Raw genomic sequence first — 60948 nt, 5'->3', positions numbered from 1 at the left:
GAAACAGTATCAAGATCTAAGTAATTCCTGCAAAGTCAACAATTTTTGAAGTAAAAGAGCTCAGAAGTAGGTAATGGGTGGGGCTAAGGGTCTGCTATATTGAGGTGGAGAAAGTCGTGGTGGGGATGCAGAAATGTGCTCAGTGATTTGGCGGTACTTTAGGAAAATGGGCTAGAAACCAGCTTTTTAAGAATTTCATACTAGACTGTTGATGGCTTTAATGTTATACCTTGATTTGCATATTTAAGACTCATGAAAACACTCAAGTCGAAGGATTGCATCTTTGGTGGTCATTTCTCACACAGAGTCGGAAAATCTAAATTTTTAAAGTTCAGTGGATAGTTAGCGCTAACTACTTAGTACTCTAGTCTCCTCTGGAACTTTGAAGATGAAGCCAGCTGCTATAAACATGTCCGCACCATTCGATCCTGTAAACTCACACTTTGGACTCTACGCTAAAAATACACTTGAATAGAAACGCTAAACTTCAGAACTTCTGGGTGCGCGGGTTGCGGAAGGGGAACTAGAGGCAGAGGCAAGCCCGGAGTGGGAGGGGCGAGGGAGAGGTCCGAGCACCGCCCCCGTCCCACTCCCACCGAGCTGGCTCCGCCCCTCAGGCTCCATTTTTTTAAAAGCGCGGGCGCGCGTGCGCAGGCGCACTCCGCTTGCGCCCCGAGCCGCGCACGCGCGGTAACGGTAGAATGGTGGAGTTGGTACGTTTTGCGGTTCACGTCGCGGGTGACAAAACCTTGCTGGTGTGGGAGCTGAGCTCCGAACCCACGGCCGAGGCCTTGCAAGTGAGCCGAGCCGGGGCGGAGGGAGGGGTGGAGGAAGCCGCCCTGCGCCCCAGTAACTGGGCGCCCCGGGGTACTGCTTCAGCACCTCATCTGCCTGTGGTCTCCGCTGAGAGGAATCTTAGTTCTAGAGCCGACCTGAGCAGTCAGCTCGCCCCCAGAGATTTTTGAGAGATAGTTCCCAACAGACGGCATTGCCTCCTAATGCTTCTCGAAGCTTAGGATTTCAGAGGGAAACTTGTTCATAAAATGAGAAGTGTTTGGAGTTGCCGGCTCACCACAGTTGCCTGTGGCGAAGGGCTGGGGGAATATAAGGGAATGGGCGGTTTGTTTTCCTGGGCGTGAAATTTCCTGCACTTTCTTAGCATGGGACCACCCTACAGCATTCTGTGTTCACAGTCTTCTCGCAGTTTGGCCTTCTGTATTCGGTCCGAGTCTTCCCAAACGCAGCAGTGGCCGGTCCTGGGTTCTATGGCATCATCAAGTTTTATTCAGCAAGGGATGCCCACAGAGCCCAAAAGGCATGCGACCAGAAGCAGCTTTTCCGGACATCTCCAGTGAAGGTGGGTCGAAATGTGGAATTCCTCGCTCTACTGGGATGAAGTGCTGAATTTAAAAGTAATAGGCCATCGGGAATTCCCTGGCGGTCCAGTGTTAGGACTCTGCACTTTCAGTGCTGAGGGCCGGGGTTCAATCCCTGGTCGGGGAGCTAAGATCCCAGCGGGGGGGGGCGGTGCGGGGGGGGGGGAAAGCCGGCGTTTGTACAGCACTGTGGTGTACAGAATGCTCTCAGATTCACCGCTCCAGTGATCCCCCAGTTCCCCAGATCTTTCTTTGTTGTTTTTAGATGAAGAAACTCGAACTCAGGATGGTTAAGTGACTTACTTAAGGTTCATGACAGTAAAGGTGGAAACTAGAGGCCAAACCCAAACTTAACTGATGTTAAACCCCATGTCATTTTATGCTGCCCCTTAATTTAAGAAATCTTCACAAGAGTCTTCCTTCTATTTACTTTTATGTGGATTTCAAATGTGTGAGGTTGACAAACGTTTTTCATTAATTAATTAATTAATTTATTTATTTTTGGCTGCGTTGGGTCTTGTTGCTGCGCGCTGGCTTTCTCTAGTTGCGGCGAGCGGGGATTCCTCTTCCTTGTGGTGTGTGGGCTTCTCATCGCGATGGCTTCTCTTGTTGCGGAGCACGGGTTCTAGGCACGCAGGCTTTAGTAGTTGTGGCTTACAGACTTAGTTGCTCTGCAGCATGTGGGATCTTCCCGGACGAGGGATCGAACCCGTGTCCCCTGCATTGGCAGGCGGACTCTTAACCACTGTGCCACCAGGGAAGTCCGGAGCTTGAGGAACTTTTGTCAGATGTAACATAAAGGAGACTTCATCATCACTCTCAAACTGCCTATTCAGAACTCCCTTCACATTCCAGAAAATGGTTAAAATATTCTTTCATGCATTGTAGAAACCTTATTCCATATTAACATGCCATCCAATCTTACTTGCCCAGAATTAACATTTCATTATGTGCCTCCATTCAGCCACCATTCCTTTTTCAAGGACCTTTTCAATTCCTCTGAATAAGTGAGTGAGGCTTAGATTTCCAGACCTTTCCCTTTATAATTGTGTGTCTTCTCTGATTGGCTTCTCGCTCTGGCTACTTCCTACTGACCTTGCTGCCTATTCTCACCCATATTTCTTTACTCACTGATTTCACCTTTATTGAATCTGAGAACTCTCCTCAGATGTGACTCCAGGTACACTACTTCCCACTTCTGTACCCTGTTTAACACCCTCTTCAATCCTGGCTGTACTCCCTGGGATTGAAATGATTTTGTGTCAGGCATTCTTTGTTTGCACACCCTGCGACCATTTCACATAACCACACAGATATTACAGATGGTCCTGGAAAGATTATGAAACAGTTACTTGGTGTCAGTTGTGAGTAATGAGTTGTTTTCTCATATTGGACATTAAGACTATTGCATAAGCTTAGGTTCTGAGATTTTCAGAGCATAAAGCTCGGCACTGATAGAATGTTCTACAAGTCACTATAGAGTTGAGGGGAAAGGGCATTCGTATTAGATTTCCTTATTTAATGCAGAGCCTTAGTTTACTGCCCACACGCCCGAAATTGTTACCTACTTTAATTATGAGTTCTTTTTAAAATTTATTTATTTATTTACTTGGTTGCACCGGGTCTTAGTTGCAGCAGGCAGGCTCCTTAGTTGTGGCTCACAGTCTCCTTAACTGTGGTGTGCGAACTCTTAGTTGCAGCATGCATGTGAGACATAATTCACTGACCAGGGATCGAACCAAGGCCCCCTGCATTGGGAGCATGGAGTCTTAACCACTGCACCAGCAGGGAAGTTCCAATTATGTGTTCTTTTATTCATTGGCAGGTATACATCTTATCTTTTTTCCCATGTAGTTTTTATAAATACAGAAAAGATAATAACATCTTAAAATAAAATGAAGGAAAGGCCTAATGTATCTGAGTTTTTCTCAGTAGCACGAAGGGATATGTTTGCCAGCAAGAACTGTGGCAAGGTTATCCCAGATGTCAACTGTCTCTACTACCCAGGGGCTCAGAGCCCTTCTGAAGCTTCCTAATTGTCCAGGACAGCTCCATTATGACTCACCGTACAGGGCCTATCCTCCCATGCAACACTCAACATTTAAAAATTAGTCTTCATTTCTCCTTCCCAGCAGGCAGCTTCAGTTGGAGGAAATAATTTCATTTTCTTACGTACTCATTCATTCACTCAGTCAACAGACCATCACTCCCCTATTATATGCCAAGACCTATGCTTGTTTCTGGTAACAAGGAAAGAATAATATACGGTTCCTTCAAGCACTTAAGGAGCTCGTAAACTAGTGACGGGGAAGATGCACAAACAAATCAAAGAATTAACAATGCTTTGACTTTATTTGTATTATTTGAATTTTTATGACTGTATTTATATACTACACGCTGTTCAAAATGGAAATAGACATTTAAGAAAGAACTAGTGATGTAAAAACTCCACAGTAATATGTAAGTTATTGAGAGAGTTAAGACTGGAAATATTTGCATTCTCAAAGAAGCTTGTTAATGCAGATGAACCTCTAATTCTTTTGGTTGCTTTATTTACATTTAGAGAGGTATACGTATTCCCTCTTCTAACAGGGGTTAGTAACTTGGGGACGGGGTGCTACAGATTAAGGTCCTAATTCAGTGGCAGGTCCATCTTATCTCCTCTTCAGCCCATATTCTCAAGCAGGAGCTACAGGATGAGACGACTAAAACAGTTCACTTCCTTTGCTTACCCCCAGCCCCATAATAGGCTTCTGCTGGGCTTCCTTGGTTGCTTTCATCATCACTTTCACCACCAGAGGTCAGGGAACCTTCCCGGTTAATCAGGGGCCCTGGAAATGATGCAGAAAAGTACTGACCTAAAAATAATAAATAACATTTATTTAGGGCTCACTGTGAACTCATTGCTTAAAATGTGCTACTTAATCTTCACAGCCCCTCTATGAAATTGGTATTGATAAATCTCAGGTATATCCAAAATAAGCCTCTATGTAGGGTTGTGATATTTTTAGGTCTTTTATTGTCTTTAGGTTCGTCTCGGCACCAGGCATAAGGCGGTTCAACATAATACGCTTGCCCTAAACAGCTCCAGATGCCAAGAATTGGCAAATTACTACTTTGGTTTCCATGGGTGGTCAAAAAGGATCATCAAGGTAAACTCTGTAGACTTTCTTTGACTAACCAGACTCCTTTCAACACTGAACTCCTAGACTTTAGAGGGAAGAATAGAACAGGGCTATGGGGAGGAGATGTGAGAGGCTTCCACATGGAAGTATCTGAACATTGGCCTGCCACCTAGCATTAGTGATAATCTCAATGACATAGATGGTGGTGTCCATAATTTTTCCAGTATTTGCATGGTATATAATAAAAAATAGTTGACCATATCTAATCATTCATTTGCAAGTCTCACTTGATTTTGAAGCTATAGCATACCTAAACTATTACCTGGGGTTGCTGGAGTTTAGTTTTTATTTCTAACAACAGGATATTTTGAAGTCTAGCCTTTAATTCAAAATCCTAACAGCTTCAGGATCTTTCTAACCTTGAAAAAAGGGAAAAGGAAGATATTGTGACACCACTTCAGAAGCAAAGCCTCAAGTTCTTCTGTGCTGTAGAGGTGGTATTGCCCTCCCACGAGTGCAGGAGTCCTGGAGTTGGCATGGCTGAGGAACCTTTGGATAAGTTGGAGGAAGGTCTGTTTTCCAGTATGTGTGTGTATGGGGAGGTGAGGGAGTGGGATTTCTCTTTTTTCCTTTCTTTCTGAAACTCAACTTTTCAGATACATCATCACCTTTTCTAAGCAACTAAAGCCCTGGGCAGAATTTTTCTGCCTGACAAAATAGGTTTTTATCTTAGGCAATACCTGACAGCACCTTAAACTTTAGAATTTTAGAACTGACTGCCTGCCAAGAAGCTTAGGAGGAGGGAAAATTAGTTAGTTTTTGTGGGGTTTTTTGGTTAATAATTTGTTATGTGCTAAAATAGTCCTTCAAATACAGATGTCTTCTGGCCTCCAGTTATCCCAACAAAACCATTGTCTAAAGATTGAAATAAACTCTTGTGTAAATGTTCAGTCCTTTGCTCCCATAGAAGGGCCTGAGCGGAAAAAGTAAATATAGATCCCTAGAAAGGGGATTCCGATTGGTACTGAGTTTTTTCCTAGAATCCATGGCACTTGGGCTTAGGGTTTTAAGTCAGAGGCAGGGCTGTTAGCGAACGGAGTGGAGGAGGCTCCACCATCCACCTGAGTGGGTGATGGTTGAAGAGAGGCCAGATCATCTGCACTACCACCAAATCTATCTCACTGTATGAATCCAGCCCTTCACGCACAGGAGAGCAGCGTCTGTAGCAGTGTAGCCTCAGCTTGTCCACTTGAAATCTGTGTGTCATATGCGATTTGTGCCACGTTCTTGGTTTGTATTTCCCATCGAGTATTTTAGGAACTTCCAGAATAGATCTGAGCAGTAAAAATGTGCCAAGCCAGGGTATACCTACAGCAGAGACTTTCAACTGCACCCCACTGTAGTGCCTGCCCTTGATCACTAAGATAATGATCTAAGAATCACAGATGCATTTTTAGTTTTAATCACATAACCTAGACATCAGTTATTCAGACAGGCATTTTAAATTCATCTGTTTTGGTTGAATTTAGGGTCATTATCATTCCTTATGAAAAGGAAGGTAACCCAGAAGCTTGATATTCAGAAGGCTATGACAGATGCATTCCAGAAACTGCTGATTGTGGTTTTAGGTAAGACCTTTCTGATTGTCCTTGAAGTACTTCAGTTTCAGTGAGCAAATAACCTTATTTGAAAAGTTATTTTGATGGGGCTTCCCTGGTGGCGCAGTGGTTGAGAGTCCGCCTGCTTATGCAGGGGACGCGGGTTCGTGCCCCGGTCTAGGAAGATCCCACATGCCGCGGAGCGGCTGGGCCCCTGAGCCATGGCTGCTGAGCCTGTGCGTCTGAAGCCTGTGCTCTGCAATGGGAGAGGCCAGAACAGTGAGAGGCCCGCATACTGCTAAAAAAAAAAAAAGTGAATTCGATGAATATAATGGTTCTCTAAAACATTACCTATTCTTTCATTCTCCAGATGCTTTCACAGCAGCAGTCTTAAATTTGTTCTTTGTGGCATTTATGAGAAAAACGACAGTGAATATTATTGTCCCCAGTGTTTAGATGTAGAATGACTTGCCTCAGTTCATACAGAAAGTGTTTGATCCAGTTCTTCCTCAACTGCTTGCTTATCGTACAGAATAGTGTAGTGAGTATAAGCCTTGGACACCTGTGTTTGAGTCCTAACTTTGTCTCTTAGATTTATTCGTTGTTGTTGTTGCAATTTTAGGTTTTTCTAGCCAGAGACATTTGAAGGTGTTTAATATCTCTAAGCTGCAATTTCTTTATCTGCAAATAGGGTTAGTAATTCAGCTTACCACCTAATGGGGGATATTGTAATAGTAAATGAGATGATGAATGTAAAAAGCTTAGAACTATGCCTGAAACATAGTAAGCAGACAAAATATATTGACTATTATCATTGTTGTTTCCTTGTTGAACAGTTTAATAGATTATGTTTTTGGAATCAGTTTAATTTCAGTTTTTATTTCTGATATATTGGGTGAATATGATTCTTATATAATTATCGGATACGTTTGTGTGAGCCTTAAAAGTGGTCATGCTACTAAATACCGTTGATTGTGTTCCCTATCGAGTTATACAGCGGTGAGAATGTCACAGGCTATGCCCGAAGGAAACTTTATGATTAGTAGATTCCCGGAACAGAATTGCTCCCCTGCTTCACAGCGCTGCAGGCTTAGAGACTGAGAAATCCTAACTAAGTTTCAGAGACCTTATTTGCTTGTAAGAGTTGACCCTGCATTGGTCTTGGCCTTTCCGCCTGGGCAGTCCTTCCAATGAAGTTTGACTTCCCTGGTCATCAGGCTGAATCTCCACCAGCTGTCAACTCTGGGTAACAACCTTTAAGAACCAAACTAAATGTCTGGGTTGTTTGTCCTTGATATGCCAAGGTACTCCTTATATGTACTCAAAACTCCTTAGACCAAAAAGCCTGGTGGCTCTAGCTTGCCTTGAGGAAAGCGGTATTGTCCAAAGGGTACATGGGCCAGTTTCTGCCAGTAGAGTGTTCAAATGCTCTCTGTCTCTGTCTCCAAAGCTTTGTTCATTGTATCTGGTAGAATTTTGGTCCCAAGGAGTAGGCACTTGCCTTGCTTCTAACATGAAGTATCTATTATAGTCCAGTGGTATCTATCCCAGGTTTGAACTCACTTTGACCCCCACCTAATGCCTTCCTATTTCATTGTATTGTGATTGAACATTTTTGTTTCCACAGCTTTTAATTCCTATGTCATTATTCCTTAGTTCTTATTTCTAAGATCATAAAGGTTTTTGAACCAAAGTTGATACTTGTTATATATTTTTTCACAAGTAATTATGATAAAAACGGAAGTGTCAGATGAGGGAACTTCTAGGAAAAAGCTCTTATTTTCTGCTTTTGGAAATCAAAAGAATGTCTAATTATTGGGTGCTACCATTGTATACAGGAAGTTTTAGAACAAGAAACCTTGTGAATTGATCCTTGTTAGCTTTATTTCAGAAAGTGGTAAAGTAGCTCTGGCATATAGACCCTGTGAACAGGTCACAGATGCTAGAACCGAAGAGGAGCTACAGGATTTCATTCAAGTATGTGGAGATAAAAACTCAAGGGGTACACAGCCAGTGTAGCCGTAATTCAAAGCACCCAGCAGGATTTGGAAGACTTTGGCATGTCTGCTCAGCTCTGTCATCCTCAGGAAAAGGTGAAACTCTGAAACTGCTTTTGAGGCAGGGAATTTCTAGGACTTTTCCAAGTCCCGAGCCTTGTCTCTGGCCCCTTATTTGAAGTTTGGAGAGCAGGATTGAGGGCCATCAGTGTACGTCTACAGTTGTGGACACAGGAGAAGACACAGGCCTTTTAGAACTCCCCTCAAATAGAATTGCAGGGATATGGGAACAAAGTAACCATGGCCTTAAGTGTGATTATGCTACAGTGTTTAAAAACTATTCATGCCTTTCAAGTAAGGTATATTACCCAGATCTCAGCATCTCATTTATATCCTGTGTTAAATATTTTGCCGAAGAACCTTACTGTAAACCAATTATATGAATGCCTCAAATTAGGGATTAAGTTGTCAACGTAATTTCTAAAAGAAAACATTAATGTACTGCATATAGGATTTTTATTAAAAAGGAGCAAAAAATGTGTTTCATGTCATTGAGAGCTGAATTTGGGGCTAGATTTCTGATGATTTAACTCACCCCATGTTGCAAAGTTTGTTCTGAAGGGAAGAAAGTAGAGAAAGAAAAGGTGGTTATGTTCTGAAAAATGTAAAAATTTTGGAAGTTTTTCCTGTACAGTATAATTATTTTAATTCGATTTAAATCAGTCAAGGAAACTTCAGACGTATCCATGTTTGGGCTTTAAGAAGTCTAGCTTCCTGTGAAATGTGAGAGGAAAGGATTCCGTATTGATACTAAAGATTTCGGAAACCTGATTATAACAACAGATCCATTCCTAAATGAGGACAATCTTGGAATCAGTTCCATTTAGAAACCATTATGGCTAGGCACTGGAAATAAGATGAAGCTCCTTCTCTCTTGGAGTTTAGTGTTAAAGGTGTACCAGACAATTAAAAAGGACTAAAATCAAATAGATTATGAAAAGGACTGTGAAGAAAGTAAATAGGGTGCTAGTTACAGTAGTTCAAGAAAGTTACTTAACATGCTGACTTTAACATTCGAAGTGTCTTCTCCATGTGTGCACACAGGGTAGACGTCTGAAAAGTGACACTGTAGTTTTTTCTAGATTAATGGCTCTGTTGAGACAAGGTGGGGTGTGGGAAGTTTGCCCATGCTAATGTAAAGGGCCATTCACTTGGTTTTAGACTCTCTTTCCCACCTGCCCCAAACCCCTCCTACAGAAGTTCTGGAGTCATCACTGATTCAGTGGTAACCCCTAATAACAGAGTGGTGAATGAATAATGAGACGTGAATACTGAGAGTTTGGAGGAAATGGCAAACATTTTATTTTATTGTTTTTTATTTTTTAACATCTTTATTGGAATATATTTGCTTTACAATGGTGTGTTAGTTTCTGTTTTATAACAAAGTAAATCAGTTATACATATACATATGTTCCCATATCTCTTCCCTCTTGCGTCTCCCTCCCTTGCACCCTCCCTATCCCACCCCTCTAGGTGGTCACAAACCACCGAGCTGCTGTGACAAAGTGAGAGAATGGCATGGACATATATACGCAACATTTTCGAATAATTGTAAGGTGTGTTCCCCTCCCGCCACCCAACTGGTGCTCATTTCCTGGTCAGCAACTCTTCTTGTCAGTTGTGTGGCCAGAGGGAGGAAGAATGTCTCTTAGACTTCAGCTCTGAGGAGGAAGAGTTCAGATTGCCAGAATTGGATTAGCACTTTTGGATTTCCCAGAATGCCACGTCCTGTGGTTTCCTCGGGAAGCTCTGCATCCTTTCCAATCCCCCTCGGCCCCTGGGCTGCTGGAGTTTGGGGCCACTCGGGTCTGCAGCCCAAATCCCGCCTCATTGTTTGGGGCCAGGGAGGGCAGGGAGGGGTTGGGAAGAGGGCCCGGCAGGAGGTAAGTGTCGCCTTTGCAAGGGGAAGGATGGCTTGGGCCCTGGGGACTCTGGGCAAAAGGCCCACTCTGGTGGCGCGGATTGGATCTCCGCACTAACCTAATAAAGGTGGCGTAACTAAAGATGTCATAAATAACGGGTGGAACGTTAGGCGGGGGAGGGGCGCGCGGCTGCTAACGTGAGCGCTTGCGTCGGCGCTGGCATAGCGGTTCAGCTCGGACACAGGATGTGGCTCCGGCTCCTCACTGGCCTGGGTCACTGCGCCTGGGAGCCGCCGCACGTTATGTCCCGGCTACGCCTTTGGTTGCCACGGCTCTTCCTCACGTGGCTACAACTGTGGCTTCAAGTCCAGGCAGTTCAGCCTCCGGAGTGGGCCCTGGGCCCCGTCCAGGTGACCCCCAACCCCCCGCGGCTGACAGAGGCTTGGTCTTCATACGCCTCAGACCCCCCTCCCAAATTGCCCCATGCCCTCACACCCCTGGCCGAAGCCGGGGGCTTTAATTACTTGACGTCCTGGTCTCCATTCGAGATGTTGGCCCCGCCTCATCGGGAGTTGACTGAGACTGAGGCTCCATACCCGGACACGGATTCCGTGAGTGTAGTTTTCTCTCTAGAGGATCCTGTGCCAACAGTTTCTCCTCCAGGTCAGGATCAAGCTCAGCTTCTGCAGCGGCCCGATGTCACTGTTAAACCTGTGGGTCTTGCACTTATCGTAACTGCAGCGTTCACTAATGAGCTTGAAACTCCTCCACCCCAACAAGAAACCTCGGCTCAGTCTACAGTGTCCTCTGAGCAGTTGGAACCTTTGTCAGTCTGGCAGGAATTTTCAGAGCAGCATCCAGTCCCCTCTGAAAATGTTGAACTTTTTCCAGTTCACCAAGGAGCCCCAATTCAACCACCATACCCCGAGGTGGCATTTCCAAATCCAGAGCAAGTTCAGGCTCACCACCCAACTTTGATTGAGGTCACAATTCAACCATTGGACCTTGGACTGACCAGAAGGCCAGAACCCACTAAGGAGGGTGAACCTTCTCCAGTCATGCAGGAGACCTTAACCCAGCCTGCAGAACCACCTCAGGAGGTTTTTGTAGCTCAGCCTCCAGTATATCACAATCCAATAGTTCCAACACCGCATCAGGATCACACTGAGCCTCCAGCATCACCCAGTATCACAGTTAAACCTTTGAACCTGGAGCTGACCACAACTCCAGAACCTACTACAGAGTCTGAACATTCTACAGCCCGGCAGCAGACTACAGCTCCCCCTCCAAAACACCCTGAGGTGACACTTGCACAACCAAACCTGTCTCAAGTCACAGTTTCACCTGTGGACCTGGGAGTTAACGTATCTCAGCAACCAAGGCCATCTGAGACGGTTCCTTTTCCTTCGACTCAGTATTCAGTATCCACAGGTCTTCCTGGTGTAAGATATACCCCAGAAAAGAAGCAGCCAGGGCAGAATGCCACCACAAACATCAGCATATGTGAGCTCTGTACCTGCAAAAATGAGACGCTGTCGTGTGTTGGTCTCAGCCCAAAGCAGAAGCTCCACAGAGTGCCTGAGCCAGAGCCTGACGCCTACAACGGCACCTTCACCATCCTGTAAGAATCGCCTCTCCTCATTTGTTCTCTGCATCCTGCCTGACATGGCAGCCTTTCTTCAGGTCTTCCTGGGCCCTCCTTATCTCCCCAATCCACATTGACTGACTTTCTGTTTCCACCTTTTGTTTGTCAATGATTCCTTATCTTCATTCTCCTTCTTAACTTTTTCCCTCTCCTCCAGTCTTTTACTTTTAATTGCCCTTATTTTTTCCTTCTCCATTTCTTACCCCATTATTTAATTTCTTAACATCTACTCTTCTCCCATCTTTACTCCATCCTCTTTACAGCAACATGTCCCTCTCCCCATCTCATTGGTGGTAATACAACAATGTGGTTAAGAGTAGAGATTCCGGAGCCAGACTACCTGGGTTTGAACCCAGGTCTGTCATTTATTAACTTTATGACTCAACTTCCTCATCTGTAAAATGGGGATTATGGTAGTCATCGTCTCACAGGATGACTCCTATGGCTGCTAAATCTCCCAATGACTCCAATCTCATTGGGAGATTTAGATGAGTTAATATTGGTAAAGCTCTTCTATCAGTGCCTAGCATATATTTTAGTGTTAGCTATTATTATTATCAATCCCTCAGTTATATCTAGAACTCATCTTTGTCCCCTGGCTTTCTATATGTAGCACCCATTTTGTGCCCAACCCAGGGCTAAGTACTGTGGGAGCCACAGAAGTACATGTCATTGTCTCCAGAACATGACAATGACAAGTGGGAAGAAAGGGGATATGCCTTAAAAGGGAGGTAATATATAATTAAGTATTAAGAGAAATACAGATACGTGCTGTAATTCACCAGAACCTGTAATCACAGGGGTGTGGAGGTGACAGAAGGCTGCATGGATAAGCTAAATCTTTAGCTGGGACTTCAAGATTGGCTGTGATTTGTCAGAAAAATAACAGGCAGTACAGTCTAGGCAAAGGTGTGACTGCAGGGATGATCAGAATGTATTAGATTAGTCTGGCTGTGAAGAATTGGGTTAGGCAACAATGAAAGATAAGATTATAAAATATCTTGACTATCGGCAACGGGGGTTTGAAAGTTATGCTGTGAGATATGGGGAGCCGCTGCAAGTATTCAAGCAAGAGAGACAAATGATTAAAGCAAGAGGCTGATTTTAGATTTCATATGTAGAGCGACCTAGAGAGGAAAGCTTGGTTCAGGGAGACGAAATAGAATGCTTTAGCAAAATCTAGGAGTAAAGTGAGAAGGGGCCGAATTAGAGTGGTTGTGATGGAAGTAGAAAGAAAATCCTAAGAGTACTACACAGGAAAACCTGACAAGATGTAGTAATTGACTAGAGTTGGGGGATTGTAGTACAGCAAAGAGAAAAATCACATGTGTTGAGGGGCAGAATGATGATGGTATAACAGGTGGAAATACAGCAGTTGGGAAGCAGAGTCACTTTGAGGGAGATGAGTTCAGTCTTAGGCATCTTTTATTGGTGAGCATAAAGCAACCAGAAGGCTCTGTTTGAGTGGAAATGTCCCTCAGGCAGATGGGCAGGCAGGTATCCATTTTGACTTATTTCTGGCTCCCGTGAAAAATGTGCATATAAACTGAATAGTTCCATTGTTGCTGAGGGAAGAGGACAAAGGTAAAGCTAAAGATTCAGTCATCCACTGAGTTAGTGGTTCAAACTGAACCTCAGGCATTTAACAGCTTCTTTTAAACATGTCTAATTCATGGACACATTCTCACTGTTTAAAAAAAGAAATGTGACAGAAGTATATAGGATAAAATGTGAAAATTGCACCCCACCTTCCCTACCACCAATAAGGTAACTCCTGTTACTGTTTTGATGTGTGTCCTTCCTTCCGATCTCTTTCCTTTGCATTTTGTTCCCCTAATGAGGTAATAACTTTACTCCTTGTTCAGTGACTTGTGCTTTTCCCTAGGCAATATGTTTAAGAGATATTTTCGTATTAGTCCCTCTAATGTCTAATTGCCTTGCCCGTATCCTTCTAACACCTGGAGAGAATCTGAGGGCACTGAGCCAAAGCTTTGGTGTTGCCTGCCATAGGATTTCTTAATATTTATTTGCTGATATTGATAAATGTTTGCCATTTTTCTCACTGATTTGTAGGAGTCATTTTAGACACATAAGTGATTTTGGGAAAAAAGTAATTGGCATTATGTATCCAAGAATTTGGACTGATAGGAAGTCAGGTTCTGAGGGGATGCCTCATTGTTTGTGCCAGTGGCCTCACAGTATGTTTTTATTAATTGTGCACACTGGGAAGCTGGGAAGCTGGGGGAATTAGAAAGCTGGTCTTTTCTGCATTTGAATGTTCCCTACATGGTGGCCATGATTCTTTGCCTTATTCTCTACATTCTTTTTCTACCTATTCGAGCATATGAACTGTGTTTCTTCACAGAAATTTCCAAGGAAACTCTATTTCTTACCTTGATGAAAGTATATGGAAGGCATACCACTGGGCTGAGAAGCTGTGAGTATACTCTCCCCAAATATGAATACAAAAAGCTAACTGCATTGTAAGATCCTTCTTGGTCCAGAATTTTGAGGTCAATACCTGTGAGCAAAGGTACTTCCCCTTCCATATCCCAAAGCAACCTAATGATTGAAATTCTATGTTTATTTAAAAAATTAAATTTGGCAGGACCTCTTGAAAATCAGTAAGAGACGATTTAAACTTATTTTCCATTATACAAGTAATACATGATTGTATTCTCAATATATAACAGTGAAATATACCTAGTGAAAACCCTCCTTTTGCCCTAATCCCACACCCACTACTTTGAGTTTAGTATTAATCCTTCCAGACTCTTTTCCATACGTTTGAGTACATACATATTTACAGATAGCAAAAGAGGTTTGTGTGTTTTTCTTATCATTTTTTACATAATTAACATCCTGAAATTTGATTCCTTCATTTCCTGATATGTCTTAGATTTCTTTCCTTCCCAGTACATAGAGGGTTACCCCATTCCTTTAAACTCCTGCATAATATTGCATAGTATGAATGTGTTACAGTTTAATAATGCCCCTATTGAAGGATGTTTAGATTATGTCCAGTTTTCTTGTTACTTGCATTGCTGCAATGAATATCCTTGTACGTGCATTTTTGTGAGCCTGGTCGTTTATTTCTATAGAATAGTTATCTAGAAATGGGATTGTTGGGGTGAAGACTATTTATATATAAAATTTTATTTGCCCTCAAAAAGTTATGCCAGCTTACCCTCCAGTCCCCATGCTGTGATGGCATTCATTTCCCCACACCCTTCCACCACTGATATTCTCCCCTTTTTTTTTTTTTTTTGCTAATCTGACAGATGAATAAAAGGGGTCCCGTCTGAATCTGAATTTTCTTATTATTTGTGAAATTAAATATCTTTATATGTTTACTGAACATTTGTATTTTATCCCTGAATTGTCTGTCCTTTGCCCATTTTTCTGTTACTATTTTTTTATTGATTTGTAGAAAAAGTCAGTTTAGATACATAAGTTATTTTGGAAAAAAAACATTCCAAGTAATTTTCATGACAGTCTGTGGTCATATCCTTAGTTCAACTTGAATTGACGTCATAAATGACTTCTGAATTAATAATAAAAGACATAACAGTCAATCTAAAAACTGGTATTATGACCACCTTAAAGAGATGCCCCCTTAGTCTGATATCTTATTGGAAATGAAAAAAATGCTAGAACCAAGCACTTTTTTTAATTTACAGATTTCCTAAATACTATATGTAGTTTATATTTCCCGTGATAGTACCTAACTTGGAGATTTTATTTCCCAAAATTGTAAGAAAAATGAAAGTCATTTGGCACAAGAAATAGATAATTTCCTCTGGGAGTGGAGGGGTGTGGTAGACTGAGGGACAGAGGTAAGAGAAAAAGTTTGAATTGTGTGCTACATATTTTTGGAATTTTGAGATGTGAATATATATTACATATTTTTAAAAAATAAATTGAAATTAAAAATTAATTTTTGAAAAGCATGTGTTTGGGAGGTGGTACACTATAACATGAGTCTGGTAAGGTTTGAAGATTTCTAAGTCAGCTTGAGGTTTATACCTTATAAGCAGAGGTTCCTAACTTGAGGTCAGTGGTTCCCCAAAGCAGAATTTCTTAACCTCCCTCCTGCTTCCCCGTGTATAACTCTTTGGCAAGCTGCAGAAGCTTATGTCCTTGGGATAATGTTTTAAAATGTATAGTAAGTCAAAATATATAGAAAAACAAAGGAAACCAACTATATTGAAATAGTTTTCAGAATATTTTTAAAATTAGTGAAATAGTAATAAATATGCTTCTCTTAACGCTTTAAATAAGAAGATATAGTGGTAGGTCTAATAAATGTTATAACTCCAGGGTAGTGATGAGAATAAATGATATTTCGAGGTATCTGCAGCATATACGTGATATGAAATGACCTGTGATTTCTATTGGGGACCAAATTAACTATACTGCTGATCTACTGTGGTTCGTTGCCTACATTCATAATGGAAGGAAGTGCTGATTTTAGTTAGAGATTTGTGAAAACTGAGATGTAATTTTATTTCCCATCCAAGTTTGGCACTCTGGATTCAGTCCTCTCTATTCACAGACCTCTGCCCTAAAAGGATGATCCACAAGTCGAAATTGCGTGCACACTTTTGCGTGTGTTCAAGAAAGTGCAGTTTTTTAGGGAAAAGCATCATTGCATTTATGAAATTCTCAAAGGATTCTTGCCTGAAAAGATTGAGTCACAAATGTAGGGGAGAAAAAAGACATTTCTTTTCCTGTAATTATCCTCATGAGTGACGATAAATGGATAATTTGTTTTAAATAAAAGTATCTGATAGTTGATAATTTGTCACTTTCTGAATTCACTCAATAAATATTTTTCGAGTATGTACTATATGCCACGAACTGTTTTACATGCTAGGGTTACAGGTCCAAGAATGAAACAGCCCAAGTATCCCGGTTCTCAGGGGGTTTACAAATAAATAGAAATAAGTATATAAGTGTAATAAATAGATAGGTATAATTTCAAGCATTGCTAAGTACTTTGGAGAGAAAGAAAGCAGGGGAAGGAGAGTAAATCAGTTCCAGAAAGGCCTATTGTTTACATTATATATATATAGTTAAATCAATCAAACCAACCAACCCTGAGCCCTCTCAATTTCCTAGAAGTTTCAGAGGTGGAGAGAAGGGTAATTGTCAGTATTACAGAATCAAGAATGAATGTGAAGTTCAGAAGATTGCCTTAGACCTGAACCCTGGTCTTTCTTAAATGTTACTTCATGCCTAGTTTTGATATTTCATGGTGTGAGAAAGTTTTAGATCTGGCTGTAACTCTGATTCCCCATAGTTTTAAAATTTTTTCTTCAGTCAAGATGAATATTTGAAGTTCTACAGATTAATGTATTTTATTTCAGTTATTGCTTGTTTGAAGCCACTTTTTGGGTAATTTTTTGGTGACTGACTCATTCTCAGTCTAAATTTTACTTGCAGGCTGAATTTACCATTGTTATTTAAAATTTCTACTGTCCTGTCATGCAAACATCTTCACAGAAAGAAACCCAATTAATTTGAAATACATACTGTTTGGTTACCCCCTGTCCAACCATGATATTCAAACTCCAACCAGTCTGATATGGGCATCAGCCAATCACAGAAGACAGTGTCATAAAGAGTTGAGGATCGACCCCATCTCTTTGCTGTACTTACTGAATCCTTGTCAACTTTCAAAGTTATAATTAGTATATATGAGTTCCACTTTTGTGCAGCTTTTTTTCATAGACCATCATTTCCTGTGACGTTTGTATATCATTTATGGTATATACATACAGATTTGTTTTTTCCTACCTTTGTTGGTATGAAAAGGGTTACCATACATGTTGTTGGACATATTGATTTGGTGTTTTTCTTTTTGAATCACTTCCATGGAAATACGAAACCACGACTTACAGGTGAGAAAACAATCAATCTTAACACCATCTGTTGAACATTCCCCCTAACATGTATTCTGACAATCACTGCGATTCCTCCTAAAATGGTGAATTTCAAATTGAGGTCAGGGTCTTTGAATCACGCTCAGGGATCCAAGAGTTCTCTGTGGGAATTGAAGCCTTTTGTGATTTTGTTTTAGTGATCTTTTAAAAATGTGTGTGACTATATTCTCTATAATATGAACCACCTTAATAACTGAGTTGCAGAGTTTCCAGGTAGTAATATTTTAATTCACATAAGCTATGAGTAAAGAATTAATTTATGAGCTAGAATTAAGCTATGACCTGGAATTAATATAAATATGTGACCAAGAGACACTGTGAGTGAAAAGCAGAACGTTTTAAATGCAGAATTCAGTGGAAATAGTTTCACAAGGCAACATAGCCTGTGCTCAGATCCCCAAGGCTCCTGAAGGATATACCACTGTTAATATCACCTGCAAGGAAGGGAATTCTTCCAGGCAAGAGAAACCTACCTTTGACGTCTTATAGAGTTCCTTCTATACTGGCTCTCTCCACCACTCCCTCACTCCACTCTTGGGATACAGGCTATGTGCCTTCCTGCTTATCAGATATAAGAAACTGGTGCAAAACACCACCCCCTCCTCCCCACAGCATGTTCCTAGTCTTTAGTGTGAGACCAGGGGAAGCAAAGTGCTTAACATTCCTCAGGCAGACCCAGGGGTCAGGCTTGACTGTGAATCCTTCCTGCTCCCTTCATTCTGCATTCTTGAGAAGTTATTGGCTGGATCTCTCAGTTTCCTAATTTATTCTTTAACTGTCATTTCTGCTGCTCATATACTGAGTTTTCTTTAATTATTGCTAACACTTTTCATTCGTATATTCCTGAGTTGATTAATGGATGCATTATCTGCTTACATCTGTCTGAGGGTAATAATTGTGCTGTCCTAAGGTTCTCTTGTGCTTTGTTAACTCTGATTCATTGGCTATAATGTTTGTTTTTGTTTTCTGTCCTTAATGGAGTTGGCTTTGTCACATTGTTTGGTCATTCCTGAGTGTAATTCATCTTTGTAGTTGAGATGCTACTGCGTTTGTTTCCCAGCTTTAGGGGAGAAGTGAAATGAGCTGTTGGGGCTTATTACTCCCAATGGGTTCCCCTGAGAATAAGGCCGAGGTGGAAGGTGCCTTCTAGTGGCTAGTCAGGGAGTGCATACCTTTCTTCCAGGGTTCTGGGACCTTGCCCCCTTGCTAACACCAATTGCTCCTGCCTAGAGGAAGATACTTTTGCTGCCTGGATCAAGGAGGGAAGATGTGGGGTTGATGTGTGCTGTAGGCTGCTCCTACCACACTATTCCAACGGATCACCCTGTAGGTAGCTCCGGGACGTTTCTGGTAGGGGAGCATTTGTGGAGCTGCTCCCACACATTGAGCTAAGGTTGTGAATTTTATGTTATATCTTTTGTATCATTCTTAGCGATTTTGGTGGAAGTTGAAGGGGTGGAGACCTGACATGTTTCAACCTGCCAGCTTGAAATAGCACAACTTCTTAGGAAACAATTTTGTATTCCTATTACATCCTAGACAAACTCAGGCAAATATGTATCAGGATACAAATACAAGAATGTTCAAAGCAGTATTCTTTTTAATAAATAAAAACTAGAAAAATCTCAGTATACACCAACAGTTGAATGAATAAAGTGTGGTATGATCATACTTAGAAGTCATACACTTCATCAGAAACATAACGCAAGCCACATAAGTAATCTTAAATTTTCTGGTAGCCACTTAAAAATAAAAGTAAAATGAAACAGATGAAATAAATGTGGATATCTTTTACTTAACCCTTATATCCAAAAATATTATCATTTTAACATGTAATCATTATATACATTATTAATAAGATATTCTACATTGTTTTCATACTAAGTACTTAAAAATATCCTAAGTAATATCATATCTACATGTCTCGATATAAAAATTAATGAGAGAGTTTACATTTCTTTCCCATACTAACTCTTTGAAATCACAATTTGGTTGCTAAATTTTATTACAAATACTTGATCGGCATTTAGATTTTATAAAATTTACAGTCGAAAAAGTATTATCACATATGCAAATTGTTGCTAACATAAACATTTTCCAATAATTACACTGTCAGTTTTTTACATTTTAATTTTAGAATAATTAAAGTTAATTAAATTAAAAATTCAACTCCTTAGTCACATTAGCCACTTTCAAATACTCAGATGCCTCAGTTAGTTGGACATGCAACACCACATAGTACAGGCAAAAATGAAATAATTTTACAAAATAATGTTGAATGAAAGAAGCAATGTGGCAAATAATACATATAATATGATTCCACTTATATAAAGTTCAAGAACAAGCAAGGTGAAACTGTGTTGTTTATGGCTGATAGAGAAAAGGCAAAACTACATTTTAAAAGCGAGGAAATTATTCTTAACGTCAGGATAGTGGTTCCCTCTAGGAAGTCACAGAGAGGGTTGTGATTGGAAAAGGGCACACAGGGGGCTTCTGGGATGCTGTCAGGATTCTTTCTTGACATGAATGGTGCTACGTGGGGTTCTGTTTTGTAATTCTTAAACAGTTGAACAGTTGATCAATTGACTTATTGAACAGTTATGTATATTTTATGCACATATTAGTTTTCAAAACAATTTTAATGGGGGAAAAACTCAGATGCCTTCATTTGCCCTGATACAGTTCTGGGTGGGGCTTCCCAATAAGGTTTGGGGAAAGAGAGGAGGGAAGGGCAGCTCTGCAACGTTGGTGCCACCCAGAGCTGAGTTCTAACAGAGACTTCGTGATCTAGAGAGTAGACATTAACTATATGATTCAGTGGGAAGAGTGGGTGGGGTGTGTGTGTGTGTGTGTGTGTGTGTGTGTGTGTGTGCACACATGCGTGATGGAGAGAGATGGACACAAAGGAGGACGTGAAAACAGAGCAGAAATCACCATCCCTAAATTAAATAAGAATTAGGTTGTTTAGGTGGCACCATTACCCAGCTTTCCTTCACATATAGGAGTTAGTCCTATGTAGTATATAGTTGTAGTTATTTTGCATTTTGATCCAGAAATAACCTTTCATTTTTCAGAAATCTCAGTGAAAATTATTTGAGTGAATTACATAAGGACTCATTTGAAGGCTTGCTATCCCTCCAATATTTGTAAGTTAATCATTTATTAATCATTTATTTATGAGTTCTTATCTATAAAGTAATTAAGGGGTTCAAGTTAGGTAATCTCTTCAGTTTCTTCTAGCAATAAAATTCTACAGCTCTGTAAGTCTGTGTAGGGCCCCAGCCCATCACTAGCCCTAAATATCTCCTATTCATTTTTAATTTTTTAATTATATAGGCAAGGTATAGATAGAAAAATACCCTTTAGTTGTAGAGGAAAAGTGGTAATGAGGTCTGAGCAATTATAGACTCCCATATGAACATTGTTATATAAGTGTTCATATACTTTCCATCTGTATTTATATTTTGTTTATGACCTATGGATCAAATCTGGCCCACAGTCCGTTTTTATACAGCCCATAAGTTAAAAGTGATTTTGAAAGGGCTGTAAATGAGAAAAAAAAGAAACGAAGAAAAATAAGTAACACACACTGTATGTGGCCTGCAAAACCTAAAATATTGACTTATCTGGCCTTTACAGCAAAGATTTGAAAAAGTTGGTTTAGTGAAATGAGAGAAATTAAAGTTAACCTCAAATTGTCACCTACAGTACAAGAAAATACAGACCCCTTACATTAATATGAATGCCATTAACTCATAACTCTGATAATTTAATCTAAATTGAATTAACATTTAAATATTTATGCAGATGAATTATGTAAAGAGTATTGTCAAGGGACTTACCTGGTGGTCCAGTGGTTAAGACTTTGCCTTCCAATGCAGGGCCTGCGGGTTCGATCCCTGATCTGGGCGCTAAGATCCCACATGCCTCATGGCCACAAAACCAAAACATAAAAAAAAGAAGCAATATTGTAACAAATTCAATAAAGACTTTAAAAATGGTCCACATCAAAAAAAAAAATCAGTATTGTTAAGAACACATTAAGTTACCAAAAGAACAAGCTGTTGTTGAGGATTTCAAGGCAGGAATTGTGATACCAATATTAAGAATGTTTCAGATGATGGTTAAGTGGTATATTTAGAAATGTTTACACTAAATAAGCATATCAATAATGCCCCTAACAAAAATCTCTCCAGCCTTTTGTTTTCTTGTTTTTTGTTTGTTTGTTTTGGTTTTGGGGCCACACCACAGGACTTCTGGGATCTTAGTTCCCTGACCAGGGATTGAACCCAGGTCCCCAGCAGTGGAAGCGCCGAGTCAGCGCCGAGTCCTAACCCCTGGACAGCCAGGGAATTCCCTCTCCAGCTTCTTTATCAAAGAGGAAATGCTTGCCTAGTATTTCTTTTTATTTAGGGCTAAGGAGATAACAGTGTTTTTCGCTATAAAAGCTCAGTTTTTGTCCTTTGTCCATGGCATCCAAAGCTGTGTATGTCATTAATCCTTATTAAGCCAATTAATGATCCTCTTTAGCAAATAGGTTCTTCTTGCAAACATAAAAGGCTCAAGGGAAGTGGGTATAAAGAGACTCACATGACCCTAAAAATAGTTCTTTTAATTATCAAACCTTCCAAGCCTTAAGGGGCAATCACCTTTTTACTAATCTCCTCTGCCATCTGGGCTCCAAACCTTACCAACGCAGTTTGGAGAAAAACAAATAAGATAAGTGCTCAGTGGACTAGGCCCTTCATTACTTCTGCTATGAAATACTTTATAATCTGATTATTTCATGTTAGCATAAGTATTCTCATTCTTAAAAAAAAAATGCCAATCAATAAAAAAGCGAAAAAAGAATATGCTAACAAGCACTATGCCTAGTGTTGTAAACACGACGGCGGGTAAGACAGGTTTCCTTTTAGCAACTCATGATCTCACAGGGAAAATAAACATATAACTCAAACCATACTGACAAAGTGCTGTGGAGGCACCATGAAGTAATAAAATTACATTTCTTTTAAAACAGTCATTTCCTCCTTCTATCCACTCTCCAGCTATTTTTTTTTTTTTTTTTTTTGCTGTACTTGGGCCTCTCACTGTTGTGGCCTCTCCCGTTGCGGAGCACAAGCTCCGGACGCGCAGGCTCAGCGGCTATGGCTCACGGGCCCAGCCCCTCTGCGGCATGTGGGATCTTCCCGGACCGGGGCACGAACCCATGTCCCCTGCATCGGCAGGCGGACTCTCAACCACTGCGCCACCAGGGAAGCCCTCCAGCTATTTTTTGATTTTATAAATATTTGACTTTGCTTTATGTCCACGTGTTGGCTTTAAACGTGATAGACGATGCACGTAAGCAGTATCTAGTCCATACTTTGAAGGAGTTTATGCTCAGAGGAAATGGGTTGCAAAAATAGCTATATTTAAAGAAAGAAATGAATATGGGCAATGAGAGCTATAAGTTGGTATTGGAGCACAAAAGAGGGAAAAAAGACTTCAAATTGGATCAGGGAAGATGTTACTAGAGCAATGCTGTTTAAATGGGACCTCGAAGGGCCATTGGGTATCAATGACAGACATCTTGGGAAGAATAAGCTTGCAAAAGGAAAGTGGGAGAAAGGCAAAACATAGGAAAAATACTCTGAGTACCTGTAGAGTACAAGTGGGAAGAGTAGGAGATGAGAGCCAGATCATCTAGGGCTTTGGAGGCCAAGCCAAGGATAACACGCCAAGCTACCATGTTACCACAGCAGGGCTTTAGGACAAGCTTTAGTCTGCAACAGAACCGACCACTGGGAGGGCTTGTGAAAACACAAGCTCCACCCCCGTAGTTACTGATTCCAGAGGTCCCCAGTAGGGCTGAGTATTTGTATCTTCAATAAGTTCACAAGTGATGCTGGTATTTGAGAACAACTTCCGGAGAGTTAATCTGGTGATCGCGTGGAGGATGGCTTAGAAACGGAGAGCGAAGAGATGGAAACACCAGTCAGAAGACAGTTATAGCCATCCAGGTGAAATGAGAGACTAAGCTGGAATCAATGGAAATAACATAGTCAGCTATAGTCAAGACTAGGTATTTTCGAATAAAAGTCAATATGATAGAAAGTGTAATACTGAATTAAAGTTACATATTAATGAGAGGAGTAACTTCCTTTCAAGTTGTGTGAAAGGGTATCTTTTATTTCTTCTGGTAATGAATTGGCCTAGAAAAACAGAACTATACTGGGAAGTGTGTAAATATAAGAATATTCCTTTGAATATTAGAAATTATAATGATATATAGAGATAAAAACTTTGAGCTCATAATCTAGAATTTGATGTGACCATAAAAGGTGGAATCTAATCAATGCTTCTGCTCTCAGGAAAGATTACCTCCAAAATCTATCAAGATCTATAGTTGTATATTTAATTTATGAAGATCCTGAAGGTGAGACTCTTAAGAGAGGTGAAGGCAGGGTTAGGGGCTCTGGAAGGTTCAAATAATAATTCCTAAGGTTTGGAGTTTAGACCAAAGCTTCTTATTTATTATTATCATGCTAACCTCTACTAGTTATTCCTACTAATTAGATATCTAAAAGCTAATTGAGGCAATATTTTCCTTTTCCTTTTCGTAGAGATTTATCCTGCAATAAAATACAGTCTATCGAAAGACGTACATTTGAACCACTACCTTTTTTGCAGTTTATGTAAGTTACAAATATAATTTCATTATATTTGGCGTTTTTATAAAGCTTAATTTTTTCTAAAATTAATTTGTTACTCATTTTGAAATATGATTAAAATTCCTGCTAAAATTTAGTAGCAAATCCTTTTTGTCTCTAGCAAAGATTAGTGTGAGAGTTATTACACAGATCAGAGTGAATCATTGTAGAGCAGTGGTTCTCAACCAGGGTGATTTTGCACGCAGGTGACATTTGATAGTGTCTGGAGACATTTTTGCTTGTCAGAACTGTATATGCTCCTGGCATCTAGTGGACAGAGGCCACAGATGCTACTAAACACCCAACAGTACAGGAGAGCCTCCCACAGCAAAGAATTATCCAGCCCAAAATGTCAATAGTGCTGCCTTTCTAGAGAAATAAAGATCACTTAACACAAGTATTTAATGAGCATTTACTATTTTGTATCTAATGCACCACATATATAATCCTGAAAGTATAAATCATAATATCTTCCCCAGTGAGATTTCATTAGTGTATGGAGGGAGTAGTGATGTTATGTTTCATCATACATAAATTAGAATTATTGCCAAACGATAACAGTTCTGAAAGAATATATATTTTTCTTCTTCTTTTGCATGTGTCTTTCTTTGTAGAAATCTTGGTTGCAATTTACTCACAGAACTGAGCTTTGGAACGTTTCAGGCCTGGCATGGAATGCGCTTTTTACACACGTTGTAAGTGAAATAGAAGATGAATGCATGTAAAAAACTGTGTGTAAAAACACCATGCAGTTATTGGTTAGCTGGGTGTAAGCCCAGTTTGAATTCTGGAAAGTATGTCTTGAGAGCCATTTATTATTTTTTCAAATGAGGAAACTAAGGTACAAAGAGGCCAAGAGACTTGTTTAACTCATATATATGAAACGCTCTGCTTTCCATAGTACTGATCTTTGGCACGGGCAATAAAAGGCACCAAGCAAAAACGCTCAGATTAGCGTTGTCATGGAATCCCACTGATGCCTCTCCACTATGCGAGTGGTCCATGAAGTTCCGCTTTTTAATTTAACTTTGATTCCTGCTCATGTGCAAAGTTCCTAACTGCTTAAAATGTATGCAACCCAGAGCTGCAAAGAACTAAGTTTAGCACCCAGTTCTTCAGGGAGCAAAAGGTGTGGGTGCTTCCCCAAGCATTATTAGCTCTTTTAAATGGTTAAGCAGAAAGAATTTCTGAACACCCACCACAGGGCTCTCCCCAGCCACCCAGAACATTATTTTTCAAAAAGCATATATCTCTGAAGTGAATTATTTGTGGCCAGTAGGAACCTTTACGGTATGGAAAAAGACGTTGTTTGTGTTCAGCTGTAGTGTGAAAAATAGAAGGAAAATACATTGTTGCAGCCTAATTCAATATACTTCCTTTGCTGACTACTCTTCAATAAGAAGTGTGGGTTTTACACCCCTTCAGCTCAAAAATTCTGTGATTTCTCATGACACAAGAAAATGATAGTGGGTACGTTCAGTGGCCCGAAGGCGATTTTAGACTCAAGGTAAAGAGCTCTTCTACACCTGGCTTTGGAAAAGACTCTCTTACCTGTCTTGTGGTTCAGAAATCCAGTTTCACACAGTTCACACATTTTGGTTAATGAAGGTGTTGAGGCTGTGTCTGGAGCTGGATTAGCAATTCCTGCAGATGCGTATCTTCGGCGGCCTCCTTCCTTTCCCTTGTTAGTTTGCTGATGCCTGTCTTGGGGAGAGAGCACCAAGGGTCAGTTTTTCTTTTGCCAGCACAAGGGAGAGCAGGCTCATGACATCCCTTCACCAGGAGGTTTTAGTAGCATCAATACAACCTCTTAAACTCACCACCTTTCCTAAACATCCTATAACACCAAGAGTTCCTTATAAGAATCTGCGTTTCACTATAGTTATGTAGGCAACACAGGAAAATACATTGTGGAAATAAACAAATAAATAAATAAATCACAGTTTAAAAATTAATGAATTCATTCAAAAACATTCCCTGAGTGCCATGCCCACTCTGTGTCAGCACTGTACTAACTGCTGGGGATACAAACACGCGTAGGGCAGGGACTTTGTCCCCAAGAAACTTTCATACTGGAAGGAGAAAGATGGATGTTGATGGGAAAACATGTATGAGAGCCATTGTAGCATCTATGCAGCAGGGTAACAAGGTGAGGGAGGGGGGTGATGAAGTAGAAAATGGGTGGTAGGTTAGAAAAGATTTGTGATGGAAGAGGCACCAACTTGTTCCTTTGGAATTTGTGTGCCTCTTAAATGACAGAAAAAGGTAGTGAAAGAATCAGAACTATCTGGTGTTGGAAATAAATTAGTACTGTACTCCTAAAACTCGTTCACAGTTACTTTCAAAAGATTGTCACAGTATAGTAAGTCTTTGTTTTGGGCTAAGTCTTTCTAATAGACAAAGCTAATTTGCTTCAGGAAACATTTGCCATGGTGAGATATAAACTTTATTGCATCTCTTTCCAAAGGGAAGCCACCAAGGGAAGATGCCACCCTCGAGTTAGGTCATTTTACTACCTATAATGACATATTACTGGGGTGTTTATAAGTTGCCTGCATTAAATAAGTTTGGAAAAGGGCCCCAGCTGAGGTGGATTTATGAATTCAGTGAAGCTTAGGTTTCAGGGCTCCTCACTTGCATAGGTCCCTTGCAAGGTCTTGAGAGGGGTCCTAGCGATTTTTGTATTCATAACTTTGCATGTTTTTATTAGATATGATTTCCCAAAGTAGATGAGGTTCAGGCCCCACAAAACCTTGATTCATCACTAGGTTTCAGGTAATTATAAGACAGTGGGTTTCTTGAATGACACCTCGATGTTATTGACAAGCATAAGGTGAAGTAGTTAGCAGTGTGGTAGTCTATTTTAAATCCGAAATCTACCTCAAAGATGAGCCAAGAGCTTATTAATTAATAAAGTACCACTCTTTGAATGGTGGTAGTAATCATATCTCTTTCAGATAAAATCAGGAATGAAATATATTATGGAAAACCAGCAGTGGTTGATAATCCTAAATGTTAAGTATACTTTTTTTTTCTGGCTTTAAAGTGTTTCTCGTTCACTCATCTACGCAGGTGCAGACTGATGGCTTATTTTTAAAAATTCTTTTAGTCACTTCATTGGTTCTAAGAATACAAGCTCCATGATTTTAGGAACTGAAGAACTCTACAATGTAGAAAGTCTATGTAACTTAACCAGTCAGAGCACATTCACATGCTGGCTTGTCTGTGGTACATCAATATTGTACCAAGAACATAAGCACTACGAGAGAATAAGAGGAAAATCAAAGCCTTATCCCTATTGAATTATTTACCCCATTGTTGAGAATATCAATGAGGGAGGTGAGGCCACACTATGAAGGCAAATTGAGCTGCAGTCACAGAGCCACCCTAATGCTCCCCCATTCAGCTAGCATTGGTTTCCTTTAGATAGCTATGTACACACCAAAGCTTACACACGTCAGGGTGCTGTCATCACTTTTTGCTATGTACTAGAATCCTGGCTGCTTCTCAGATTTACAAAGGCATAAACGCTAAAAACAAAAATAACTTGGGTCTGCCCTTTGGGGTGATTCAGGGTGGCTGTTTTATTTGTAATAGTTCAAAATTTTGAGATTGTCACACCTAGCAACTACTATACTTTTCTTCTCCCAACTGCATCTTATTCTTCCCACCTGTAGTATTTTCTCCCATGCTATATGTTTTCTCACTTTCTTGATAGTGTCCTTGGAAGCACAACGTTTTTAATTTTTATGGAGTCCAACTCATCTATTTTTCCTTTGGTTGTTTCTGCTTCTGGTGTCATATCTAACAACTGTTGTCTAATGCAAGGTCATAAAGATTTACTCCTGTGTTTTCTTCTGGGAGTTTTATAGCCTTAGCTCTTACATTTGGATATTTGATCCATTTGGAGTTAATTTTCATATACGGTGTGAAGTGTAGGAGTCCAGCTTCATTATTTTGTGTGTGGAGGTACAGTTGTCCCAGCATCATTTGAAAAGACTGTTCTTTCCACATGGAATTGTTTTGGCATGCTTGTTGAAAATCAATAGACCATATACATGAGGGTTTATTCTGTTCCATTAATTTACATGTCTGTTCTTATTCCAGTACCACACTGTGATTGCAGTAGCTTTGAACTGAGTTTTGAAACCAGGATGTGTTGAGTCCTCTCACTTTGTACTTTACCAACACTGTTTTGGTTTATTCTGTTTCCTTAAATTGCTATATGAATTTTAGAATTAGCTTGGCAATTTCTGGAAAGAAGTCAGCTGGGATTTTGATAGGAATTGCAATGGAACCATAGGTCGATTTGGGAAGTAGTGAAATTTTAATAAGATTATCTTCCAGTCCATGAATCCAGCATGTCTTTATATTTATTTAGATCTTCTTCAATTTCTTTCAACAGTTTTGTACTTTTCACTGTGAATCTTGCACTCGGGTAAATTTTTCCATAAGTGTTATATTTGTTTTGATGCTGTTACACGTGGAATTGTTTTCTTAATTTCATTTTTGGATTACTCATTGCTGGTGTGTAGAAATAATATTGATCTTATATCCTACAACCTTGCTGAACTCATTTATTAATGCTAACAGTTATCTTCCTAGATTCCCAGGAATATGTCTTGTGGTCTTCCAGTTTCCCAGGAATACATTGGAACATTTCAAAGTCTCTGTGGACATCTCATTCCTCAGCTTTTCTTTTTAAGCTTTTCGGTTGGGCTGTTTTTTGCCCCCAACTGTTATCCATTGCCTCATGCAGCCGCCATGTTAAAATATTTGCTTGAAAATGTTTTCCAGAAATGCCAGCTGAGGAGAGGCTTTTCTCACTAGACAGCTCTGAGTCAGGTCAAAGGCAAACCTTTCAAGTGAGGTCTTCCAGGGGACCACCAGACATGTAAAACAATGACAGTTCTTTGGGAATGAGGCTTTGAAGGCCCTCCCAGTCCATGCTGCTCCTTCTGGTACCAGTGATGTGGGCTGTTTTTCAAGGCTACCACTGGCATGGAGAGCAAAGTTCAAGGACAAATTAAAGCAACACAGATCTCATTTTTCTTACAAAAATTAATTTGTTTTCCTTGAAGAAATTGCTCCCCAATTTCCTGCCAGCATGTTGGTTAAAGTGATTGGTCAGAAGTTGATTCTGACCATTTTTGCCAGTTTTGTTGTTGTAGTTATTGTTATTGTTGCTTCTATGGAGGGATGAATTTTCAGATGTCCTTCCTCCATCATTTTTACTGATTTTCCTGCAATTTTTAAAAAAATCTATAAAGTCTCAACGTCCATACGCTAATTAAATATCATGAGAGATGATTAAGGAAAAAATAAATAAAAAGAGAAATAAATAAATAAATAGAGAAAATATAATTCTCATAGAGGCTTTCCCAGATGGGTAGATGAAGTTTGAAAAGGTATTTCTATATTTAGTGCTCTGCAAATTAAGGTTAAAGTAACAGATGTTTTAACACACACACCCCTTTTTTTTTCATTCAGGTTAAACACAGGCTTTAGAGTCAGAACTAAGTTCAAATTCTAGCTCTGCTTCTTACTAGCTTGATGACTTACGACAAGTTATGTAACTTCTCTGTGCCTCAGTTTCCTCATTTGTACAATGGTGTAATATATATATCATATAAGGTTACTGTGAGGATTAAATGTTAAATGCTGATCACAGATGCCTGGCAACCCAAAAGATATTACTTTTGATGATTATCTTTATAATATTTTGCAAAAATAAGCTAATAATTCTTGAGTAGAGTTAACCTAAAGTCAGGTATTCTTTTCTTTCTTCCTGTTTCTTTTTGGGTTTTTCCCCCCCTTATTTTTTTTTTGTGTGTGTGTGTGTGTGGTACGCGGGCCTCTGACTGTTGTGGCCTCTCCCCTTGCGGAGCACAGGCTCCGGACACGCAGGCCCAGCAGCCATGGCTCACGGGCCCACCCGCTCCGCGGCATGTGGGATCTTCCCAGACCGGGGCATGAACCCGCGTCCCCTGCATCGGCAGGCGGACTCTCAACCACTGCGCCACCAGGGAAGCCCCCTTATTTGTTTTAAAGAACTAAGAAAAAAGAAAGAAAGAAAGAAAGAAAGAACTAATAAGAAAATCTATTCCAGGATTTTGGAATAAAATTTTGTTCCCCAAAATTAATTTGTTTGTTTTATTGATATATACACAAAATGTTATTTATTTATTCAGCAAACATTTATTAAATACCTAGCAAATATTAGGCACTATGTCAGGCACAGGAATAATGACAATAAGTGTGGTCTCTGCTCTCAAGTTGCTGACAATCTAGGAGACTGACAAGTAAACAGGTGATTACATACACAGTAACAAAGGCTATGATACAAGAATACACATGGGACTATGTGATGGGAGTATGGCTTTCACCAGTTCCTCTTGGATTTATCTCTTCTTCTTTGGCTCCAGAACCAAGGAATTAGCCCTATTTTTGTCTTTAGCTGGGTAGTGTAAATCATGAAATTTTTAAAAATTTGTAGAGATGAAAGAAAAACACCTTGAATTATGGAAGACACTAGAAATAGTACTTTTTTACAGAGCAAGGGTTTCCTACCAGCATAGTCACTTTGAGGGTTTTTAACCTAAAAAGTTCTTTGGCATATTTTTTCTTTGCTAGCCACTTTTTTTCTATTTTATTGTTTGTTTGTTTGTTTCTCTTCTCCACTTTATCATCTGGAGACCTGGGTAGTTCCCAGTGAAAGAGTGTTTTACAGATTCTAAGGGTGATTTATAGGTAAAGACAGAAAATGATTTTTTTTTTAACCTTCCAGTTCCGTACCAAAAAAAATGAATATAAGCTTTCATAGAAGTAATTGAAAATGCAGATAATTTTAATTCCATTCCATTTTTCAGAATTCTCAATCGTAATCCTTTGACAACAGTTGAAGATTCTCATCTTTTTAAATTGCCAGCATTAAAATATTTGTAAGTATTGCAACAGTTTCATGGCTCATGAGATAATTTCTCCTTTTTACTTTCGTCAAAGATTGAGTACTTTGGCTAAAAAGACATAATTTAGATTTTAACTGGGTTATTGAAAATAAGAGTTATTGGCAAAGAAAAGGATTAAGAAAGAATATATATGGATAAGACAGCCAGCAGAGAATGAGAACAGTGTTGAAGAACACATATAGATATGGAACATGTAGATGCATGTAGGAATATTATTTATCCCAGAAAGAAAAAAGGAATAAGGGGTACATTATTTTTTTAAAAAAGAGTGATCAAAAGAGGTAGATGCAAATGAAAATGAGAAATCAGGATAATAGAAAATGATTGTACTGTTCAGCACCAAGGTCATTAATTTGATGATGCAAATTTAAATTTCTTCAGTAAGAGCTGTTTTGGATTATCATCTATGGCAAGTAAGAAGCCAGCATTGAAGTAATCACATGTTAAGTATCTTTTTAAGTTTAGAACTTTTGTCTTTGGGTTTTCTATCACGCATGTTTGGGCTTCTCCTTCAGAGACATGGGAACAACACAAGTGTCACTTACAACAGTTGAAAGCATCCTCATGATGACCCATGAATTGGAAAAACTGTAAGTCGATTTTTCTTACATTTATTTTCACTCAGTTGTTCTTTTAGGTTTGTTTTATTATTTTCTTAAGTCAGGTTTATTTATGTATAATTTTCATTTAACCAAATTCACTGTGTTTAAATACACAGTGTGATGTGTTTTGACAAACGTATAGTTCTGTAGCCACCACCACATCTGAGGTAAAGAAAACGTCTGCACTCCCAGAAGCCCCTTCGTGTCCCTCTGTAGTCAATCCATCCTCCTCTCTCTACCAGCCCCTGGCAACCACCAATCTGATTTTTGTCCGTATAATGTTGCCTTTTCCAGAATATTTTATAAATGAAATCATGTGGTATGTAGCTTTTTGGTTTTGGCTTCTTTCACTTAGCCAGTCTCTTTGGAGATTCATCTGTTTTGTTGGCCCTGTCAGTAGTTCATTCCTTTTTATTGCTGAGCAGTATTCTAGTTGACTGGATACACAGTTTGTTTACGCATTCATCGTTTGATGAACATTTGAGTTTTTTCTCGTTTTTTGGCTATTATGAACAAAGCCTCTGAAAACAGTCACATGTGTGTCTGAACATATGTTTTGTGCGAGCATATGTTTTCATTTCTTTGGGGTAAAATCCCTAAGGGTGGGATTGCTTCATCATATGCTAAGTGCGTATTTAACTTTTTAAGAAACTGCTCGACCGTTTTCTAAAGTGCCTGTGCCAGTTTGCTTCCCCACGGGCAGTCTGTGAGTGTTGCGGTTGCTCCACATCTTCACCTGATTCTTATATTAAAAAAAAAAAAAACTCAGCCTTTCTAGTAGGTGTGTAGTTGCATCTCGTGGTTTTGCCACATTTTGCATTTCTGTAATAGCTGATGATGTTGAGTGTCTATTCATGTGCAAATATCTTTTTAAATGAAGTGTCTGTTCAAATCCATTTTTTAATTGGATATTGTTATTGAGATTTAGGAGTGCTTTATATAAAAAGCAGTGGAAAAAGTCCTTTCTCTCAAATATGTGTTTAGTAAATATCTTCTCCCAGATTGTGACTTATCTTCATTATATTAAAGTGTCTCTGAAGACTAGAAGTGTTAAATTTTTGATGAACTCTAATTTAGCAATTTTTCTTTTTTTTCATATTTATTTAATTTATTTATTTGGTTGTGCTGGGTCTTAGTTGCGGCAGATGGGCTCCTTAGTTGTGGCTCATGGGCTTCTTAGTTGTGGCATGCGAACTCTTAGTTGTGGCATGCATGTGGGATCTAGCTCCCTGACCAGGGATCTAACCTGGGCCCCCTGCATTGGGAGCTCAGAGTCTTAACCACCAGGGAAGTCCCTTAGCAACTTTTCTTAGATGGTTTGTGCTTTTTTGTGTCTTATCTAAGAAATCTTTCTCTGAGACCCCATTGTCTAACCCATAATGACAAAGGTTTTCTCCTATGTTTCCTTGCAGAAGTTGTATCGTTACATTTAGGTCTATGATTCATTCTGTGTTAATTTTCATATATGTTGTGAGGGAAGGGTCAAGTTTCTTTTTTTTTTTTTTGCAGTTTAAATAACTATTTCTGTAGGACCCTATTGCGACAGTTTATTACACAACTTACTGCACCTTAAATTGTGCCATCCCCCTTACAATATGGGAAGCTAATAGAAACCTTCTGTTATGCCAAGGCTAGTTGAGGGGATTGCATGAATTAGTATGTGGAAAGGGCCCTGCATTTAGCAGTTTGTTCCAACCGTCTTTGTCAGGTCAGCTGACCAATGACTGTCTTCACCATGCCGTCACACATTGGTCACTGCTCTAGCCTCATCTTCCTCAGCCTCCCACAGCATCTGCCACAATTGCGATCCCCCTCTTGTAAGCTAGATGCCCTTCTCTCTCGATATTAAAAAGTATTTCCCTATGTAACGACAATACTGCTAACACACAGTACTAAATAAATTAAATTCCTACACAATAATATTACTTAATAAAGATTTGCTATTCAAATTTCCCCAATTGGCTCTCTCATATAATATCATTTCTTTTAACAGCTTTTTGAGATATAACTGACATACAGTAATCTGTGTTCACACACACACATACACACACCATGAAGACATCACCAAAATCAAAATGTCCATCACCTCAGAAAGTTTCTTAATGTCTCTTTGTAATTCTTCCTTCCCATCGTTCCTCGCCCTTCCCAGTTGCCATGCAACCATTGATCTGCTTTCTGTCTGCATTTTCTAGAATTTTATGGAAATGGAATCATACAGGGTATACTTTTTTCTAACTGGCTTCTAACTCAGCATGATTATTTTAATCTTCATCCATATTGTTGCATATATCAGTAATTCCTTTCTGTTTATTGCTGAATAGTATTCCATTATATGTATGTACCACCATTTATCTATTCACCATTGATGGACATTTGAGTTGTTTCAGTCTTTGTCTATTACAGATAAAGTTGCTATGAATATTTGTGTACAAGTCTTTGTATGGATGTATACTTCCATTTCTCTTGGGTAAATACCTGCAAGTAGAATGGTTGGATCATTGGTAAGTGTATGTTTAAGTTTTTAAAAAATACCTATTTTCCATAGTGGTTTGATCATTTTACATCTCTACCAGCAGTGTATGAGAGCTGCATTTTCTTCACGTTGCGGCCAACATTTGCTATGCTCAATATTTTTAATTTTACATATTTTAATAGGTGTGTAGCTGTATCTCACTGTGGCATCCCTAATGATTAATCATGTCAAACATCTTTTCATATGCTTATTTTCCATCTGTATATCTTTGAATCTTTTATCTATATTTTTCTCGAGTTTTGAGAGTTCCTTATATATTCTGGAAATTGGTCCTTTATCCAATATGTAAGTTGCTAAGTATTTTCTCCCATTCTGTGACTCATCTTTTTGTTCTCTCAGGAGTGTCTTTTGCAGGGCAGAAGTTCTTAATTTTGATGCTGTTTAATTTATCTATTTTATTCTTTTATGGATTATGCTTTTGGTGTTGTATCTAAGAAATCTTGTCTAACGCAATGTCATAAAATTTTTCACCTGTTTTTTTTTTTTTTTTTTTTTTTGCGGTACGCCAGCCTCTCGGTGTTTTGGCCTCTCCCGCCGCGGAGCACAGGCTCCGGACGCGCAGGCTCAGTGACCATGGCTCACGGGCCCAGCCGCTCCACGACATGTGGGATCTTCCCGGACCGGGGCACGAACCTGTGTGCCATGCATCAGCAGGCCGACTCTCAACCACTGCACCACAAGGGAAGCCCTCACCTGTTTTGTTCTAGAAGTTTTATAGTTTTATGTTTTACATTTAGATCTTTGAACCAATTTGAGTTCATTTCTGTATATGGTTTGGATGGAACTTCTTTTTTTTTTTTCTTTTTGCACCTGGATATTCAATTTTTCCAGCATCATTTGTTGAAAAGACTATCGTTTCTCCACTTAAAAACTTTTGAACCTGAAAGTCAGTTCTCCACATCTTTCTTCTTCAGAACTTTCTATTCTGTTCCTTTGATCTTTTTGTCTATCTTTACACTACTATCACAGTGTCTTGAAGGTGTAGTTTCATAAGCCTTGAAATCAGTTACTGTTAGTTCTTCAACTTTGTTCTTTCTCAAAGTTGTTTTAGTTATTCTAAACTTTATTTCCATATGAATTTTAGAATTAGCTTGTCAATTTCTATAGAAAAGCCTACTGGGATTTTGATCTATAAATCGATTTGGGGACAATTGATGTCTCAACAATATTGAATCTTCTGATCCATGAATACTTTATATCTCTCCATTTATTTAGGTCTTCCTTAATTTCCCCCTGCAACATTTTACAGTTTTCAGTGTGTAAGTCTTTTACATCTTTTGTCAGATTCATTCTAAGTATTTTATATGTTTGATTCTATTATAAGTAGTATTTTAAAACTTTGATCTCTGATTGTTTGTTGAGATCAATTAATCTTTTTGTATGTTGATCGTGTACCCTGCAAACTTGATAAACTCATTTATTAGTTCCAGTAGCATTTTTGTAGATTCTATCAGGTTTTCTACATAATCATGTTATCTGCAAATAAAGATAGATTTACTTCTTCCTTTCCATTCTGAATATCTCTTTTCTTTCTTTTGCCCTATGGCACTGGCTAGAACCTTCAGTGCAATGTCAAATAGAAGTAATGAGAGCAGACAGCCTTGCCTTTGTCCTGATCCTGGAGAGAAAGTACTTTGTCCTTCACCATTAAATATGATGTTAGGGGGCTTCCCTGGTGGCGCAGTGGTTGAGAGTCCGCCTGCCGATGCAGGGGACAAGAGTTCGTGCCCCGGTCCGGGAGGATCCCACATGCCGCGGAGCGGCTGGGCCCGTGAGCCATGGCCGCTGAGCCTGTGCGTCCGGAGCCTGTGCTCCACAACGGGAGAGGCCACAACAGTGAGAGGCCCGCGTACCACAAAAAAAAAAAAAAAAAAAAAAAAAAAAATATGATGTTAGGTATTTTGTAGAAGTCATTTATCAAGTTGAGGAAGTCTCCTTCCATTCCTAGTCTACTGAGAGCTGTTCTTTTCTTTAATGTGGAATGGATGTTAGATTCTTTCATTCTTTTCCTGCATCTATTGCAATGACTATGTGATTTTTCCCTTCTTTTTTTTCTTAATTTGTTTATTTATTTTTGGCTGCATTGGGTCTTCTTTGCTGCACGCAGGCTTTCTCTAGTTGTGGCGAGCAGGGACTACTCTTCATTGCAGTATGCAGGCTTCTCATTGCGGTGGCTTCTCTTGTTGCAGAGCATGGGCTCTAGGTGCACGGGCTTCACTAGTTGTGGCACATGGGCTCAGTAGTTGTGGGTCACGTGCTCTAGAGCGCAGGCTCAGTAGTTGTGGTGCACAGGCTTAGTTGCTCCATGGTATGTGGGATCTTCCCAGACCAGGGCTCAAACCCATGTCCCCTGCACCGGCAGGTGGATTCTCAACCACTGCCCCACCAGAGATGTCCTGATTTTTCTTTTTTAGTGTACTAAGTTGGGTAAGTTGATTTTCAAATATTAAAGCAACCTTTCATTCTTGAGATAAACCCCACTTGGTCATGATGTATCATCTTTTTATATATTATTGGATTTGATATGCTAAAATTTTGTTAAGAATTTTTGCCTCTGAGTTCATGAGAGATATTGGTCTATAGTTTTCTTGTAATGTCATTGTCTAATCTTGGTATAGTGAAAGTTGGCCTTATAAATAAGTTGGGAAGTATTCCCTTCTCTTCAACTTTCTGGTAGAGTTTGTGTAGAATTGGCATTATTTTATTCCTTAAATGTTCCGTAGAATTTATCAGTTAAGCCACTTGGACTTTAGTAGTGCATGTCTTTCAAAGAATTTGTCCATTTCATATTGAATTTATTGGTATAAAGTATTCTATAATATTCCCTTATTATCCTTTTAATATCTATAGTACTTTTATATTTTGCAGTTTATTTATTTCTACTTTGATCTTTATTGTGTTCTTTCTTCTCTTACTCTGTGCTTAATTTGCTCTCGTTTTTCCAGTTTAAGGTGGAAATTGAGGAAGCTGAGTACAGCATTAGCAATATCCCACATGTTGACATATTATGTTTTCAGTTTCAGTGAGTTCAAAATAGTTTTTGATTTCCCTTTTGATTTCTTCTTTGACCACAAAGTTACTCAGAAGTGTGTTGTTTAGTTTCCAAATATTTGGAGCTTTTTCAGCATTTTAAATTTCTAATTTAATTCCATTGTGGTCAGAGACATATATTGATTGACTAAAATCCTTTAAAAAAATTTTTAAAGTATTTTTAAAATTTATTTCTTTGCTCCGTTGGGTCTTTTTTGCTTTGCCTGGGCTTTCTCTAGTTGCGGCGAGCAGGGGCTACCCTTCGTTGTGGTGTACCGACTTCTCATTGGATGGCTTCTCTTGTTGCAGAGCACAGTCTCTAGGTGCATGGGCTTCAGTAGTTGTGGCACACAGGCTCTAGAGCGCAGGCTCAGTAGTTGTGGCATACGGGATTAGTTGTTCTGCGGCATGTGGGATCTTCCCTGACCAGGGATCGAACCCATGTCCCCTGCATTGGCAGGCAGATTCTTAACCACTGAACCACCAGGGAAGTCCCAATTCCAGTATTCTTAATCTTTTGTGTAGATACATATTGCAATCTGGTGACATTTTCCTTCTGCTTAAAAATACTTCTTTTAACATTTCTTATAGGGAAAGTCTACTAGTAATGAATTCTTTCAGGTTTTGTATGTCTGAGATAGTCTTTATTTTGCTTTTGTTTTGACAGATGTGGGTATAGAATTCTAGGTTGATAGAGTTCAATTCACTACTTTAAAGATGTTATTCCACTGAGTTCTCGTTTACATTGTTTCCAACAAGAATTCTGCTGTCATTGTTATCTTTGTTCCTCTGTATGTACTGTATAGGTTTTTCCTCTGGCTGCTTTTAACTTTTTTCTTTATTGCTGGTTTTGAGCAATTTGATTATTTTTTGTGCCTTGGTGTCGTTTTGTCCATGTTTCTTATGCTTAAAGTTCATTGATCTTCTTGACTTTGTGGGTTTATAGTGTTTACCAGTGTGGACAAATTTTGGGTATTATTTCTTCAATTTTTTGTATTTCTCCTCTCCTTCATGGACTCTAAGTACACATGTATTAGACCACTTGAAGTTGTTGCACAATTCGCTGATGCTCTATTCATTTTTGTTGTTGTTTTGTTTTGTTACACGTTTTGTTTCATTTTGGATAGTTTCTATTACTATGCCTTAATGTTCCCTGACCCTTTCTTCTGCAGTGTCTAATCTGCCATTAACCTCATTCAATGTCTTTTTCATTTAGACTTTGTTTGTAATCTCTAGAAGCTCAATTTGGGTGTGTTTTACATTTTCCGTGCCTCTACTTAACATTTTCAGTGTTTAGCCTGGGTTTCTTAACAACTGAAATACAGTTCTAATAACTTTTCTTCATGTATAATAACTTTTTTTTTTTTCTGGTACGCGGGCCTCTCACTGTTGTGGCCTTTCTCGTGGCAGACCACAGAGTCCGGATGCGCAGGCTCAGGAGAGCCCCATGTGTAATACCTTTTTAAATGTTCTTTTCTACCAATTCTAACATCTGTGTAGGCTATGGGTTAGTTTTGATTGGTTGCCTTTTCTCCTCAGTGTGGGTCATATTTTCCTACTTCTTTGCATGCTTGGCAATTTTTCATATGGTAACAGATGTTGTGAGTTTAGTTTATTGTGTGAGGTATATATTTATATTCCTGTAAAATGCTTGGGCTTTATTTTGTGTGAAATTAAGTTACTCAAAACAGTTTTATTCTTTTACGTCTAGCTGTTAAGATTCGTTGGGTAGGAGTCCACGTAGCCTTTAGTCTGGAGCTCATTATTTGCAACTACTGAGACAAGTCCTTTCTGAGTATCATGAGGTTTTCCAGTCTGACTTGTAGGAACAGGTACTATTCCTACAACCCTGTGTGATAACCAGTTATTCTTATTATTAATGCTTTCATGTGGTTCTTTTCCTGGCATCAAGTAATTCCTCACACAAATGTACTGACCAATACTGTGTTGAATTCTCAAGAGATCCCTCTGCATATCCCCAGAGTTCGTTGTCTGTGCACTTCTTTTCTCTCTCATACTCTGCTTTGTGAACTCTAGTTACCTTGGTTTTCCCAGACTCTCAGCTCCATTTCCTCAGTCAGGGAGTCCACCAGTCTCAGCCTGGACTTCTCTTCCCTGTACCATGACCTGGAAACTCTCTCAGAGAAGTAAGTTAGGACTATTATAGGTATCAGTTCATTTATTTTCCATCTTCTGGGGATCACTGAACTGTATTGCCTGAGGTGCAGTTTCTTGAAAACTGTTGTTTCATATGTTCTGCCTGATGCTTTCATTGTTTCAGGTGGGAGGTTAAATTGGTCCTTGTTACTTCATCTTGGCCAGTAGCCAATAATGTTCTTTAAGTCTGTTTTATTTTTATACAGGGTCCAATTAAAGATTAGGCATTGCATGTCATGTCTTTGTTTCCTTTAATCTAGAATATTTCCCTGCTATTCTTTTTTTTTTTTTTTTTTGGTCTTTTATGACATTGGCATTTTTGAAGAGTCTAAGTCAGTTGTCTTGTAAATTGCCCCACAGTCTGGATTTGTCTGTTTCCTCATTTGATTCAAAGTAAATATTTTGGGGAAGAATACTATATAGGTGATGTATTCTTCATACTTCATCACTTCAGGTGGCCCAGTGCTAAGTCTGATCCCTTGATTAAGGGGGTATCTTCCATATCTCTCCATTGTGAAGTTATTTTTCCCCTTGGTAATTGATAAATAATATGAGGTCCCATACTTTGGGATCAGTGGAGATCCTACTTTCAAACAACTCTTCACCCAACTGTGCATCAATGATAAGCCTTGTCTGAATCGATTATTACATTGATACTTGCAAAATGACACTTTCCTAATCTATCATTCCTTTTGCATTTATTAGCTGACATGATTATATAGAGAAGAGCTCCCCACTTTTCATTTTGAGTATCATTATGAACTCATGTGCTTTTATTTAAATTAACTATGTTATACCTTATTATAATGATCATGTTATTCTTTGGAATGTTCCATTTGTCTAGATTTGGCCAATGTGATATCTGTTATTGTTTAAGCACACGATGCTTTTTTATTACTAGAATAACTTCTGATATATTACTACTGACAAGTAGGAACTGAGAAAGGGACTCCAGAAAGTGCGGCCTTATTCAGACTCTTAGAAGTCTGCCTTCTTCCTGTGTACTCTCAACCCAAAGGCTTTCGGGTTGGAAGGAGATATTTCTGAATCAAATTACAGATCAATGTCACCCAATTCTAATCCCTATTCCCTTTTTTCTAGGCATACCATACCTACTGCCATCCTAATCCTTCTGTTGGGCACCTCTCTCCTCCTCTATATTTATTTACAACAGTCAAGAACAGCAATTGGCCAACCGGCCCCTATCCTGTTCTCCAGCCCATGAACCCCAAGAACTCCTTTTTGCACTGGTCTGTGGGGGCCTTGGACTCCCCCTTCTACCTACTCAAGTAACTTTTTTATCACAACTTTAATGACCAGTGTTTCCATTTATAGGATCTTACCTAACCATATGGGCTGCTGCCTCTGCCAATTTAAAGATAGTATTGAGGTTGCCTGTAAGACAGTCAAGCTGCGTTGTGACAGTGAATGCCTGACAGACGTGACACCTTGTGGTGAGTCTCAATTGCGGGATAATAAATGGTTAATTTAATTTTTTAATGTTTATTTTTAATCAAGGATGATAAATTTTAAAATTAGTGGTGTAATTGCATTGTTTTAATTCATTCATTCAGAGTTCCAGCTCCCTAAGATTCTAAGAGCTACCCCCTTGCTAAAAATCAGATGCTTGGTTACATTATTAAGCTAATATAACTGATCTGCATACATAATGGAACAAGATAAAGGAATGGAAGGGGGAAGGGAATTCACATTAATGACCACATATCCTATGCTGTGCTCTCTGCAAATGAAAACTTATTCATATAGCGCATCACATTTTGTAAACTGATTTTATATACATTAAGTCTCAGGTACTCTTTGTCTCATAGGAGAGATGTAAATATATTTTTGTTTATTTTGTGTGTTTCTGCAATTTTATAAACAGTACAAGTGATGCTGTTTTATGTCCTATTTGGAGCCTGAGATTTTCTGGTTCCATAACCAGAAGCTGCTACCTAGCCCTTCTAATGGACGGGAGAGCTAGTTTATTCTTAGACTGTCTAGCTCTGAGCTTGCTCTGAATCTCAAGCTTTTCTATCCACAAAACACTCAGGGGGTTTCAACTATTTTTCTATATATTAGATTTATTGGCACTAACTTGATGACTTCCAAAATGTACTTTCATGCCCAGGTAGCTTGAATACAAGCCTCTTTCAGTGATCTAGAGCACATCATACAAATAACACTTTGCACCTTATATAAAGACAATATTGCTGATTTTTCAACACGGTTTTTTTTTTTCTGGCCGTGCCACACAGCTTGTGGGATCTTAGTTCCCCAACCAGGGATTGAACCCGGGCCACAGCAGGGAAAGTGCCGGGTCCTAACCACCAGACCACCAGGGAACTCCCCCAGACAACTTTACTAATTATTATTACTCCCTTCTCCCCCAGATGTGGGCAGAAAAGGCATTTTTACTCTCCTTTTACAGGTGAGAAAAAACAAGATCAGAGGTGTTAAGTGCTATGACCCTAGTGCCCCGATCTCCTGTCCCCAGTTTGGGGCTCTCTGCAAGCCCATGCTCCTCCTTTCTCATGACCCTCCCCTCCTCCTCTGACCCTCACCAAAACTACTTTTAATCCTTTTGGAAGAGAAGCCCACCTGCACAATGGTACACATTGCCTTCACACAGTCAGAAGCTTTGGACGGTTCCCCAAGTAAAGCTGGAAATATTAGAAGTAAAATGAAATGAAAGCAAAGTAGCCATCTGACAGAAGTTGCTTGTTCCCTTCTGCAGCTGAAGACCTCAAGTATTATTCCATTGATTTGTTGAACATTCCACATTGGCATATAATCTGGCAAATCTCTGAATTTATACCCCAGATCCCTGCCCAAACTTTACCAAAGAGACAGGGTGGACATAGTGTTTTTTTCTGTATAGATCCTTGTGTTATGGGCGCTGGGATATATGGAAGCAGGGACTGAGCAAAGGACTCGGTGGGCGGGTGGAGAAGGACATGTCCAGATGATGACCTGTTAGCGGCGGTTGTTGTCGTGGTCATCTGTGATAGCAGCAAGAACACAAGCACACTGAAGAGGTGGAGAGAGGAAGCCTCACACTTCTGCCTCTGAGGCAGGACAGGATGGGGTATATGAATGTGAGGAGTCACAGTAGATCTGCAGAGAGTCCAGCTGAGTAGGGGAATATTTGTCTTCCAGCCTTGCCTTTTCTTGAGTACTGGCCCCTGGGAACCAGTGGAGTAATCCTGAACATAGTTACTATATTTCACGCTACAGAATTTTCTGAGTAGATAGCCACTTTTTCAAGAGATATCTTTTTCACATTTTGTTGTTGCCAGTCATAGGCTTAAGTGTGGGTTTCTTTTGCTCCTCAGTGGCACTCAAACTTTGACTGATTCCTAATTTATTTGGCTGTGGACTGACAAAAAGCTGTCCCATCAGTGTTCAATGATCAAAAACAGTCCCTTCTTTTTTGACAGATGAAGAAACATCTATACGGAATGCAGAAGGATCGTTGATGAAGGTGTTACAAGCCCGGAAAAAGAACACCACCACTGAGCTGACTATTGAGTCCGAGAGGGCGTCGTCAGATAAAAGTGCTGTCAGCTTGTCAGGCTTCATGAATGAGCAGCTGGACTTTAAGAATAAAAGTGATATTATCAGTACACTAAATGACATACTGCCTTATACCTCAGAGGGAAATCTCGGAGATGTGGAATCAACATTATTCCCATTCATTCAACTTCTTTTCTCAAATACACCAGATGGAGATATGCCGCAGGGCCTTTTGAAAGGCAATACAAGGAGCCCTTCTGTTAAACCTGTACCCAAGAATTCAACTCATAAAAACAAATTGAGGAAACTCCATTTTGCGGAAAATTTGTTAGCTGCAGAAACTCAAGAAAAAATTGATGAGGTTAAAAAGGAAGAAAAACCTGCCACGCGTACGCATTCCAACATTTCAAGTGCCACGTTTAAAAGCTACATCTTTCAAAAGAAATTGCAAACTGCCCAACCACAGAAAGACAGCCTCGCAAACACTGAGAGTACAGAGGAAGGGCTGCTGAGAGTGAACAGGGTCCTCAAGGGCCCAAGGGGCATACAGAAAATGCACCTCAAAGCAGTGGGAGATGAGAGGGTCTGGAGGAAACAGAATGCCCAGCCATCTGAGGTGAACGCTGCCGAAGAAAGAAGGCTCAGGAGGCCATCCCCAAGAAAGCTGAAACAGCTCATGGTGCAGAGTCCCAGGAAGCTGGTGGGAAAGTCCTCCAATGCAGAGTCTTCATTCATAAAGGAACACAAGGCAGCAGGCTCCTCTTCCTGGAAACAGTACTTCAAGGGCAGGCCTTCTGCCTCCATCCCTCCAAAATCCCCATCTGACGTTAAAAGCACATCAAAAGACTTATCCAACACTCTTCATGTTTTAGAGGATGCGAAGGCTAGAACTAGAAACATTAAGGACTTCGAACTAATCTCACATTCTGGAAAAAAATACATCTTCCATAAAATTAGGTCTCATCGGGTCCACAGAAAACCCAAAGGCAAAAGGAGTGGAAAGTTCAGAAAGAAAAGTTCACTCACTAGAATGATGCTTGCAAGCCCTCCGTTCTCTGTACTGAGGAGTCTCATAAATTCCCCTCCACGAGAGGCTGTTTCATCTTCAGGAGAAGTGACTTCTCAGGAAAAGCCTTTTCCAGAATTATTTTCTCTTTCAGACCCTTCTGCAGAAAACACTACTTCAGAAATCAATACTGCACAAAATGTTTCTGAAGAAATTATTTCTACAGGAAACTCTACTCTGCCAGGAGGAACCGGCCCTGGAAACACTACCCATAGGAACGTGTCCACTGCACATTCTACTGTTGCTGCAGACAACAGTATGCCAACTGTTCAACACACCAACCAAACACGATGGGAGTACCACAACACGGGCACCGAATTATCCTCTAAGCCCACAGGCTTCGCTTTCCCAGGGCTCACATCCCCGGGTGATCAAGTTGAAACTCAGCTAAACCAGCAGCTACGGTCCCTCATCCCCAACAATGACATGCGAAGGCTCATTTCTCATGTTATCCAGACTTTAAAAATGAACTGCTCGGAGACCCACGTGCAGCCGGCCTGTGCCAACCTCATCTCTAGAACAGGCCTCCTGATGAAGCTTCTCAGCAAGCAGCAAGAAGTAAATGTGTCCGAAGCGGAGGGGGATACGGACCAGTGGAAAGCTGACAACTATATCAGTGAGAGCACAGAAGCCCAGAGTGAGCAGAAAGGGCAGGAGTCAAGTGAGGTGAGGGTAACCCCTGACACATGGGAGCTGGACTTTTACTCAGTTTAGGACACGCCATTAACGTGCCCAAGCAGGAATGCCACGGGCTCCTAGTCTCTATCTTATCTTCAGCCATGAAACGGGCTAGGACAGTGATCTCCCACTTTGCTCATTTAGACAGGTGGCACTATTCCTGGGGCAGACGAGAAAAGGACATAACACAAGATAAATAAGGTGTAGATAAATAAATTGTAGAAGAAAATGCTAATGATAAGATTAACAACATTAAATTTGGCTTGTTCTTATAGAAGCTACTCGCCTGAAAGGATTGGGTTTTATAGTAGTTTAAGAATAGTTAGCTAGCGTTTAGAATAGGTTTAAGAATAGTCAGTTTTTATCCCTTCTATCTCCTTGTTTTTAAAAAGTTGTTACTTATTTTTTTAGCTCACAAAAGAAGTTCCAGCATATGGCTATAAGAACAGACTCATCTTGGCAATATCCATATCTGCAGTAGTGACGATTTGGGTTACAATTCTCTGTCTCATTGAGGTAAGGACAATACTTAATTCAGATTCAGAACTCACAAGCTGAGAATGAAATCCACCTTTCCACCTACTACTACTTGATTCTTCTCTTTAGTCATAAGGACTGACATACACTTTGTTCTTTTCCTGAAAAATATATTCCTAGGATGTTTTTTTGTATTTTTGTTTTGTTTTTGTTTTTTTTCAGGGGGGCTGCATTGGGGCTTCATTGCAGTTCATGGGCTTCTCACTGAGGTGGCTTCTCTTGTTGTGGAGTACGGGCTCTTGGCGTGTAGGCTCAGGAGTTGCGGCGCACGGACTTAGTTGCTCCGTAGCATGTGGGACCTTCCCAGACCAGGGATCGAACCCGTGTCCCCTGCACTGACAGGTGGATTCTTAATCACTGCGCCACCAGGGAAGTCCCCACAGGATTTTTAAAGGAACTCCACTCCCAGGAAATCTCTATGGAATTGGATCCATGATAACAAGCCATTGGACTATTTTGACAAGTTAAGTTTATAGGAAGGCCAGAGTTGACATGATAGTAAAATTCCTTCAACTCAGAAAACGATGCTGATTTGATGTACTGAGCAGTCACTCTCATTCTACTTTTGATTTCTTTCCTTGTTGGCTGAAATGATGAGAGATATACGATCTCCAAAGTCATGGAGCTATCAGTCACCCTGGGAGAGGTAAAAGGACATGCCTAAACGATAAAAGTGTGATCTTTTCAATTCCTTAGGTTTACTTAGCATCTTTCTTCTCCGGTGTATTAGGAATTGTGTAGATAGGTTCCATTAAACCACTGCAAGTAAAATCCTGCAGCAGGCTACCCTAAAGTATGTCGTATTTATAGTAGCCTATTCCTGGAGGTAGCCTGTTTACCTTTTGTTCGGTTACACAATGGTTTATTACTTTTCCCCACAGGCAGTTGCTAACATTAAAAGAGTGGTTTTAATAAGCTGACAATCTTGATTCTACCCTCCGAATCCAACCTACTTTATTTACCTTTTCTCTTGTAATGGCCTCCCTCCATTCCAGCCAAAGCGGCTCCTCACTATACGCTCGTTACACCATACCCATTCCTACTTTGGTCTGTGCCTTTGCCCATCTAAAATTCCTTTATTTTGCTTTGCCTGTGGAAGTCCTATGAATCCCTGAAAAGCCAACTCAAGTTCAGATATCTGTCTTCGTAAAGGCTTCCCTGAATACTGCAGCCCTCCTGATCCTAGTCCTGTGAGGTTTGTCACCATTTCTTAGGGGCCATAGCAAAACGGTCCCTCCCCTCAGAACTCACAAAAGTGGTAAGCAGTTTTTTAAAAGGCAGCCCCCCAAGAGAGAAACACCAAAGTTAGCACATCATGGAGCTGAGCAGAGATGCGTAAGGACCAATGGCTTGCGGGCCTATCAGACTTGAATACAACCTGACATGATGTACTAACTTCTAACGAGAAATGTGTCTATCTGCAGGAGGGTTGGTCAGTAGTGAAAGCATAGAAAAGGTGAGGAGAGACCAGCATGGGCAGTGCCCATCCTCACATTGCCCGAGAGTAGAGATGGCACCTTAGGCAGCATAACTGAAGAGTCAGGGCCCCTAGCCAGGCTGTGCCTGTTGAGGAGATGGACGGATCCAGCTACCTCAGGCCTTCCCATTAAATTCTCGATTCAGCTGATTCCTTTTCTAATTCTGTTCTCACCACGTAGCCTTCGATTGTGTGATTGTGCTTTAGTGTGCCACGGAGGCCTGTCTCCACAGAAGGCAATTCTCTCATTGTGCAGACACGGATGCCCTGTGTGTAGAAGAGATGTATTTCTCATTGTCAAGTAATAATTTGGCATTCTGATTTTTGGTCAATCCTGTGATATTGATAAAGTGCGACCGCCACAACAGGAAGACGTGAGTTCTCTCTTGGTGAGGAAGAGTATGATTTCTGAGCCAAGAGGCTGGGGACTGGCATGGGGTCAGCTTGCTAGTCATTGGCCATTGCCCAGACTGTACCCTCTATATCTCCAGGTGGCATATGGCCTTTTGCCTTTTTAGAATTTCGGGAAAGTCCCCTTTTTATTGTTTTTAACTTCTAGGTAGTTTAACCTTACATTTGTTTTGTTTTGTTTTGTTTTGGCCTGCGGGATCTTCGTTCCCCAAGTAGGAATTGAACCTGTACCCTCGGCAGTGAAAGCGAGGAGTCCTAACCATTATTTCCTCTCCCCACTTATGTGATAAGCTTTTTGAGGACAGGGGCCATGCAGTGTTCTTCCTATGGTAGACAATAATGGGGTTCAACGGAAGAGAGATGAGGCATTATGTCAATTCCACAGTGAGGAATAATGCAGCCGAATATTTATTTGAAGTAGCATAGAGTCCAGCAGTAGACCCATGTGTTCTTAACTTTTGAAATGTCATGTTTCAATATTCCAATCAGTGGAAGAAAATGAATAAATGGTGATAGAATAGCTGCCTAACTCCTTGGGGGTAAATAATAGCAGATCCCCATTTTTCATCTTAAATAAACCTATTTCCATAAATGTGAAGAAAGACCACATAAAGGTATTAGAAGAAAATAAAAGCAATATTTTTATAATCTTATGGTGGGAAAGAGCCTTCAGAGCCTGATGCCACAAGCAGAGCCTTTGATACATTCCACCATCTTGTCTGTGACACCAGCTTAGCACTGATTCATGCCAAGCGTAAGATGAAGAGTTTTCCATATATTGTCTGATTTAATGCCCACAGTCCTGTGAGGATAATATTACTATCCCTCCTTCATAGATGAAGGAGATCAGTGTGAGGGCCCAGTGGCCAAACCAAAAGCAGAAGCCAGTTTCACCCGACTGCAAAGCTTGTGCTCCCTACTCCAACTCTTTTGTCTTGTCTCCTTAGAGACAAAAACACTGTAAAGATCTGAAACACTGAAATTTAATGAAAGCCAGTATTTCTTTACTATGAAGAATTGTTTGTTTGTTTGTTTGTTTGGAGGTGGTGGGGTTTGGCCATGCTGTGCAGCTTGCGGGATCTTAGTTCCCTGACCAGGGATTGAACCTCGGGCCACAGCAGTGAAAGAGCCAAGCCCTAACCACTGGACCACCAGGGAACTCCCAAGAGTTTTATACGTCAACAAGAAGAAGACAAACAGTCTAGGGGAAAAGGGGGCAAGGGCTGTGAAGAGTAGGAGGTGTGTTGACAGTCTGCCACCATATCTGCCCGTCCTCTCCTCATGGCTCACGTGGGGTGGGTTTTGTTAGCCAGGCCTTTGTCACCTCATGACGTAAAAATCATCTCTAATATTTTCTTCAAGTACTTTTATAATCTGTCTAGAATTTGTTGTATTTCTTTTTTAGTGTGGTTGAGGTAAGGGATGTAACTTTTTCCCCCTACATGAAGATCTAGTTGTTTTCAAATCTTTCACTGAATAGTTTATTCTTTCTTCCCTGGTCTAATATACTCTCTTCATCTGGACTCTATTCTGTGATCCAGTTATCTTGTCCTGTACCACCAGTACCAATATCCAGTTATCTTGTCCTGTACCACCAGTACCAATATCACACTGCTTAATTCTAGTTGCTCTATAACATATTTTATATCTGGTAGGGCAAAGTCCTAATCTTTGACCTTCTTTTTCATACATTTCATAACTATTCTTACATATATTCTCTACCAAGTGTCAGCTGGCTAGGTTTTATTTAAAAATTATTTTAGATATAAATGGATTGCATTGAATTTGTAGGTTAATTTGCGGAGAATTGACCTCTTTACAGCATTCTAGGAGGATGGTATCTCATGCCATGTAAGTACTTCTTCTTAATGTCCTTCAGAAAAGTTTTAATATTTTCATCACATAGGTCTTACAAATTTGTGGTTAAGTTTATTCCTAGGTACTTTATGCATTTTTATGGATATAGTAAATGGGATGTTTCTTCTGTTGTTTCGTTAGTTATTTGTGTTATATGGGAAAGCTATTGAGGCTTATATGTTGATCTCTTGATTTTGTATGGAGCCATCTTCCTTATGTTACTTCCAGTAGAATTTCGGTTGATTCTTTTGGTCTTTTTAGGTCCCTCATTTCATATGAAATATGTTTGTCTCTTCCTTTCCAATACTTTGTTTTTCTTACCGTACTGATTAAGACCTCCTCCACAATGATCAATAGTAGCAGTGATCATGGGCATCCTACTCTTGTTCTTGACTTTAAAACAAAGCTTAGGTTTCTGCTAGATACTTTTATTTTCTTTTCCTACTTCTAAGAGTTTGTATTAGGAATTATCTGTTGAACGTTATCTAAAAGTCAATAAAATATATCGCAGGCTGCATGCAAGACCCTAAGTTAGGTACTGTGGAAGAGTCAAAGGATTTTGAAACAGGGTAGAATTCCTTGCCTTAAAAAGTTATCATCTCACTGGGTAGATAAGATATAAAGTAAAAAGGAATGAATAAGGATTTGGAAATAGTTGTAATGGCTAATCATGATCATGTTTTCTTTCAAAACAGACTTATTCTCACAGAATCGCAAAAGACGAAGATAGAAAAAGCAGCAGAAGGTAAATATTGGTCTCTGAAAGCAGAATTTTTCAACTAGAGGAGAACTTAGAACTCATCTGTTTCCATTTCCTCACCAAAGGCAGGAAGAATGTTTAATTACCCTAATGGTTTACCCTAATTTATGTATCAGCAGAATTAGCTCCCCAGCCCAAGCTGAGTTAGAACAGGACAGGCACAGATTCATCTGCTTTCACTAGTCCTTTAAGGAAAGAGGGTGGACGGGGAGGGGTTTTGGTTGTACCTGTTCCTGCTGGCCTGACGCCTGGTTCCTAGGCATCAGGCCAGGCCAGAGGCCTTCTAGGAGGCTCTGGGGTTGGGAGGGCCACATGGTTGGGGATTTAGGGGCTGGCCTCACTCAAAGCTGACGAAAGGTAGAACATATGAGTGTAAAGTGGCAAGAAAACTTCTGTAAAGTGGCAAGAAAACTTCCCTTCTCATCCTACTGTTTTTCAGGCCCCTACTCTCTATTCCCTTTATCCCAACCTCATGGAATTTTAACTGGGAGAAACTTTAGACAGTAGTTTGTCTCTTCCTTTTATAATAAGGAACTGGAGAAAGAGAAAGGGAAAATATCTTGTCCCATGGTCATACTGCTAGTGATTATCAAAAAGAAGATGGTCCCTGTCCACTGAGGACTTCTCTGCTGATCCCACTGTGCTTGGGCTGTGAGCTAGGTTTTATGTCACATTTCAGTAGACACATACTATATGGACAAAAGTAGTTTCTGAAACACACTTATTGTGCACTGATTTGTGTTCTATTCTATTTGTATTCAAAAAGAGTATTTTGTGCTTCCCTGCTGGTCATGGCCTTTAAACTGATTCCACTTGTCACTGACACCTCAGTGATACCGTGCAGTATGAAAGTCATAGAGCTATAGATAACTTTGCTTGTTGGGTTCACGTGTTTACTTGGTGTGATTCAACTTATAGGATAGAGCAGCCAGGAAAATAAAAGCACCTTCTCCCCACACCCACACCCCCAGCAAATGCTGCATGTGCGACTAAGTGCGAAGCGGACTGGTGTGAAGCGCATCTAGAGAGTAACGTGTTTCTGCCCAGCGCCGTCGTGCAGTGTTTTCACCGCACGAGGGCACTTGGCCAAGGGCCAGGAAAGGTGAACGGGGCTGAAAATCCTGCCTATACTCCATGCTAAGCCACATGCAGTGTTCTCCCCGGAGACACTGGGGGTCCACTTTGGACAGACACAGAGAACTTCTGGAAGGCCAGCGTGCATGGAATGAATTTCAAGATCCCGGGTCTGTGGTGATTTTGCTCATTGTGATTATGGACTGAGGTACCCGTTTAGTCCTAATAAGACCAGAGATAACACATTGTGCGAGAGATGAAAAATGACATGTGACACTAACTGTGTGTGTTTTCCTCCAAGGGGCTTTTTTCGATTTCTGCAGCGTAAGAGAAGCTCAGGGGAAAGTGAGAGTCAGGTAAATTTGAGGAGGGTAAAGTACTGTGGCCAGAGAAAGCAGGGGAGATGCAGAATTAATATTTCCCTTTCTGTGTTCTAGGAGGGCGTTTTCGCGACAAGGGGGCCACTTTATGCCACGGACCTGCCGTAGAAAGAGGATTTCACCGCCCAGGGTCAGAAGGGAAGGGGTAAGGAACTGAAGTAGCACCGACGAATGGGGTCAGAAGGACCAAGACAACTGATGGTTGCAAGACAAATTTTATTATGCTACAGTTGCAGATTATATAGACTAGAAAAAGGGAGGTTTGTTGCCAGATGGTGGTTTACATCATCTAGGGACTGTCTTGGCTTCAAGGTTAACTTCCCTGGGAGGAAACCCATAAGCCCAGAATCATGCAGAATAACCTGCGTGTGCAGGGGGGAGACAGCTTTGCTCGTCTCAGTTTCCATTCTTTCTGATCCCTGGGCCCTGGTGGTTTATCTCCCGTGGAACGGAACAAGGAGGGGAACAAGTAGGCACGGTCCCTTCGAGCAGCGGCGGCATGCCTGGCATGTCCGCAGCTGGCTCTCAAGGCTGAACGTTTCCCACAGGTCCCCCTTTTTTATTTTTTAATTTTTGTTGCAAAATAATTCCATGAAGCTTAGTGCTGAGAGTAGTATATTGTTGCATGAGGTTACGAAACAGACATGAGAAGATTATTATCAATAATAGGCAAATTATGGCCAGGGTAATAAATCCTGACAACCCTCCAGTAATCCAAGACTGAGGGTTTAACCACTTTAAATGATCCAGTAAAGTTTGAATTACATCTTCTGGCGAAATGTCAAGATGTGCATTTTGCATATCCTGAATTTCAGCATTTAACTTTTTAAGATCAAGACTAATATTATTATCTGACCAAACACTCAGCAGATGCATTGTTACTTTCTCTCATTCCCAAATAGAGTCATTATACTTATAAGGAGTAACACAAATCCATGTATACTTTGCATGACAAGCTAAACGCATCCTCAATTTTAATGCTGCCATCTGATCTCCTCTCCTTTTTCTTTTTCTGAATCAACACTCAAATTTTCGTGAGAGTTGCAGAGCTTCTTCAACTTCTACACTTGTTGTGAGCTGTGGCGAGCCATCTATTTGCTAGCCATCAACCTCTCCCCTGCAGAATGGCCAAATTTATCAACAGTGAGAAAATTTAAAATAAACAAAGCATGATTTTTAAGGTTATATGGTGGTGTTCTGTATAATTCCCCCTTTTTTATTTTTTCAATAGTTACCTTTAAAGATCTATTTGCACGTTCTATAATACCTTGTCCTTGAGGGTTATATGGAATGCCTGTAATATGGGTAATTTGTAATGAACTACAAAATGTTGCAAAAGCAGCACTAGTGTAAGCAGGCCCATTATCTGTTTTAATAATTTTAGGAATATTCATAAATGCAAAACAATGTAATAAACGAGTAATAACATGTTTGGTAGCCTCTCCGGTCTGTGCTGTAGCACAGAGAAAACCAGAATAGTATCAATAGTGACATGAACAAACTGTAATTTCCAAAAGAGGGGATGTGAGTAACATCCATTTGCCATAAATGACTAGGTAATAATCCACGAGGATTAACACCATAATGTGGAACAGGAAGGTGAGGTAAGCATTGTGGGCATTGCTTAACAATTTGTCGGACGGCTTCACGAGTAAGGGAAAATTGTTTGCGTAAGGTGGTAGCTGATTGATGATGTAAAGCATGGGAGTGTTGTGCTGCTTGTAAAGGAGTTTGATCATAACTCACCATAACGCAAGGGCGTCCTGGATATAAACCATGTTTATTTACAGTACGCAAGTAGCGAATGCAATACATTAGCCATTCTTGACAGCATGACGCACGGAAAGGAGGAGTACGGTAAATTGGGATATGTCCTGCTTTAGGGAAAAGAAATTGAGGAGGAAGAGTAACTTTAACTTTATTTTTGGGAGGAAAATGCACAGGATAAAGATTACGTTTAGATCAAGTTAAAACACCTGCAGTCGCATTAAGTTTAGACAATGGACCAGGCAAGTTAGAATGAGCACGGATATGTAGAGCTGCAACAGGACCATCGTGGGAACGAGTAAGCTGTTGAAGCAAACGAAAAGAGGATGATAATTCAGGGTCATTAGTATGTCCTACGGTAGCAGTTTGCAAAAGAAGTAATAGATCAATAAGGTATTTACTATCAGAAAACAGATTAAGGGACACAGAAGGAAAATGCTCAAAAGCCATAATAACAGCATGTAGTTCAACACGCTGAGCTGAAGTCAATGGAATTTGTTCAATCAATTTTGTCCCGTCATCAATGAGTACAATAGCCATTCCTGAGGAGGACCCGCTGGGAAAAACCAAAGGTACATGTGGAATAGGTGTCGTTGGATTATAGACGGAAAAATGTAAAGATTATTTTTACTAAATTGAATTATCAGCAGGATAATGACATTCTAGTTTTCCTGGAAATCCTGCAAGAGCAAGTCCCCATTCATTACTATGTTGAAAACGCCAATTTTGCTGACTAACTGAATAAGGGATAATAATTTGAGAAGGTTCTATTCCTATATGTTGTAAGCATCTAGTTCTCCCTTGCATTATTAAATTACTAATAAGTTCATAATAAGGGTTAATAACTTTAGAGGGTGTAGTTTTCATATGAATCCATTCAATAATCCCAACAGTTTGTCATAAAACAGCTGTAGGTACATGAGGTGTTGGACAAACAGTTAAAGAAATTGGCAGGTGAGTATGTATTCGAGTTAATTGTGCAGAGCTGATAGCTCTATTAACTATTTTTAAAGCTTGAAATCCTTCTGGAGTCATAGAGCGTGAAGAAGAAGGATCTGAGTCACCTTTAAGAATATCTAACAGGACTTCCCTGGTGGCGCAGTGGCTAAGACTCTGTGCCCCCAACGCCGGGGGCCCGGGTTCGATCCCTGGCCAGGGAACTAGATCCCATATGCATGCTGCAACCAACAGTTCACATGCCACAATTAAGGAGCCCACATGCAGCAACTAAGACCCGGCACAACCAAATAAATAAATAAATAATAAAAATAAAAAAAAGAATATCTAACAAAGGCTGTAATTGAGCAGTAGTAAGTTTTAAGGAAGGCCTTAGCCAATTAATATCTTCAAGTCGTTTTTGAAAATCATTTAATGTTTTTAAATTATCAACTCGAATTTGCAGTTTTTGAGGCCTAATAGTAGTGTTATCAATATATTTTCCCAAATATAAAAACGGAGATTGTCTTTGAATTTTTTCTGAGGCAATGACCAAGCCAAATGATTGTAAGGATTGTTGTAAAAATTGAAAAGCAGTCTCTAATAAAGATATATTATCAGTGGCTAAAAGTATATCATCCATATGATGTATGAGATATAACGTTGGAAACCTTTTTCTCACAGGAGTCAAGGCCTGAGCCACATATTTTTGGCATAATGTAGGACTATTTGCCATGCCCTGAGGCAATACTTTCCATTGAAATCTCCTCATGGGTTCCTTAAAATGTAAGGAAGGCAAGCTAAAAGCAAAATGTTTTCTATCTTCAGGAAACAAAGGAATAGTGAAAAGACAATCTTTTAAATCTACAGTTAAAAGATGGTAATTGTGTGGTATGGCTGTTGGAGAGGGTAGGCCTGGTTGAAGAGCTCCCATTATTAGCATAGTTTTATTAACAGCTCTTAGATCCTGTAATAACCTATATTTTCCAGATTTTTTCTTGATAATAAAAATAGGAGTATTCCAAGGACTATTGGAAGACTCTAAGTGTCCTAACTTTAATTGTTCTATAACTAACTACTCTGCAGCCTCTAATTTGTCCTTAGTGAGGGGCCATTGGTCCACCCATACAGGGTCATCAGTCAGCCAAGTAATTGGATCAGCAGTGAGTGGAGGAGAATCCAAGGCCCCTAAGAAAAACCCAAACCTTGTCTATCATTTTTTATTTTCACATCAATAGGATAGACAGTTCCTTGTTGATTTGTTCCCAGCCCTTTTGTGGGAAGAAATCCTTGATCCAACATCATATTAGAGACTTGAGAATTTGGACTATAAAGCAATACTCCCATTTCTTTTAATATATCTCGGCCCCAGAGGTTTAAAGGCAGCCCAGGCAAAACATAAGGCTGGAAGTATCCTGAATGGCCCTCACTATCTTGCCATAATAATAACTGACTACTTTGCACAGGAGAAGAACTTTGTCCTATTCCTTGAAGTTCTGTAATAGTAGGACTAACGGGCTAATGTTTAGGCCAGTGCATCTGCATCATAACAGAGACATCAGCTCCAGTGTCTAACAAACCTGAAAAAACCTTTTCATTAATGGTTAATTTCACTTCTGGACATTCTTTCCCTATCTTCTGAATCCAGTAGGCAGCATTAGATGATCCAAAAGCCTTTGTTCCTCTCTTTTGATGTTGTAAAATTTGTCCATGAGGTACAAAGGGCAAAAGTAGCAATTGTGCAATTTTATCACCAGGAGAAATAGTTATTATATTTTTAATAGTTTGTGCCATGATTTTTATTTCTCTTTCGTAGTCAGAATCTATGACTCCTGGCATAATAGTTAAACCCTTCATGGTGACACTACTTTTTCCCAATAATAGTCCCATCAAACCCTTGGGTAAAGGTCCATAGATGCCCATAGAGAGGGCCTGAGGACCCATTTCAGGAGGTAATACATATCGGGCGGAGGTACTGAGCTCCAGTCCTGCGCTTCCTGGTGTTGCTCTGGAGAGCGAGGATATTGTATGTTTTTGTTTTTGGTTAATGTCTGATTGATAATTCGAGGAGGATACACAAACATTGCCCCTGTTGTTTGTTGGGGCCGGGGAAGGCCCCGGGAGGAGTTTCCCGACAGTGGTGTCCCATCCTTGTGGGCCAGTGAGCGACAGTCTCGTGCCCAGTGTTTTCCCCTATTGCATCTAGGGCATAAACCAGGGATTTTTCGACCATCTGGAGGTTTTTGAGTAGGGAAGGAAGGACTAGGGTTAGGATTAAAAGATCTACATTCTCTAGCAAAATGACCTGCCTTTCCTCATTTAAAACAAGTCTTTGTTTTCTTTTGATTGCTTCTAAATCCCACTTTAGTTAATGCTGCAGCCATAGCAGCACCCTGTATATAAGCAGGTCCAATGTCCGCACAAAGGCGAATATGGTCCTCCAATGTTCCCCGTTTTCTCCAAGGTCGAATCGCAGCCTGACACGCATTATTAGCGTTTTCAAAAGCAAGTTGCTTAACTACAATTGTACCAGTGGGTCCGTCCACAATGAGTCTCCCCACCGCCTGTAACAGTCCATCTACAAAATCAGCATATGGTTCATCAGGTCCGTGTCTAATTGTTGAAAGATCCTCAGTTGTGTGTGTAGAAGGTCATTTCCTCCAGGCTTGTAATGCCAGATGATTTATTTGAGGATAAGCAACAAAGGGAGAAGTTAATTGATCTTGTAAATAAATATATTTTCCTTCCCCAACCAGCATATGATAATCAACTGGAATATTATGGGCAGCATTCTTTTCTGCTTGTTCAGCAGCCCGTTCATAAAAATCAGACTTCCATATCAAATAATCTCCACCATTTAAACAAGCTCGTGCAATAGACTTCCAGTCAGCGGGGGAAAGAGCTTCTCCTGCAATAGTGTCAACCGTAACAGTAGTAAAAGGAGCAGTGGGCCCATATCGAGCACAGGCAGATTTTCAATCTTTCAAAACTTTAAAAGGGAGAGCCTGATGCTCCCTAATAGCTTGTTGAGGATTATTAGGACCAGGTCTTTCTATGACAGGACAACAGAAAATAGGATCTTCTCCTCGTTTTATTGCTCCTTGTACAGCGCGCTGCAAGGGACTGAGCATTTTCACAGATGCAGATTTTTGAGGAAGACAGTTCTTATTAACCTGCAGCTTTTTCGCTGACTTACCTATCACAGCCATTAGAAAATCATCCTCAAGGTATTTTTCTCTTTCGTGTTTAAAAGCCTCATCTGTTAAATCGAAATGTTCCTCTTCATCTGATCTGTCAAAATTAATAAGTTCCCTAGATTTAGGAAGTGGCGGTGTAGAAGCCATTAAGGCAGTTTTATCTCCTGAAGAAGGCTTTGGCTCTTTTGACTTTACATTCAAATCACCACTATCATGAGAAGAATTTAAACATTCTTTTATCAGATTCCACAAACTAAATGTAACAACAGGAGTATGAGTAGGCCCTCGAGACTCATAATAATTTTTTAAATCTTCTTCAACTTTCTGCCAGATTTCTATATCAGCAGAGCCGCCATCAGGAAACCAGGGAGATACATCATGGATATGCTGCAAAAATTCAGCCAACTGTGAGGTAGAAACCTTACTACCCCGAGCTTTAAGCATCGAAAGTAAAACCTGAGCAAATAATTCACGCTCCTTTGAGCACTTTTGTCCCATCTTCTTTTACTTCTGACTATTGCCTTACGCCTCTATTAGTTTCACTTTTACTCGTGGCCACACATACTTTGCATAAGGATTCTCTTACCTGCACTTTCTTTTAATTGCCTTCACGCTTCAGGTCCCTGTTCAGGCGCCGCTTGCCGCGGACCAGCCGGAGAAAGAGGGTTTCACCGCCCAGGGTCAGAAGGGAAGGGGTAAGGATCTGAAGTAGCACCGACGAATGGGGTCAGAAGGATGAAGACAACTGATGGTGGCAAGGCAAATTTTATTATGCTACAGTTGCAGATTATATAGGCTAGAAAAAGGGAGGTTGGTTGTCAGATGGTGGTTTACATCATCTAGAGACTGTCTCGGCTTCAAGGTTAACTTCCCTGGGAGGAAACCCATAAGCCCAGAATCATGCAGAATAACCTGCGTGTGCAGGGGGGAGACAGCTTTGCTCGTCTCAGTTTCCATTCTTTCTGATCCCTGGGCCCTGGTGGTTTATCTCCCGTGGAACGGAACAAGGAGGGGAACAAGTAGGCACGGTCCCTTCGAGCAGCGGCGGCATGCCTGGCATGTCCGCAGCTGGCTCTCAAGGCTGAACGTTTCCCACAACTTTGGCTTAGGGTTATGTATAGGCCTCTCAACGCCACACGCAAGGAAAACATGGCACAAAAGCTACATGACAGGGAGTCTTCTGATGAGGATGAGATATTCTATAAGGATGCAACGTGAATGATAGGGTACAATTTAAATTTCTCATCTAAAATGAGGAAATAATGAAACTATAATTGTTCCTTTCAAAAGTAAAAGCCGTGGCATTAGTCTTCTTACCCCAGGGAAGTCATCAAAGCCCCAGCAGAGAAGCTTCTGGCTGCATATTGGATTGATGAAGAGGCGGGTGAAGAAAGTGAGACAGCACACGAGACTGCCACAGAGTGAGCCCTGTTCTGCCTCAGGCCACCTGCAAATGTTATTTTCTAATGCTGGCTTCTCAGCATTGCTTGTAAAATACTTATTTTTCTCATATTAAAATGTATAAATTCATAACCAAATTTAACCATGTGGTAAAGGAATTAAAATGTAAATAGTTGAATATTTATATACCAATATCAAGGGCCTGCAAGAAGAAGCAGGGCTGAAACTAGAATCCCTCATGTAGCCAGTACTTCCACAAGAGGAAATGTGGGCAAAGGAGGATGAGTAGAAGGATGAAGAGAGGCTTCCCTCCCTTGTTTCCCCAGTATCATCCGTCCCTGGGAACTGGAAAACATACCATCCTCAAGGGGCATAGATCATTAAATCAAATAACAATTTATTCTGGTGCCCTCTCTCTCCTGGTTCATCAAGTACCAGTTATTTACAACATGCTCGACCTCCTGCCCATAGAGGATCATCTACTTCTGGCCCGTCACGTACGGTCATTGGGGTTGCGAGAATACTTGCATCACTGGGCCTCCCTCCACTGTGGAGCCAAGGCCTGACTTTTCTCCCAAGTTCTCAAACTCAGGTACAAATGTGTACCCTGTCTTGGTAGGGGGTTCTCCACATTTCAAGCTGGTGGAAAATTCCCCTTGAGTTGTTTTTTTCCTTTAAAAAAAGATCCCAACCCTTGGATAACTAGCAGGGAGGTGCCAGAAAGACAGGGTAAAGAAGAACGTGTGAGAGCAGCCATTGCCCAAGACGGCCCTCCTCAGGCCCTGGCCTCTCCTGACCCCGCTGCGGGTCAGCTGTGTGCCGCTCGGCTCCCTCCAGCTCAGCCCAGCACCAAACCTACCACCACCTGCCTCAGCCAGCACAGGCCCCGGGCTGCACGATTCCAAGTGATTCTATAATGACAGTGCCACCTGCAGAAGGTGCAAAGGCTCTTCCACTCCTGCCAAGAAAGTCATTAATCACATTTATTAAGTCATTAATCACATTTATTAAGTCAGTGAGAGTTAAATACGGTAATGAGTAAAAGAAATTCTGGATGAACAAGATATGATAATGTACCTAAATGACCACAGATAGTGCTGGTGGTTTAGTAATGTGAGGTGAAGAACGGTGCAAGCCATGGGGTGATAGCACACGGTCCCCAGAGGATCAGTGGGCCTGGGAGACAGCCCAGAAGGTTCTGCCGGTTGGGTGGGGTTCCAAGCAAAATGAACGGCCCATCGGTTCTTCTGATTTATTAGTTTGCTGATGCTGCATGAGAGACATCTGTTCTCTCAGTGCCTGCCCAAGTCACCTCCCAAAGTTTCTTACTGAGAATGAAATACAAGTGTTTTTCTCTAGGCGGTGACTTTAGTGAGGCAACAAGTATTTATTGTGTTTAAGGCGCATGACTCATACTAGTAACAATAGGAAGCAGCAGCAGCTAACATTTCCCACTTGCTTGCTTGGTGCCAAGCCCTGGGTTAGGCATCTTATGGTCTAATTTACGCCAACAGTCTGTGGAAGCATATCTTGTTATCCTCGTTTGACAGATAGGAAACAGGGTTTAAAGAATGTAGGTAACGTGCTCAAGGGCCCAAGGCCCCACGTCCAAAAGTGTCAGTTAAGGTTGGAGCCCAGAACTGTTAGACTCCAACAGGGATGCAGAGAAGTATAAGCTGTGTTTGCCACCAAAGAGTTGATAACAACGGTAATAATGAGGAGAAGGAGGCAGCTGCTGTGTATTGAGCACCTGCTATGGGCCAGGTACAGTACTAGGCACTTTGGTTACACTATTAGGTCACAAGAGCGGAAGGTCCCCCTGCCCGCTCAAACTCTGTAATGAGTGGGGGTCTGATTTCAATAAGAGAGGTGGTCACAAAGACAGGGAGCTGACGAGAAGCCAGGGGTAGAGATCCTTGTACTGCTGGGCTTCCCAAAGTGTGGACCAGCATTCCAGGTAGCTCCAGGTTCCTATTTTGGGAGATTTCCATTATTTCAAAGTTGGTACATAAATGAGGCTTAGATAATATTTTGGGTATCTTACTACCTCAGATTTGCACAATTTTTTATTAGTCTCAAATGCTACCCTACCATATTTCTAAATTAAAATTCCCAAGAGTAAGATTCTGCTTTGCCCAGCTTGACCTGGATTGGGCAGTGTTTTTGCCAGAGCCAGAGACTTCACGTGGCCAGCCTGTGAGTGAGCTGTCTCTCCTTGGATCAGGGACTCATCCCTGGCTGTGACCCAGAAGCAGGAGGGGTGCCCAGGGTCAGGTGGTACAAAACATGGCCGCCTGGGGC

The 60948-nt window shown here is 40.4% G+C and overlaps 1 protein-coding gene across 5 annotated transcripts; it reads left to right on the top strand.

The window, feature by feature from the left end:
* The first annotated feature begins 701 nt into the window (after positions 1-701).
* LOC132511954 (RAD52 motif-containing protein 1-like) lies at positions 702-52531 on the top strand. 5 transcript variants are annotated; one of them, XM_060135779.1, is made up of 14 exons: positions 10264-11639; positions 14029-14100; positions 20683-20754; positions 24214-24285; positions 24915-24995; positions 31170-31241; positions 31784-31858; positions 40926-41044; positions 43031-44838; positions 45262-45366; positions 49828-49877; positions 51268-51322; positions 51404-51491; positions 52394-52531. In XM_060135779.1, exons 1-13 carry the CDS (start codon positions 10264-10266, stop codon positions 51452-51454), a joined length of 4008 nt encoding a protein of 1335 aa, XP_059991762.1. In that variant the 3' UTR covers positions 51455-51491; positions 52394-52531. The 5 variants fall into 5 exon arrangements, with proteins under 5 accessions (XP_059991766.1, XP_059991765.1, XP_059991764.1 ...); XM_060135781.1 differs by lacking the exons at positions 10264-11639; positions 14029-14100; positions 20683-20754; ... (1 more) ...; positions 24915-24995; positions 31170-31241 and adding exons at positions 1344-1357; positions 4406-4528 and having other exon boundaries at positions 43013-44838; positions 51404-52531; XM_060135780.1 differs by lacking the exons at positions 20683-20754; positions 24214-24285; positions 24915-24995; positions 31170-31241; positions 31784-31858 and having other exon boundaries at positions 10532-11639; positions 51404-52531.
* Positions 52532-60948: the final 8417 nt, after the last annotated feature.

The sequence above is a fragment of the Lagenorhynchus albirostris genome, chromosome 20 (genome assembly GCF_949774975.1).
Source record: "Lagenorhynchus albirostris chromosome 20, mLagAlb1.1, whole genome shotgun sequence".
Lineage (NCBI taxonomy): Eukaryota > Metazoa > Chordata > Mammalia > Artiodactyla > Delphinidae > Lagenorhynchus > Lagenorhynchus albirostris.
The sequence above is the reverse complement of the archived record's forward strand: the minus strand, read 5'-3'. Positions and strand labels throughout refer to the sequence as shown.

Excerpts from the sequence above, each read along its gene's own strand:
- LOC132511954 (XM_060135779.1), top strand. The coding sequence starts at position 10,264 with ATGTGGCTCCGGCTCCTCACTGGCCTGGGTCACTGCGCCTGGGAGCCG. Across the intron at positions 31,859-40,925 it reads ACCCATGAATTGGAAAAACT|GATCTTACCTAACCATATGG; the intron begins GTAAGTCGATTT and ends TTCCATTTATAG. Across the intron at positions 41,045-43,030 it reads GACAGACGTGACACCTTGTG|ATGAAGAAACATCTATACGG; the intron begins GTGAGTCTCAAT and ends CTTTTTTGACAG.